This window comes from Harpia harpyja, chromosome Z (assembly GCF_026419915.1).
Source record: "Harpia harpyja isolate bHarHar1 chromosome Z, bHarHar1 primary haplotype, whole genome shotgun sequence".
Classification (NCBI taxonomy): domain Eukaryota; kingdom Metazoa; phylum Chordata; class Aves; order Accipitriformes; family Accipitridae; genus Harpia; species Harpia harpyja.
Window position 1 is genome coordinate 68,277,040 of NC_068969.1, and position 72,089 is coordinate 68,349,128.

The 72,089-nt window shown below is 39.7% G+C and overlaps 1 protein-coding gene across 5 annotated transcripts; it reads left to right on the forward strand.

Moving 5' to 3' along the window:
* Positions 1–12,362: 12,362 nt before the first annotated feature.
* MFSD14B (major facilitator superfamily domain containing 14B) lies at positions 12,363–53,074 on the forward strand. Of its 5 annotated transcripts, none has more exons than XR_008233483.1 (12): positions 12,363–12,622; positions 23,567–23,662; positions 34,669–34,731; positions 37,009–37,136; positions 38,023–38,137; positions 39,947–40,165; positions 41,292–41,405; positions 41,956–42,027; positions 44,029–44,141; positions 45,080–45,177; positions 47,121–47,183; positions 51,452–51,622. XR_008233483.1 is itself a non-coding variant. In XM_052776946.1 (12 exons), exons 1-12 carry the CDS (start codon positions 12,446–12,448, stop codon positions 51,653–51,655), a joined length of 1,557 nt encoding a protein of 518 aa, XP_052632906.1. In that variant the 5' UTR covers positions 12,367–12,445; the 3' UTR covers positions 51,656–53,074. The 5 variants fall into 5 exon arrangements, 4 of the variants coding, with proteins under 4 accessions (XP_052632907.1, XP_052632906.1, XP_052632908.1 ...); XM_052776946.1 differs by having other exon boundaries at positions 12,367–12,622; positions 47,026–47,183; positions 51,452–53,074; XM_052776948.1 differs by lacking the exon at positions 12,363–12,622 and adding an exon at positions 15,022–15,259 and having other exon boundaries at positions 47,026–47,183; positions 51,452–53,074.
* Positions 53,075–72,089: the final 19,015 nt, after the last annotated feature.

Below are 72,089 nucleotides of genomic sequence, written 5' to 3' on the forward strand. Positions count from 1 at the left end.
TTAGCAATGACATTTTTACAGTTTTTAAAAGGACATTTACCTAAGTTTGCTTAACTTAGCTATAATATTTTCATGTACTTAACAGTAAAGCACCTTTTAGAGAAGTACCCCAAGACTGCTTTGAGCAGAAAACCTAAATTGACATCTACCCCTTGATGTATTCCTATAAAAACAAAGGTAAAATGTGCATAACACCTTCTTCAGTTCACAGTGAACGATACTTAGTTCCTGAATGATAACTACCACATTTGCATATAATCTACTTGACAGCTATTAATAGAAATGATGAAACCACATCTTCATCATTGCACAGAAAAACCTGAAGCAAATCCATTACAAATTTTGTGAATACTCGTGTGTCACTCTCATGGCTGTACACAAACTAAAGGGAAATCAAATTGAAATTTGCTTCCACAACTGCTGGTCAAAAGTGGGAAATTACCCATATCCTGCAGCTGTGGATCACAGAATAACACAAAATTTCCTTTAAGCATGTTAGCCTGAACAGTTGCAAGTTACCACTCATAGGCATTTACACAACACAGGCAGCTGTAGATGATCTCACAGACCAATGTTTCAATTTTTGTCACTAATTTTTGCTGTATGTTTTTATATGTTACACAGCTTATCCATAACAATAACCTGTACTGCTTGATGTAATACCTAATTGTGACCTTTGCTACTTTTGTCTATAGAATTAAGGAGATGGTCTAACCAACGTGTATGTCCTTCTCTGACACAAGCAATATGCCCTTCCTTTGTCCCCTGTGGCAAAGTCATATCAGTGTGAGTGACCGTTGATGAATAAGAATGTTATATAAGTGATTTACATGGTATACTTCCATTATTTTTCCATAATAATTTCATCTCAATAGTATTGTAATAATTTATTTTTTATTTGGAAAACAGCACATGCTACATCTTATGACATGGATGCTTCTTGTAAGGAATGGAATACCTATCATCCAGGAAGAAAATTTTCTTGAGCTCCCAGCTCACCATCCTTCCTTCCTGTCCTTGCTGAAACATTGTTGCAGAGAAATCCAAAGTTCAATTATACATTGTAAAAGAGATTATGAAAATGTAATTCTATATGCTAGATATCTGGCAGTAACAGCAAACTGTTCTAACTACATAGAATATTTCTACATGCATATATGAATACAGCAGCTTAACAAATAATGACTGTTAAATATGTCTAAATAAACTCAGAGTCACAGAATGGTTGTGGTTGGAAGGGACCTCTGGGGGTCAACTTGTCCAAGCCCTGTGCTCAAGCAGGGCCACCTAGAGCCAGTTGCCCAGGACCATGTACAGATAGCTTTTGAATGTCTTCAGGGATGGTGACTCCACAACTTTTCCAGGCAACCTTTTCCCATGCTCAGTCACCCTCACAGTGAAAAAGTGTTTGCTGATGTTCAGGAGGAACCTCCTGTGTTTCAGCTGACTGCCTCTTGCCCTGTCAATTAAGAAGGATGTAATAGTCTGCAGAGAACCAATTAGATGGAAGTTGATTTATGTATTTTGTTCTAGCGTACAACTGAAATGTGTAGCGCAGGCGAATCCCTGGCAAAATCTTTGGTTCATTTCAGGAAAAGACAGACATGAGTCTTGCAGTTTGTGCTGAAAAATCCTCAGCACTGCTAGCCACTTGTGGATGCAGAGTTTGGCATTGTACATGTCTTTAATTCCAAAGGTGTGAAATATTGCCTTCAGTCAAAATAAAAAGCATTTTTCTTCCAAAATTTAGCTTTTAAAGAAAAAAATCTCAGCATCAGCTATCACATAAATATTTAAAATTGGGCAGTGGGTAGGACCTGCTGCTTTTCATTCTCTTTCAAACTTTGTTGATCTGCTGTTCTTCAAATTTCCACTACAGCTAATTAATTTCCATCTCCAGCATTACCATTTTTTAAAATATAAAAAATGATTTCTTTCTCCTAACTTCAGTGGTGGAAGATAATAGCCATATCATAGTGTTGCAGAACTAAATCAGTGCACCAGCCCTGGTGGTGTCACAGAAGGCAGTCTCCAGCTCCTGGCATCAGCCCTGGAGATGTGGTGGTGGTGCCATAGTAGGTAGAACATTAGTAGTGGAAGCTGGTGAAAATGCCAGCCCAGGATGGGTATGAAAAGGGCTGTGCGGGCCCTGACTGGCAGATGAGCAGCCAGGTGAGATGGGGCAGGGAGGGGGGAGGGCAAGGGGGCAGGGGCTGGCCATGGTGATGGAGGGTGGCGTCATCGTACTGCAGTTGGATGTGCGGACAGGGAAGCCACGAGACCGCGGCATGCTCCTGTCTCTCCTTCCTCTGTCAATGAGCTGTAAAGCTTGCAACAGCCTACAGGACAGGTAAGGCAGCGCCAAATACATGCTTCGTGGCGTATGAGCAGCCAGGTATGCAAGGGCAGGGAGGGAAGGGCACGGGGCCAGCGCCTGCCCATGGTGATGGAGAGTGGCTGCTTTCTACTGCAGTTGTATGACTGGGAAGGGAAGGGACCAGAGCTCAGCATATTCCTGTCCTCTCTCTCCTCTGCCACTGAATTGTACAGTTGCCAACAGTTTACAGAACAGATAAGGAGGCACCAACCCCTAGGCCAAGGTGGTCTTACAGTGATCTGGAAGCTCCCCAAAACCATGGGCAAAGGGAGCTCTGTGCCCTTTTTCACTGGGTACCCTGGGGTTGAGCTCCTGGCACTAGCCCTAGCGATGGAGTGGCCATGTCACAGGGCAGCTGCTGTTGCGGCCTTCCAGCCCACAAGGACACCCTTCAGGGTCCCCTTATCTCCCTCCTGTTATAGACGCTCGTGACAAATTGGAGGAGCCAATTTGTATTAAATGACAAGATCGAATTTATTAGCAAGCGATAAGAGAGCAAAACAGCGCTGGGCGGCCGGGGAGACAGTGCTCCGCCACAGGCTCGCGCCGAAAATGGGGAAGAGTCCCTTTATTTATACAGTTTCTAGTTTCTGTCTACATGACGGCTGGTATCTTCTGCATTGTGTGTGAGTTTGCGCCGTCATTTGTTTGTTAGGTGGAATGTCTTTCGTTAATCATCAGTATGCAATTGTTTACTTAACTGGATACTGTGGTTTTAGATAAGCGAGGAATGTCTCTACCCCCACATGCGATTTCATGAACAAAGTTAACCAGTTCATTACACCCCCTCCCACAGCTTTCTGTGCCTTTCTTTGCTTTTCTGCTGCCAGCGCTAGAAAAACACCAGCACTTTGCATGTTTCTCTTGGCAGGACATGGCATTGGGCACCAAGGGAGACCTGCAGGAGAGCAGCTCTGCTGCAAGGGATGGCGGCACGATCCAGCTGCCACTGGCAGGGCTTAACAAGGCAGCAGAATGCTCCCAGTGCCCCATCTGCCTGGGATACATTGAGGATGCAGCCTACATGGTCGTCTGCCTCCAGCCATTCTATTTTGCCTGTATCAAGGACTGGGCCAGAAGCAGAGCTAGGTGCCTGCTTTGCAGGCAGCCTTTTGACCTGCTCCTGCACTCAGCGCAAGCAGACAATGACTACAAGGAGTACGTGGTCCCCTTGTCCACCCACCACTGGAGGGATGTGGTCAGAGAGAGGGTCTGGAGCAGATCCCCACAGCGGCATGACAACCTGCACAGCTCGGCCACCGACAACACCCCCTCCGCTGGCAGAAGGGGGCCTGTGGGGAGCCACTGAGAGCAGAGGCAGGGCACAGCTCTGGGGCTCTCCTCCGAGTAGGCTCCTGTACCCAACACTTCTCGGGACCGAACCCCACCGAGCACAGGGGAGCACCCGCCCCGCCCAGCAGCTGCAGCCTATGAGCGCATCAGCAGAGCGGTGCTGCGAGCTCAGCTTTTACCTGCTGTTGCACCCAATAAACATCCAGATGCTTTCCAGGGGCTGTTTTTTTCCCAAAACCAAGGAGCTACCTACCCACTGTAGGGCATGCTTTCCAACACTGTCTCAGCAGTGCAGGAAAGCCAAGGGGAGAATTTCTTGGGGTGTACGATGAGTTTGTTTAATGAAAGTTTAACATCTTTGATTAACTTGCTGTTTTGCAGCAACCAGAGCAGCAACATTTGTTGGTTTGCTGCAAGAGATCTTTCCCTCCATGCCCTCCCAGCCTCCCACTTCCAAGAACCAGTCTGGGGCTGTCCAAGCCTTTTGAGCAGCTGCCAGGCTGCGGGTCCCAAAGACCTGCGCATCGTCCAGCTGCCGTGGACGCAGGCCATGCTGACAGCCCCAGCCCTGATGGATCTTCCTGCTGGTGCCTCTGCACCCAGATATCTCCTGTTGTTCTCCAGTCACACTGGTCACAGCCTTTCCCTCTCAATCCTCTACAACAGCAGCCCAACTCCTCCAGCTCAAGACCAGACTGCACCTGGCAGGCAGGCAGGGCTTGCTCTGCTCTTCGGGGGATGCCATGGCTGGCTAGCAACACCCAACCCTGGGGAAACAAGGCCCCCCTGCTGATGCGCATGCCTTGGCTTGATCTCTGTCAGGAGAGCAGAGCTCCAGACCGCAAGCCTCCTGTGTTTCCAGGGGCAGCCCAGGAGCAGACTGCCGTGCAAGCACAGCACAGTTGGCCACAGGCAGAAGCACTGGAGGAATGGGTGTTTGGGCGCAGCACCTGAGAGCCTGTTTTGAAGAGGAAGCCTGGACAGCCTCTTTCCAAAAAGGAGGCACAGGCAAATCCCCAGTAAATAGCTTTGGCCAGTCATGCCCCACCAGAAGTCCGCACCCTGAGCAAAAATGCTTCCGTCACTTTAAAAAAGGGTGGATCTGCAAACTCTCCAAACCTCCTTGCTGATGCTGCCTTGAACAAGAGGTTGCATGGGGGACTCCCTGGCATCCTTTCCAACCTGGATTTTCCTGTGGGCCCATCATTTTCCACCTCTTATTCCACACTGCTCCCTTCCATGTCGAGCAGGTTGAGGAGGGCACTGGGGCAGGGGCTGCCCATGGTGATGGACGGTGGCTGCTTTCTATTGCAGTTGGATGTCTGGAAGGGAAGCCACTGGACCACGGCACACTCCTGTCCTCTCCCTCCTCTGCCAATGAGTACTTGACAACAGCCTACAGGACAGGTAAGGCAGCACCAAACCCTACCCTAGCTGGAAGCTCCCCAAAGCCATGGGCAAAGGGAGCTCTGTGCCCTTTTTCACTGGGTACCCTGGGGCTGAGCTCCTGGCACTAGCCCTAGTGAGGTAGTGGCTATGCCAGAGTGGCTAGAATGCTGGTGGTGGCCAGCATTGTTGCCCCAGGATTGGTGTCTTGTGTTTATCAGGAAGGCATGTAATGGACAGCTTTGGTATGAGTCTGGGAGAGCCCTGGGCAGGGAGGCAGGGGCTACTGGTGGCAACAGAAGGTGGCTGCTTCAGTTGGTGGTTTTCCTGTCTTTGACAGATGCAGCCCTAGACAGGGACATGAGCAGATCTTGGCACACTTCTGTCCTCTTCTTCCTCTACCACTCAGCCAAGGACTGCTGCAATTTTCTCAAGGATATTGACCTAACCATAAAGAAACACCTTATCCTATACCTCTACACCTTATCTAGTATCCTGTGACAGTGTTAGGGTCCTACACGCAGCTGGAAGGTCCCCAGAGCCGTGGACAAAAGCAGCTCTGCAGCACCCACATTTTCTGTGTGAGATTTATCAAAGAATGAAAAAAGTTTATACATACAAATTTGGAATACAAAAATAAATACAATCTCAGTGACCCATTTTTCCTGAACCTAATTTTCCTGAGTGCTTGTAAAGCTACTCTGCTGCAACAAATAAAGTAAAATAATATGTGGCTATGGGATTCTTCATTCAGAAGGGACCCAAACCACTATGCAGTTTATACATTTAACATTTTTCTAGGTGTGTACATATACATTATTTCACTATGTAAGTGCTCCTGACTAGTGGTAAGAGCAGGTAAATTTTTGGAAACAAACCCAGGTTTTGATCAAACCATGATGCTAAATTCCTTAATTGTGCAATAACTGTACTAAATGCATGATCTGAAAAGTAACTGCAAAAGATCAAAATCCCAACATATTACAATATATGAGGGCCAAGTGATTTTTCATTAATGCTAAGCTTCAAGCAAAAAGAAAAAATGAAAAAGGTAAGTATAAGCAAAAGCTGAAATTCTTATTCATGGGTCAAGCAAATGTAGCAACACAAACAGAAATCTCATCAAAGCTGTATTATAGTGTAATGCAGGCATGCAATTGGAAGACATCTGGCAAGCAACAGGTAAATTAACATAACATATCTTGGGATTGGATGATCTCCAATGACCTCTTCTGTAATCCAGTTTCTACTAGCTAATGCCATCTTTGAACAATGGGGGAAAAAAAGGTATTGTTAAGAAGTTCAGCAAGAATGTTCAGAAATGTATTAATGAACTCAATTATTTTACTTAAAGAATTTGAAGAAAACAAACTGCTGTTGTATTTTTATTATGCTTGTTATTGTTTCATACAGTAAATGACAGTACTTCTGACAACTCCCAAGCTAGAAATCTCTTTTGTTGAAAAAAAAAAAAAGTTTAAATACTGAGAATCAGCGAGCTGAAAGTGAAGTGAAAACACCCTCTTTTGTTATTTTTGTCTTTGCCTTCATCCCATATTCTACTCACCCATTGTACCTGTTCTTTTTACTCGTACTGCAACGACCGACTCCCTGCAGGTTCAATGTATTGTCATAAATTCCATTCTCAGAATTTGAACTAAAATAGAACTCATACTATGGCTAGGGAAGGGAGATGTTAAATCACTTTTGAAAACAGGGTTTTGATAAGATTTAGATAATTTTTTAAAAGTTGCTTGATTTTCCAGTACCTCTTACTGGAACTCACAACATTTGATATTATCACTAGATTACTCTTAATTTCCCTGTGTTCCAGTCCTTGTCCAGGTCCCGCCCCCCCCCCCCCCCCCGTGATTTTAAAAGCTAAATTTCATTTGTTATCCTTTGTATTAAAAATCGTAGCTAGAAGTGATTTAGTACTAATCAAATTCAATTAACTTCCTTAGAATAGGGATGACCCTTGAGATTTCTATCATCATTCTTAAAGTGTAAAATGCAAAGGCATTACTATAATTATTAATTAAACTGATGTAGGAATGAAAGTCTGATAAGCATAATAACAACAAATATGGTACCAGAATATTAATATAAGTTTTTAACTGATCACAAACCAGGCAATGTCAAAAACTAATTTTGCCTATTGATCTCAATGTGTTTTCACTAGATTTGTGCGTACGCGTTCTTCCTTTTAGTTTTTACTACATTCGATTAATTCTCATTTGAGAAATTTTTTTTAAAACTGAGCAGTAACAAGGATCTAAGAACATAATTATTAGTTACATTCAATGTAATTATTTAGTATTTGCTTTCAGGAGAATTTGAACCCAGTTATAGGGCACCCCTATGCTAACCAGTCTTCCTTCATAAAAATGAATAAACAAATAAAACCTCTGTTCCAAATGGTTCATAGATTATGGCACCAACGAAGTTACTAATTCCAAATTAAGACGATTTGTGCCAGAGTTTTTTTCTGTAATTGCTATATGGTAGCATAGAAAATGGTACTGCAGTAGTGCTAGGGACAGACAAGAAAAAACAAACAAATGTAGCAGATTTTCAACCACTGAAATCTATGAACAGTGGCAACAGTGCCCCAAACATCAATAATTTACTCAGATAAAGCTACAATAGCTCGTGCTGAACATAAGAATGGTCAAAAAAATCTACTGGTGAACTGAAGAGATAAAGAGAATATATTCTAATTGCATAGAATTATGTAGGTACCTTGAACAAAGTAAGAAGTAAAAGAATGCTTGTCCTCAAACCAGATTAGAAAATACTCTTCCTTTGAAACTGTAACCCCACCTAGTGGGACTCCTTTTTAATAGCTGATATGATTTGATCTGTTCCTTACTCTGACTTTGAGTACTTGGTGTTAGTAAAGACCGTCAAATAAAAGCAGGGGATTCCCAGGTTTTGCCTACACCAGACTTCTCCTTAAAGTATACTATCTTTGCTACCATTATGATTACTTTATCAGTAATGAAGGGTTGATTCATGCAGGGAACTATCTACTGTATTAGCTGGATGAGCTCTGAGAAAGCTAAGAGTAATAATGTGGAAAAAAATATAAGTATCCAGTTTTATGAGATGTAAGTGATTGTAGGTAGAAAAGTACAATGTAGAAGTAGTGTTGGTCAATGGTCCCTGGAGTACCCAGGTTGCATGGATTTCCTTCAAAGTTGTGTGTCCTCATAGGAAATTAATAAATTACAAGGGGGCCTAAGAGCATAAAATAAAGTAATCTTACTGTAGTTAAAGTTGGGGACGAGGCTATAATGAATTTGAGCAAACCAGTAATGAATTTTGGCAGTGTACACAGCTAAATTGCAGGATGGGTGCATTCCACTGGTTTTGTTCCTCTTGCCTTTAGTAACACTAAGAAGTTGAAGAGGAAAGATGGCTTTTTGGTTCTAAACTCTTCTCACCAGGAACTGTGATATATGGAGTAAGAAGAGGCTGTTTGTGGTCCATAATACCTATAGCTCACATTATTGTAACACATACCTCAGATTGAATGCAGAAACTATAGCAAGTGTCTACCCTGCAGAATGAGCTGGCCCACCTCTTACACACTTTTGCTTCATTGATGGGAGCCTTCAAGTTGTTTTTATTGACAGCTCACCAAGGGAGAGGATCTTCATCAGCACCCTGCCAAGACAGAGCACTCTCACAAACTACAGGGATTGCTTTCTCAAGCTCTGCCTAGCCGACAACATCACCTTCTGCACTCAAATGATTCTGTAGTCCTTGGTATTTCTTTGATCAGTAACAATGATTATCAGCACTGGTATACAAATGATCATCAGTTTTCTAGAGCATATACTCCCAGTGACACAAATGGGGCAGTTATGCTTCTGTCAGACCAGCTGCTGGACACTTGTGAAGTTGGTCAGACAGTGCTATTGTGGTCTCTGTTTCGAAGACTCTGAGTCTGTAAGACTGCCAAGAATCAAGCTTTAAAATAAAAGAGCAGTTATGCAGAGCTATGCTAAACTTCCACCTATCCTGGTTCTGAGACATTAGTGTATGCTTACGGAAGGAGTGGAAAATATGAGCAGCAGCAGAGGGATCTTCCAACCAGCTCACCCACCTTCATGCAGCCAGCAGCTTCGGAACTTTTTATTGCTTAATAGCCCTTAATGGAATTTTATTCCACAAATTTGTGTAATTGCCTTTTAAACCACTTGTACTTCTGAACCAAGATATCCTGTGGAAATGAGTTCCATGATTTAATGACAATTTGCCTGGAAAAACACTTGCTTCTGTTTGTTTTAAACTTGTTACCTGACCATCCCATTTAGTGCCTCCTTCTCCTGCATTATAAGAGAATATCAAGTAATGATCACAGACACTTTCCCCATACTGTAGTCATATGTTTGAGTTATGGCCTAACTGTGATGATCCTGCTCAATTTAGGGTTAAACATGATTCATTGTCCTTTAAGGAGGACCTTTACTCAATAGTTTCACTATGTAGGCCTGGTTACTTTGTACAAACAATGCAACATCCTGCTCCAGAAGGCACTGCAGGCCCAATGATTGCCAAAGAAGCATTAACTAGGGGGAAAAGAAAGGCAGCAGGGGGAGATCACGACACCGACTCAATTCAAGACCTAAAAGACTTAACCCCCCACCTCCTTGCGCATGCGCTGCAGAATAAAAGAACACCGTACTTTTAATTCGAAGTGGAGAAAACCTTAGCCCAATAGAAATGGTGGCAGATAAGCGACTACTAATAATTATTTTGGGGAAGGACGTTGGAAACTAAGTGGGTGAATCTAAATTGCTTGTTTGTTTAACTGCAGGGTGTGCTAGCTTTCTGGAATTACCACCTAGCACCCATCTTTGCGCAAATATGAAATAAATAATGTCTCTCCTGAGTGTGTGATTATTGGCTCGTTGCACACCGGGTGACAAATCCACTTTCTGGACAGCAATACCAGTCAGGATTTTCTAATTGCTGTCATGTCATTCCCTTCCCTCAGTTCTCTCTCACATACTGAAGCCATTCCATGACTCTGCTCATCCTGGCCTCCACGTTCTACTTTTGTTTGTTTATTTGTTTAATTACTTCCTTTTTGAGATGGGGATGAGAACAGCATACAGACTTCATGGAGTCATGATATGTTGACATAGTATTTTCAACTTTTTTCTCATCTAGTTATTTCCTAATATTTAAAAATTTCTGTTTTCATTTTTAACAACTTCTGAGTATTCAGAAAACTATCTATATTGTTTCTAGTATCTTTCCTAAGTAGAAATAGCTAATTTAGAGATCTATAAACCCAGTGACTAATTAGAATTCTTTTCCCCTAGATGACCTATCTTCATTCATCAACACTTTCAGCTGACATTTTAGCATTCACTCAAGTTCATTGTATTCTTTTACAACTCTTTATTGTTTTGATCATGCTGAATAGCCTTCTGTAAGAAACTTTGTACCTTTGTTATTAATCCCTCCTCCAGATAGCTTAAATATATTGGTTAGGAATGTTCTAAAGAGCATAGAGCACAGAATTGAGAGGAACTGTACTTGTAACACCTCTTCATAAACTGAGTTTTTATTCCTTGTTTTTGTTTCCAGTTGTGTGGTTAACCAGTTCTTAATAAATATTATATACCTAGCTCAGCATGTGAACAAAAGCCTTCCAACTTCAAATTCTGTACAGGACAAGGACATAATGACATAAAATTACTAGTAGTTGTCTATTGAGCTTCAATCAGCAGCCATAAAAGTTGATGGAAGACATTCTATTGATTTGTATATGAACTGGATTAAATACTTAAGTGACATATTTAAATATTTTAATGCTGAAATGTCCAAAATACAATTATGATTTCAAGCAATACTTTTTACATGAACCTGATGCGGTAGCTAGAAACTTGTCTACCTACAAAAGCTGATATATTATGCTTATAAATTCACCCCTTTCTAACTGAAGAAGCTGTTTGAATCAAAAAAAATTCTCAGTATTTTGAAGCCTGTTAATTAAAAAAAACCCCAAACCACCCAAACCTGTAAGGGATGAAGAACATTGGTTTTCAAGTCAGTAGAAAAATGGTCAAGTCTTCAAAGGAGCAAAAATATTACTATATTTCATAGTGGTGACTACTCTTGAAGAAATGAAAGGTTTTGTAAGAGTTTCTAGGCTACCAGAACAAAAAAAGTGGAAGGGAAGCATGAAATTCTACAAATGATTGGCTTGGGCTGGCTAGGAAAAGTAATTTTTAAGAATATGTGTTGATTTACTAATCCCTCTATAATAGGAAAGATAATTTTGCATATCCATTTAGTTCATGGTATCCAATGTTCCTCTTAAAATGCTGATGTCTACTTGAAACAAAAGAGACCTTCAAAAAAAGGTCATATAAATGCTTTCAAGTCAACACACGCCACCTTGCTAAATGAGAACACTTGTTAAATTGCTACGTAATGTACCATAGAAGATAAATTACAACATGCTCTATGTTAGCAAGTACATAGCTTGTCATACACAGACAAAACAGACACACAGCAAATAGAAAATGGCATTTTAAGTTAACATTTATTATTCTAGCAAACTGAAAAGTTCTGATCCTGTGAACAGCTTGGTATTTAGCTGAGAATACCTGAGGTACCAGGAAAAACAATGGCTTGACCCCAGTAACACGTCAAGAGGGAAGGAAGCGTTTGTAGCATGAAAGCCTCTCAGCGTTGACCGTGCACAGACGTTTTGAGCTCTCTGGTGAACAGCTTATTCTGGACAGGCGACCGGCCTGCTGTATTGATTTTCCAATAGTGTGTTAGTAGCCGTAATCTTTACTGTCAGCACTGCGTTATCTCAAAGTACCCCACTTGTGTGCATTGGGCGAACTGAGAAGATAGCAGTGCTACTTCTTACGGTAACTTGTGATACTTCTTACGATAACCGGCTGGCCTCGTAGCACTTAAGTGAGAGGAAACGGAGCTCGCAGTAACACCCGCCCGGGGAAGAAGGGCCCAGCAGGGTTTAGCTAAGCCACGCAGGACGCTAGTTTGGAAGAGACTCACTTTCCCGAGGGAAGCTGGGAGCCGTCACCGGGCGTTCCCCTCGGCGGCAGGCGAGGGCAGGGCGGCCGGCGGCGCCTCAGCCGCTAAAGGCCCCGCCGCGCGCCTCCATTCGAACTCGCCCGAGGGGCGGGCACGCGGCTTCCGGCCGGCCGAGCGGCCGCAGTTCCGCGGGGGGGCGGGGCGGGGCGCCGCCGCCGGGCTCACGTGACCGCGCGGCCCCGTCCTGGCGGCGCGGCGGAGGCGGCGGGCGGGAGCGGGAGGCTGCCCGCCTCCACTTCGTTCCGCACTCGCCTCTCCTCCGGCCCGGCCCGGCCTCGTCGGGAGGATGGTGGGAGCGAGATGAGCCCCGAGCCGGAGCCGCCGCCAGCCCCGGCCCGGGAGGGAGACGACGAGGAGGTGGAGGCGGCGGTGGCGCCGCCGCCGCCGCCGCCCTCCCTCAGCGGTGGCGGCGGCGCCAGGCGGGGCGGCTGCATCATGCTGGTGAAGAGGGTCGGCCTGAAGGCGGGCGTCGGCGCGGTGAGTGCGGGGCGGGGCTGGGGGGCGCTGGGCTCCGTGGGGGACGGCGGGCGGGCGCCGCGGGCCTTGGGGGCAACGCCGCGGTGCGGGCCGGACCGGGCCGAGCCGGGCGGCCCGTGGTGGCCAGCGCCCGTCCCGGTCCCCGCCCGTGAGGGACCAGCAGCCGCCCCCGAGCGTCCAACGGGTGCCCCCGCGACCCTGGAAGCTTTCTAGAAGCTGGGGTCCGGCGGGGTGCCGGGCTTCCGCCGGCCGCGGCGGGCGGCACCTCGGGCCGGCCCGGCCCCGGGCGTCCCGGCGGCCGCGCCGCCTCGTCTCCGCCAGCCCCGGGTCTCTCTCTGCCAGCCCCGGCGCGTTCGTTACTGGTTTATCCCGAGCAGAGGCGACACCTGTAAGCAGCTGGATGTAAGTAAGTTTTCTTTTAAAATATATAAATCCGAGGTGCCTGGACGTCAAGCTTAGTTTTCCTTTGGAGTTCGAGGAGGTGCTTCTGGGTGAGCCGAAACCGTGGAGTTACCACACCGTTTTAGTAACGTGATGCTCTTTCGGTTTCGTTTCTTTTCACTGCATTAAGCATTAAGATGTCTTTGTGCGAATAAAAGGAGCTGGAAAGGAGCAGTCATTGCGCTCACTTGAAAGCATCTCTAGAAAGGTTGTAAGAGTGGCAGTGGTGCGTAATTGCTTCCCAGCAGAAACGTCTTTCGAGTGTTTTAAGCCTTTCTCTTTCTACGTGCATGCTCACAGGACGCCTTAAAAACAGACCTGAGATGACACCTCCTGAGCTTTCTGCACTGGGTGGGGACAGGTGATTTGTTTTGGGCAGGATGGTCCCGGCTGAGATCATATAACCTATCCTGTGTGTTGACGGTGAGCCCAGAGCAGGAGGTGGGAGTAGGGGAACCCCGGGGAACACGCAAAGTGACAAAACAGATGATCCTGTCATTGACAGTTTTTGAAGGGCTACAGATACAAAACTAGGCAAAGTCTGGCCATGATAAATCCCTTTTGGCAAGTTGAAATCACGTAAATTTTATTTGCAACCTCACTTGCGAGCTCTTTATGCTCTTTTAGACTACATTCATGTTTGGGTGTTCCTGAATAATGTATTTTAATATTAGTTTAATCACAAAAGTAGATATGCTGAAAGCATTGCTTATGCCAAAAGTTTTAAAACACTTAATTTGCGTCAGGGAGCCAACATCTCCTACATGTGTTGCCTACCCTCCCACAGATAAGCATCTCTGCTATTGGAGAGAAGATAGTTTACTGTTTTATGTTAATGTGAAGCGAATGAATTTGTAATATCTTTAGCTGAGCATTAATAGTGTAGCATTAATGTGATATCATGGCTGGAGCTCAAGAATGTAAAAAAAAAAATCTGGAAACCATCTGTTTGATATCAGTAGGCTCTTTGTCCCTTACTCATATCTGATGAAGGTGTTAAGGTGCTTTTAATATGTGATTAACCCAGAGAAGATGTAAAAAAGTGTTCTTCTATGGAATTCATTAGTCAAATAAGTTATTTTATGTAAGTTAATTCCAAGGTGACTGTTTCACGCTTCTCGTAACCTATCACTTCTGTATTCAAGTCTTTTCAGTTCTCTTTTAGAAATGGTTCTGTCTTCCAAAAAGCAGGTTGGACTCCTTCAAGAAGTACAGCTGATGTCTGCTGTATGGTATATTTGCTGTTCAAGGTTTGTGTACAGCAGCTGCCATTTAGGACTCTAGATATGTATGATGCAGTAACCCAATCTGAAGTCAGAATAGGGAGGCAACTCTAGAAAACGCCTGTTAACTTTTTAGTTAAGAAATGTAAGCTTTCAGTTTTATCAGCACGGGTGACATGGTGTAAGAAATAAAGGGTGATGTCATTATATAGAAGAAAAAACAAATGAATTTATTTAAATATGAACAGAGGGTAGGAAATGGAGGGTACTGGTAGAGAAATTTAAAAAAAATTAAAGAACTTTGATTTCTCTCTCTAACTTTGAAGAATAGTAAAACTCAAATGGAAAATAAATCCATAACCGATGAGGGTGCTCACCAGGTTTTTTGTTAATGGATGGAATGTTTGTTGAATTTGGATTAAGGATTAAAATAATGCTTTTGAGTACTTAAAATATGCTGGTTTATCATTTGACAGTTTAGCTTCTAAATGACATATATTCTCAATTTATAAAATTATCTCAGGTTTTGCTTCCTGGGTGGGTTTTTTGTACCCTCCCTCCTAGTTGTGCCCTTAAGGGATTTTGTGTTCCTGTAACGCATCTCCTACAAGAGAGGAAGACGTGGGGCTCTAGCCTTATCTTCTGTACATTGATATGGCAGTAAAGCAATTATACTTACATCAGCTTAGGGTCTGCTTCACAATTCCTGACTGAACAGTCTGTTTCCTGCTTTGTTACTGCAGTTCCTACACTTCCCTGTGATTCTCATGTGGCTGTCATATTGCTAGAACTCCCTCTGCCTAGACTTTATTGAAAGAGCTTATTCAGACTAAAATATGAGGGGCTGGATCATCTCTTTAGATGTAATTGCAGAGATCTCCTTGGTATCAGTGGGTGTGCATCCCTGGCATTTGGAAGTGGAAGCTTGCCCTTTGGCTGCTGATGAAGAAGTAAATACAGAAGTGAAATTTTGGTGAGCTGCTGCTTTGGTCTGTGAAGGATGTTTTAATTTCAATTTTTATTCTGATTGTTTTGTCACATCAGATCGGTAGTACAAAGTGGAAGAGTATGACCAAGTCTGTCAGGTCGCGCAAGGCTTTCTCCCTTTACCCCTCCAGTTTGGGAGTAAGAAGCTTCTGGTTTTTGATTTATCTGTAACTAACTTCACCCTGTTGAATGCATTGGCTTCACTGATTTGAAGAACTAAAATATAAATGCTGAACAAATGACTCTATGAATTGAGTTACTGGCTCAAAGCTAATAAGAACAATAGTATAAGTAAATTCCACTGGAATTAAATCAGTTTCCATTGGCTGTATTACTCCGATTTCAGTGAGCTTCAGAAATTGAAGTAAATGATGCCACGGACATTTTGTTACTGGTTGTGCAATCTTGTTCTATCTGAATTCTGAACACTGGTAGTATAAACCTTAGCGTGACATTCAGAATATTCGTACCACATACTTCATTTCTATGCAACCTATTGTCAGTAAAATAATGCCATACTAAGGAAGCTTTTTAGGAAAATACAGTACCATACTGTCTAAATAAAGTGCTCTTATGGGAGCAGTCCCCAAATGGGATATCTAAGGAGAAGACACACCTATGTACCTGTTTGAGAATTAATCATATGTTAGTTTCATGTTCTTGGATGCTATAAAATGCCCAACACCTGTGTGTTTTTTAGAAATGAAATGTTAAAACTGTACATCTTGAAAGTTTGCCAGCCTTTATTCATTAAACTGTTTTACACAGCGGAGCAGAACTGCTATATACCCAAAGAATTACAGGTTTTTACCCTTACTGCTACCATTTTTCTTTTTAATACTTGTGGTGCTGCAATACTTCATAAAAAATACAGTATGGTGAAAGTGAGGCAGCATGATTAAATGTTACGAGACTTTACTGAAACACCTTTGTCCAGTAAGTTGATTTCTTAAATTTCTTGCTTGTAGGATTTAGATTGAATCGCTGGTAGTAAGCACATTGTCCAAATTGGCAGTTTTGAGTGTTTAGTCCTTTGTGGAGCACTATTTTCTTTCACACAAAAATTATTTTTCTTGTTAAATCTGAATAATTGGAGATAAACTGTTGCCTTCTCAAGGTTACCAGTGTTATTCTGAATCTTCCCATCATGTTAAATTAACACTGAGTCTGATCCATTACCAGGAGTGATTAGCTGCTGTCTTTAAAAATGAATCACTCTTGGTTATATTCATGCTGAGAGGGCATTTTTGCTGTTCTGAGTTTGCTGGTACTGATCCTCCAGGTTCTAGCAATCTGGAAAGTTTTGTGTCCAGAGAGAAGTATGCTAGGCTAGAGCAATAGAAACTTAATTACATAAATAAGACTGGGTATTTTAGTATTGAAGATCCAAACTTAACCACTGGGCAATGAGCTTGAGTAATTATCTGTCCCATTGAGAAGCATGTGAATCAACTAAGCAGTCTGTGCTTTTAGAAGAATTTCTCAGTGTCATACATCTTTCTACACTTTAGGAAGAAAACTAGAGCAATGGATAAATCAGCTTGCAATTTGGTGTAGCGTAATATGCTTGTTATATATTATTTCTGTAAGAAGTAGTTCAATTAGACAATGCAGCACTGTCTAAAGCTGAGCTTTCAGAATGTAGCAGGGCATATGGCAATTGTTCTCTTGGATGCTCTTCCTACCCTTGATGGCCTCAGTGTCAAAGACTGAACCAGAAATAGTGTTTTCATATTTTACATTCCTCAGAAGATTCCTGCTTCATAAGCTTGTTCAGTCTACACAGGAATGTGTTCCCAGCAGAAAAAATGATGTGGCAAGACATTTTAGACCCTGAGAGGTCAACCATGTGAAGTGCCATGCAATTTAAACTTGCTGTCTTGGGTCCTGCTTTACTTATTTCTTGTATTTTAGTGTGAGAAGGCAGTGACAATTGTTCTCTCTTCACACCCTTCATCTCACTACCACTTCAGTAAATCCCAGTTGTATCTTTTTGCAGATGTTTTGACAGCAGCTTGGAGGAACCAACTTCAGCATTCCTCCATACCTTCAGCAATGTTGTTTGTCCTCTGGGCCTCTTTCATTTGTGCTTCTGTAAAATAGACTATTCTACAGTGTGTATTGCTTAAAGCTTCTGAACAAAACAAGCAGTTGTGGGATAAAAGGGAGGATCTTTACATAGATCTAATAAAAATGGTTAGAACGCTAGACGCAGAGGGTTAGCAAGGCAGGCACATCACATATTTATGCAGTAATATAATGATAATCTTTTTCCTAACAGGGTGTATCTTTGAATACACTTTTGTAAACCACTGCTGAATGCTAAACTGGTGTCTCTCATGGAACAGTTTTCTCCAGGATCACATTCCTAAGTAGTAGTCATCCTGTATGAGGAATTAAAATTGTTTTTCCATGTTTGCATTAGTTAAATTTATCTACATTAATTTTAATCTGCCATTTAATTTGTTTTACTGATAGCATCAACTTCTGATGTTCTTCACCATTGCCTTCTAACTTTTCTAAAGTGAATTGCGTTTTGTCATCAGTGAACTTTGTCACTTTGCTTTCACCCTTTTTACAGCTCAGTTATGAATGTGTTGAACTACATAGGCCCCAGGACAGAGCACTGGGACTTATCTGGTAACTTCCCTCTGCTGTGAAAAGATTGTTGGTTTTTTTATACTGTTTCTTTTTTTCTTTTTTACTTGTTTTTTTTTTACTTTTTAATTCCTGTGAAGAGTTTGTACCCTTTTCTGCTTCCATTAAGAGCCTTTGATGAGGGTCTGTGAGTACCTTTACTTGAATTTTCAGAAGGCTTATTAATGTGATCTCCCTTACCCATACAGGTTCTTTTGAGAACTCCAGGATTTTTTTGTAAGGCACAATTTCTCTTTACAAAATCTGTGCAGGCTTTTCCATTTGGAACTAGTTGTGCTTCTGAGACCTGTGGAATACAATTTAGCCTAGCTTTTTCTTGAGAGAGTGCGTCACGATCTTACTGTCCAGTTACAGATCTGCTTAAAGTATTTCTTTTGCAATGGAAATACAAGTTTGAACAATGTATGAGCTGAATTAGTTATGATTTATATTTTAGCTCACAAGGCACATCTAAAATGCTAAAGGCTGTGCTGTTTTGTGAAGTGCTTTCACTTGCGTTCTCTGTATTTTTTTGCACTGCATACAAGTTACATGTCTTAGACTGGGGTTTATACACATAATCACTTGGTGATTGCTTCATGTGACAAAGGCAGCTAAGGTCTTCAGCGTGCTTTTTGCGCTTGAGTGAATTCTTGCCAGTTCCAACAAATGGGGCATTTGTGGGGAACAGCTGGAATTAAGGTGGTTCCTAAGTACTTCCGTTTGAAAATTAGAAAGAGGTAAACACGCAATATGCCTAGAGAGCTACCTGGGTAATATGTGTGGAGAAAAGAGCATCCATAATGTAGTGAGATGGATTGGTAGCATAATATTTGTGCTAGAATAAGCTAAAGTGATTAAATAGTGATGTAATGAAGCATACCAGGAAAAGTTTGCATTTGAAATGGTTGAATTTTGGGGGGAAACTAAGAAAATAGCAGTGAAGATAAATGTGGAAAGGGAATGCACTTTATAACTTGGCATGAACTTCAAGGTCTGAATGATTAGTACATGAAAGCATGTTTCTCAATGTTTTACTGATTCTCCCAGTTCAGTTCTTTGTTTTCTTGAAAACATGAGAGTTGACATAGTGAACTGCAGTGCAGGTGGTTGTGTAAAAAAAAAAAAAAAAAAAGTACTCATAGCAGTTAATTTTTGTAGGGGGAGAATGTTTCTGTAGATACTTTTTTTAAAAGAAAGTAAAAAAACTCTTCATACTAATGCATTTGAATGTTGGTTTACATACTATAGAGGGACAGTGAGTGCTGTTTGCAAAGTAGTCTTTGTACTGGAAGTAGAACAAGCAACTAGCAGGCTCTCCTGAGAGACCCTACTGCTTGGTGGGAAAGAATTTCCCAGAGGAGAGTGGGGGGGTAGAAAGGGGTGATTGTCTCTTCAGCAGTCCAGTTTGAGTTTGGTTGTTATCTTTGTGAGAGATAACGGGTTTATTCCACTGGGGAGGTACCAGGGAGATCTCTTCCTCCTCAGAGCAGGATCAGCTGTGAGGCCTGAGCAGGTTGCTTAGGGCTTTTCTGGTTGGGTATTGAAACTCTTCGAGGTCTGATAACATGTCTCCAGCTCTGGGCATGCTAGGGGCAATGGGCTCTGCTCCTTCACCCTCATGGGAGGAAAAAAGCATCCTGTATTTATCCATTTGAGTCTTTGTCTTAATCTGCCTGGCAGGACTATATGGCCCGCATCAGAATGTGAAAAGTTTGAAAAGGTGCTCTGGAGGACTTCAGGATTTGAACAGTGAGAAGTGGTTTTGTTCTGAAATGTGTATGTTGCTTAAGAGAAACAAACAGTTAAGCATGTTTGAAATTGGATGTTAAGGTGTTTTTGTAGCCATTCGAACAATTTTAATTGTTAAATTACAGACTTGAATTAACAGAGATAGTTACCTAAAAGTTGTGCGAATAAATTAATACCGTCAATTCTAGCTTTGCTTTGAAGATTTGGCACTGGCTATAAAATTGCATTTTGCTGTGGAGTATTTTAGGGTGAATTGTACTAGCTCTCCTTCAAAATGTCTAAGATAAGATATTCTTACTGATACTAAATTGCAATTTTTCCCCCTTTTCTATGAGCATTTCCCTGCCAGCTGGATTTGTGATCTTGACATCTTCTCATGGGTTTATTAATGTTCAACAGCTGTGTTCTGCTTTAAAAAAAAAAAAGTTTGTATTGCACCCCAGTAGTTCTCCTTGTTGTCTTCAAATTAACTTTTGGGTTTATTGTGCCTCCAATAAAGGCAGAAGAAAAAATGTTTTTTTTAGAATTGGGTATGGGCGAAAAGAAGCATAGAAAGAGCAGAAGGGCAAAACTGGAGAAGTAGCAGATATTTTGTTAGAACTTCTAGGACTTTGGATTTATAATGATGGCCTTAAACTTTTATTGTTAAGCATTTGAGATTACGTAATATTTTGCTCATTATTGATTATGCAAGTATAATAGCTTGACCAGCAGCTGCATTTGAAAGCCATAGTAATGTTCATACATAGTTTCTCAGCCCCCACACTGGACTGTCATATGAAGATGATCTGTGTGGATAGAAAATAAGCCCGTAACAGTTTTTAAGACTTTCCTGAGGACACTTCATTTTTAACATTAAGACTTTAAAATTTGGGGGTGGGTTGTGATGAAAGCAACTTGTATGTTGACCGTATCTGCGCTATTTCTGAAATTCTAGTTACATCTTTTTAACCATAAAGAATTCAGTAGGTTGTCCCCATATTGTCTAATTCAAGAAGCCTAAAGCTCTTTGTGCTTCAAGTTTGTAACTGTTTTTCGCATGTGTGTCTCAAGTTCATTCTTTATGTAAATTGCATGCAGTTGTGTTCTGTTGCAAAGTATTTTCTCAATGTAGAAATGAGCCACAACCATTACTTCTGGGGTAGCTTCATCTTAAAATCAAGTATGAAGTGTTTTTAGAAAGCTCTTTGATTTTGAAATGAGTAAAGAGTTTTTGTTGCTTTTTTATCAGTGGTCCAGACTGTGTACGTCATCAGTCATAAGCTATTTTCTTTTCTTGAAAATAACTTGATGCTTGATTAAACATTGAAAGCTTTTGTGGTAAGAGCCTTTAGGAACTACAGGAAAGATGGGCATCCAGAAGTAAGTATCTGCATTGGTCCATTTGACAATGTCAGTGAATTTTCCTGTTTGCATTATTTTAGTTTCCTGATAAAGCCACTTCCACGAGTGTTCTTTAATTAATCTAGGCATTTATGGCTTTCTCAGAAAACTGAAAATCATCAACTACAGTCTTATGTGGATCGTAGATTGGTAGCTATTGGTATATCTGATGTCGAATGCTTGACTTCATTTTAACAGGTGCATGTTCCTTTCAGGATTTAAATTCTACTTTTCCAGGTTATGTCTTGAATCCAAAAGGCTATAGAGATTTATGTTTTTTTAGTACAGTGCAACTATCTGTAAGCTGCATGATACCGCCAAATGATTTGCAGACTGTTTTAATCTCCAAGAAATACTAATTTAGGCTCAGTACAGCAAAAATACTTTTCTTCCACAGAAGTTTTTAAATGACTTCTGAGGAAAAAAACATGCATGCCTTTTTGAATGTGTATGTACATCATCTTTCTGGTGAACTATGTAAATCTCAGATCAAATTTGCATGTAATAAAAACACTATTAAAAAAACCAAACAAACACTCCAAAACTTCATTTTTAGTGGCATTAGAACTGTTTGTTGAATGCATACTAGAGGTTTATGGCCCAACATCATGCTTAGTGATATAGAGGTGGGAGGGAAGTAAAGTAGAGGCAGGAGAAAGGCTGGAGAGTCCCTTACTCTCTGCTGTAAAATTTGCCTTTTCCAGAGGAAGCTGCTGTGGAAGGGATCTTCAGACTTCAGTGTGATCTGTGTTAAGTGCTAGTCTGAGTGATATACATCTTGGCAAAAAAATACTCTTAAAATTGTTATCCCATTACATTGTGTAGAAGTACTTGCAGTCGTCTTATATGAGGAAGATTTTTGACACGCACCCCCCACCCCAGTCTTTGGAATCTTTGCTATTTAGAGATAAAAAAATTGCATGGTAACCTACAGAGAAATGTTAATAATGCTTGAAAGTTATCAGCCTCTCACAGATAATCTTTGATCTATGATATTATCATATTGTTTCCCAGGAGAAAGAAAACTGTTTTCTTCAAATCCTCAAGATTTGAAGCAAGCTGCGATGTAGAAAATAATTTGAATCTTATTGGCTAGCAAAAATGCTGTCTGCATTACTTTTAGTTTGCTGCTACAGGTTTTGATAAACTGATAGATTTAAAAATTATTAGAGATCTGGGCACTTAGACTGTCCAGGCAGTAGGGATTTCCTTAAAAATCTTTACTATAGGCTGTTGGCTTAAATGAATCTTGTAATACAAGTGTTTTCTAAACCTGTAATTCCTACCAATCTAGATGAAAGGTAATGAGTAGGGGACAAACACTACATGTGTCTCTGCTCTGCTCTTCGTTGTAGGCTGTCTCGACTTTTTTTGAGTTCACTGGGAGACCCTGAGTTTCATGTTCTCCATACTCTCCACCTGCTGAAATGACAGTCTGGTTGATACTTGTGACTAGATGGTATCTCTTCAGCTGAATCGTGCATTATTAGATTGCCCAACGTGCAACAGAAGTGTCCTTTTATATTTTGGGTAAACTTCAGGTGTGTATGGGAGTATCAGATCAGAGAGCTGTACTGCTCCTTTCTAAGAATTGCCAGCCCTGTGGGAGTGTAATGGCTTTGGATTTGCTAGAAACACTGAAAAACAATCTTCTACAGGGTAAGGGTGAGGGGAAAGAGTAATTTTAGAACCCAAAAACTTTGTAAAACAGTTACTGTGGCAAGGGGCATATAGAAATGAAAGAAAGCAGCAGTTCTGGTTAAATCTGCTTTACTCTCAAGGCTTCTGCCTGGTTCGCCTAAATAAAAAGATTCTAGATCTCTCGTCTGGGATCGAGTTTTTGGGTCTTGAATGGCAGCAGTTTCAACAGCATCGTGAGCACTTCCATAGTTTGCTAATTCTTCCTGGCATTACTTGTTGACCAGTGGAATAGCTGCTGGGTCTCTAGTCTATGGGCACACACGAGCAATGAGATCAGTTGGTCAGCAGTCAACAGAAAGCAGTTGTACAGATGGCATAAGCTGCCCCTTCTTTTCTTGTACTTTGGCAGTTTCAAATACAAAAATTGGTGCTCTTCTGATTATCTGCATTGTCATAGTTTTGTTGTAATGGTGATGTGATCTTTATAAAGCAGACCTGTTTTGTTGTCAGTTGTGGAGATAGCAGGGAGAGTTACACCCTTTGTTACACTGCTGTAGAAGGGTTGTGAATAGTGATCAAGGGGGAGGAAGCCTAAAGGCAAACTGGAGGTGGGAGCAGTACAGAGCACTGTCAGGAATGGGGAAAATAATTCTCTTCAGTCAGCAAGAGTTCGAGGGAACAAAATTCCTCAACTTCCCTGGAGATTTTTAGTTGTTTTGTATTGACTTTTCTCCACCCTTGTTTGGCTTATTATTATTCCCAATGGCTTGGTAATAGGTCATCCTGAAAGCTGGTTATACTCAAAATATGTTTGTAAGAGATCTTTGCACATGTAATGAACGGGATGTGTACAACCACTGCATGTGTTTTTCTTTCTTAGCAACAAGGTATTGGTCGGCCAAGCGTATACCATGCGGTGGTGGTCATATTTCTAGAATTCTTTGCCTGGGGGCTCTTGACAACTCCAATGCTAACGGTAAGTATCAGCTCGCATCTTGGCAGTAATGACAAAAGTTAATTTGCTAATTCGTAGGGATTGGGGTTTTAATTTGTTTTACACTTCCTGCTTACCTCATTAACTGAATTCCAGGAGTCTTAACATTCAACACTGCGCAATAGTAATATACTACAGCTGAGATGTGGACAGCTGAAAGACTAGAAGATAGTGAAAAATAAATTAGCAAAACGCTGTACTACTCTAACTTTTATTTGCCTTCTATAGTAACATCAGTTTAGTGTACTGATGAAGGTCTCTGGAAGTTCTGGCTTTTTCTAAGGCTTCATAGTTGTCATGGTTTCAGCCCAGCCGGTAACAAAGGACCACGCAGCTGCTCGCTCACTCCTCCCGCCCCCCTCCGGGGGGATAGGGAGGAGATGGAGGAGAGAAAAGAAAAAAAACACTGGAACCTCGAGGGCTGAGATAAGGGCAGTTTACTGGGACAACACAAAAAAAGGTTACAACAACAACAACGGTACTAATGAAAGAATATACAAAACGAGTGATGCACAGTGCAACTGCTCACCACCCGGAACCCGACACTCCGCCACCGAAAGTCGAGAGCCCTCCCCCCGGCCTGCTCCCCATTTATATACGAGCATGATGTCACATGGTATGGAATAGCTCCTTGGCTAGTTCAGGTCAGCTGCCCCGGCTATGCCCCCCCCACCTCCCAGGTTCCTGTAAAAATTAACTCTATCCCAGCTGAACCCAGGGCATTATCCACCCCTTATTCTATACCATCTACATCATGCCCAGATCTTACATTTTCCAATCAACTACTACCACTTTCCTTGTCTTTTATATCTATATCTATATACAGATATAGATATATCTATCTATCTGTATATGGATACCCCCCCCCCCCAAATAGTATTCCCTTAGTCGATGGGCTATCCCTCCAATGTGTCCATCAATTTTATTTAGTCCATGACTTTGGGGCTCCATCTGTTGTAACAGTTCTTCAGGATAAGAGAGAGATGGTGTGAGGTGTTAGGTTGTTGTATGCTGCCTCTGGAACTTGTGGCCGGTACATTTGGTGCAACCCACACCCTTGGCCTGCAGGTCGAAGAGGTTGATCTCGAGGAAATTGCTGGGCACCAGTTCAAGTTCTATCACTGTTGTACTTGGCTCAGTTTCAAAGTCCATCCTTCAGTCATTTGGGTAGTTCTTACAGTAATACCCTTGATATGGCATATAGACACTATAGATACAATGACATACATTGGCAGGTTATTTAGCAATTAAATATCATACAGCCTAATTCATGGGCTATTCTCTCCCAAAATCAAATCTCCCTGAGGTACACATGGAACTTCCCCATCCTTCTGCATCACCTACCAGGTGTACCCAGGTCCCTGAGCAAAAACAACCCCTTGGATGGGTTTGTCTCTGCTTGAGGGGGGACTAACCCAGACTGCCTTTCCTAACATACTCCTCATGCGCACTACAGGGACTTTATCCCCTTCTACAGTATGTGGAAGTCTTGGCTGGGCGGGGCCAGCCCGATTGGTGGATCCTCTAGTATTAACTAACCAGGTGGCTTTTGTTAAATGTGTATCCCAGTGTTTGAAAGTTCCACCCCCCATTGCTCTCAATGTAGTTTTCAGCAGTCCATTGTATCGTTCGATTTTTCCGGAGGCTGGTGCGTGATAAGGGATGTGATATACCCACTCAATGCCATGTTCTTTGGCCCAGGTGTCTATGAGGTTGTTTCGGAAGTGAGTCCCATTGTCCGACTCGATTCTTTCTGGGGTGCTGTGTCGCCATAAAACTTTCTCTTCAAGGCCCAGGATAGTGTTCTGGGCAGTGGCGTGGGACACAGAATATGTTTCCAGCCATCCAGTGGTTGCTTCCACCATTGTAAGCACATGGCACTTGCCTTGGCGGCTTTGTGGGAGTGTGATATAGTTAATCTGCCAGGCCTCCCACTGTTTATATTTCAGCCATCGCCCTCCACACGACAGGGGTTTTAGCCGCTTGGCTTGCTTAATTGCAGCACATGTTTCACATTCATGGATAACCTGTGCGATAGTGTCCATAGTCAGGTCCACCACTCGATCACGAGCCCATCTATATGTTGCATCTCTTCCCTGATGGCCCGAGGTATCATGGGCCCACTGAGCCATAAATAGCTCACCCCTATGTTGCCAGTCCAGGTCCACCTGAGACACTTCAATCTTGGCGGCCTGATCTGCCTGCTGGTTGTTTTGATGTTCTTCAGTGGCCCGACTCTTGGGTACATGAGCATCTACGTGACGTACTTTTACCACTAGCTTCTCTATCCGAACAGCAATATCTTGCCACAGTGCAGCCGCCCAGATGGGTTTACCTCTGCGCTGCCAGTTGCTCTTCTTCCATTGCTGTAGCCACCCCCATAGGGCATTTGCCACCGTCCATGAGTCAGTATAGAGATAGAGCACTGGCCACTTCTCTCTTTCAGCAATGTCTAATGCTAGCTGGATGGCTTTCACCTCTGCAAACTGACTCGATTCACCTTCTCCTTCAGCAGTTTCTGCAACTTGTCGTGTAGGACTCCATACAGCAGCCTTCCACCTCTGATGTTTTCCCACAATGCGACAGGACCTATCAGTGAACAGGGCATATTGCCTCTCATTTTCTGGCAGTTTATTATACAGCGGGGCCTCTTCAGCCCATGTCACCTCCTCCTCTGGTGACATTCCAAAATCTTTGCCTTCTGGCCAGTCCGTGATCACTTCCAAAATTCCTGGGCGACTGGGGTTTCCTATGCGAGCTCGTTGTGTGATCAGTGCAATCCACTTACTCCACGTGGCATCAGTTGCATGATGTGCAGAGGAGACTTTCCCTTTGAACATGCAGCCCAGCACTGGCAGTCGGGGTGCTAAGAGGAGCTGTGTTTCAGTACCAACCACTTCTGAGGCAGCTTGAACTCCTTCATATGCTGCCAATATCTCTTTTTCAGTTGGAGTATAGCGAGCCTCAGATCCTCTGTATCCCCGACTCCAAAACCCCAGGGGTCGGCCTCGGGTCTCCCCAGGTGCTTTCTGCCAGAGGCTCCAGGTAGGGCCATTCTCTCCAGCTGCAGTATAGAGCACATTTTTAACATCTTGTCCTGCCTGGACTGGCCCAAGAGCTACTGCATGAACAATCTCCCGCTTAATTTGTTCAAAGGCTTGTCGTTGCTCAGGCCCCCATTTAAAATCGTTCTTCTTTCGGGTAACTTGGTAGAGAGGACTTACAATTTGACTGTAATTTGGAATGTGCATTCTCCAAAAACCCACAACACCTAAGAAAGCCTGTGTTTCCTCTTTATTAGTCAGTGGGGACATAGCTGCTGTTTTGTTGATCACATCCATAGGGATCTGACGACGCCCGTCTTGCCATTTTACTCCTAAGAACTGGATCTCCTGTGCAGGTTCCTTGACCTTACTTTCTTTTATGGCAAAACCAGCCTTCAAAAGGATTTGGATTATTTTCTTCTCTTTCTCAAAAACTTCTTCTGTCGTGTTGCCCCATACAATGATGTCATCAATGTATTGCAGGTGCTCTGGAGCTTCACCTTTTTCCAGTGCAGCCTGGATCAGTCCGTGGCAAATAGTGGGGCTGTGTTTCCACGCCTGGGGCAGTTGATTCCAGGTGTACTGGACGCCTCTCCAAGTGAAAGCAAACTGTGGCCTGCACTCCGCTGCCAAAGGAATGGAGAAAAATGCATTAGCAATGTCAGTTGTGGCATACCACTTAGCTGCCTTTGATTCCAGTTCTTGTTGAAGCTCTAACATATCTGGCACAGCAGCGCTCAGCGGTGGCGTGACTTCATTCAGCCCACGATAATCTACTGTTAGTCTCCATTCCCCATTAGATTTCCGCACGGGCCATATGGGACTATTAAAGGGTGAGTGAGTCTTGCTGATCACTCCTTGGCTCTCCAGTTGGCAAATCAGCTTATGGATGGGGATCAGGGAGTCTCGGATGGTGCGATATTGCCGCCGGTGCACCGTCGTGGTAGCAATTGGCACCTGTTGTTCTTCAACCTTCAGCAACCCCACAACCAAAGGGTCTTGAGAGAGACCAGGCAGGGTAGACAGCTGTTCAATCTCCTCTGTCTCCAATGCAGCTATACCAAAGGCCCAACGGTACCCTTTTGGGTCCTTGAAATACCCCCTCCTGAGATAATCTATACCAAGGATGCACGGGGCCTCTGGGCCAGTTGCAATGGGGTGTTTATGCCACTCATTCCCGGTTAGACTCATTTCAGCTTCCAATACGGTTAGCTCTTGGGATCCCCCTGTCACACCAGAGATACAGATGGGTTCTGCCCCTTTATAACTTGATGGCATTAGGGTGCATTGTGCACCAGTGTCTACTAGAGCCTTATATTCCTGTGGGTCTGACGTGCCATGCCATCGAATCCACACTGTCCAGTAGACTCAGTTGTCCCTCTCCTCCACCTGGCTGGAGGCAGGGCCCCTCTAATCCTGGTTAGAATATCCGTTACTCACTTTTCACACAGGTGAATCAGAAGTCCCTTCAAGAGGATCAGAAATGGGATCAGCCCATCTACTGCGTCTGGGGGACTGCTCACGGGAAACTGGAGCAGCAGTTTTCCAAGAAGAATCCTCTTTTCTGGTTGCTTTTTCTCGCAACTCCCGTACCCGTGCATCCAGGACTGAGGTAGGTTTTCCATCCCACTTCCTCATGTCCTCTCCATGGTCACGCAGGTAAAACCACAGGTTAGCCCATCGTGTGTACTTTCTCTCTCCTCTCTCTTGGGCAGAGGAGTGCTTACTCCCAATAGCTGCAATGCGGGCCTGTACAGGTGGGGAGGAGGACATATCCACTTTGAATTGCTGGAACTCTCGGGACAATTCCTCTACAGCTGAGACACAGGCCCACAGGGAGGAAGAGAGACTTCCTTCGTATTGCCGGAGTTGGACAGCCAATTCATCGACCGTTTGTCCATAGCCTTCTTTCCAGGACATTACTGCCAATGAGTTGGCATAGGTTGGTGGTGCACTTCTTAGAAACTTCCGCCACATGGGTTGTGTGCATTGGACTTCATCTGGATCTGTGGGTGACTGCGCATTTTCTGGATCATTATAAATCACCTCCAGCACGGCTAATTCCCTCAGGTACTGGATACCTCTCTCCATGGTGGTCCACTTGCCTTGGTGACATGTAACTTCATCCTTGAAGGGGTATCTTTCCTTTACACCTAACAGAAGTCGCCTCCAGAGGCTGAGGACTTGTGTTTTTCTCCCAATCGCCTTGTCGATGCCCCCTTCCCTAGACAGAGATCCCAAGTGCTTGGCTTCCTTACCCTCTAATTCCACACTACTAGCCCCATTATCCCAGCATCGGAGCAGTCAGGTAACAATGTGCTCACCTGGGTGGCAGCTAAAATCTTTTCGCATGTCACGCAACTCACTCAGGGATAGAGATCGGGTAATTATTTCAGGTTCTGCCTCTTCCTCCTGTTCTCGCGATGACCCTGGTTCATCTTCATCTCTCACTAAGCGAACTGATTTCTTTGTGTGTTTCTTTTTCTGTACAGGGGCAACTGATACTGGCACAGGTTGGTTCTCTGGTTTAGCTGCAGTATCTGTCACCGGGGTAGGGGTAGTCACACTGCCTGTTGCCGGGGTAGGGGTAGCCATGGTGCCTGTTGTCAGGGTTGGGGTAGTCAGGGTGCCTGTTGTCCTGTTTTCCATCTTTTCCCCCTTTTTCCCCCTGAGGGTGCTGCCTAATATCAAGCAGTGTTTGGTAGATACTGGCCAGGGCCCAGCACAGTGCAGTGAGTTGTATGTCTTTGGAATAGCCACAGCATTTTTCTTTCAAATATTCTACCACTTCCTGAGGGTTCTGTAGTTGTTCGGGAATGAAATTCCAAGCCACTGGAGGTGAGAAGTTCTCTAGATACCTGCCCATATCCTCCCACATGCCGTGCCACCCATGAATATCCAGCTTTGGGGCAGATCTCTGGGTGGTACTCTCTTTAAGAGCCTTTTTGTAGCCCTAAACAAGACCTGAAACATATTCAGGAGGCATAGCACTAACAGCACACTGGCTTGCGCATCCCAAGGATATTCAAAATTCTCAAAAGCTGTTGTAATTAGTCGGAAGCAGAGAAGGGAGGCGAACGGACGGGGGGAAGTATCCCCCCTTAACTTCCCCATGGAGTGAGTGTAATTACCAATAAAATCCGATAGAAGGTGCCTGAAGTATGGAAATGATATCACTGCCTCATACAGATACCAGCTTAACCTCATGACCAGTGATGTAATCATTTCACAAGTCGACATTGCCCAGTACAGCAAAATGATAATCCCAATCACTCTCCCAGAGGTGAGAAACGTAACTACAGGCAATACATAGAGCATATAAGAACTTACAAAACACCACCATGTAAACAAATGAATCAACATTGTGACTAACATCTATTTATCTAATATAAGAAATGCGTATGACAAATTTGTTTCAACACGTTCTGGCCAGATCTGTCGTTATCTCAACCCTTCGTGCCCCACGTTGGGCGCCAAAAAGGACTGTTGTGGTTTCAGCCCAGCCGGTAACAAAGGACCACGCAGCTGCTCACTCACTCCTCCCGCCCCCCTCCGGGGGGATAGGGAGGAGATGGAGGAGAGAAAAGAAAAAAACCTGGAACCTCGAGGGTTGAGATAAGGGCAGTTTACTGGGACAACACAAAAAAAAAAGGTTACAACAACAACAACGGTACTAATGAAAGAACATACAAAACGAGTGATGCACAGTGCAACTGCTCACCACCTGGAACCCGATGCTCCGCCACCAGAAGTCGAGAGCCCTCCCCCCGGCCTGCTCCCCATTTATATACTGAGCATGATGTCACATGGTATGGAATAGCTCCTTGGCTAGTTCAGGTCAGCTGCCCCGGCTATGCCCCCCCACCTCCCAGGTTCCTGTAAAAATTAACTCTATCCCAGCTGAACCCAGGACAATAGTTCAATTCATCTTCCAGTTATAACAACTAAATAAACTATGCATCCCATAGTAAACTTTGTACGCTATTGTGGGCTGGCTGTTTTGCCAGCATGTAACTTGAAGTAAAATGTAAAGGCTTTCATGTAAGAAATGGATTTTATAAGTATTTAATCCGTTCTGGAATGCAGTTGTTTTCCAGATGAATAGATAATTTGAGTGTTTGGTAATAGGATATGAAGCCTTTCATCTGAAGACATGGGTCTTACGCATTGAAATCAGGCCTGCCTGAGACAAGTCATCAAAAGTCTATTAGTCCAGTTTTTCATCAGATAATATCGGAGAGCACTTTGAATACATGATGAGCAAGGTTTTGTGGGATTTAAAGACCTTGGAGTTAATTATTTTCCTTCCCCAAACTCCAAATAAAATCATCTACATAACTCTTGAAAGGTGTTTTTCTAACCTTCCTAAAAACAATCACCAATCTTCTTAATGTAGCTTAATAATAAAAAAGTCCCTATAAATGGTTAACAGATTTCCATAAAGTAAATGTCTCACTAAATGACGAGCTTGTCATGCTGTCTTGCTAGTGTCAAAATATGGGGAAGCTTAACTGGGTGGTCTTTCTTGTTTCTTTTTTTTTTTCTTTCCTTTTTTTCATAAATGAAATGCTCAACTTCAAGTTGCCCAAGCTTGACACTTCTCATTTAAAGAGATAATGTGCAAATAGTAATTCTTACACAGTCTTCAAAAAAACCCCCACTATAATAAAACTATATGGTAGGTGGGTCCTTCAGTAATTCCTCAGTAGTGTACTCAAACTGAAACAGTTTCATATGAATTTTTACTGTAAGTCAAATGCAGCTGAAATGTTAATTCGCGAAATTGGTATTGTCGTGGTTTAAGCCCAGTCGGTGACAAAGCACCACGAAGCCGCTCGCTCACTTCTTCCCCCCGGCTCTGGTGGGATGATGAGGAGAAAATATAAAGAAAAGCTCATGGGTCGGGACAAGGACAGGGAGAGATCACTCACCACTTACGGTCATGGGCAAAAGACAGGCTTAACTTGGGGAAAACACAAAATCAATTTAATTTACTACCAATCAAACTGAAACAAGGGTAATGAGAAGTAAAACCCAAATCTTAAAAACACCTTCCCCTCACCCCTCCCTCCTTCCCAGCTAAACTCCACTCCCAGTTTTCTCCACCTTCTCCCTCCATAGCAGTGCAGGGGGACAGGGGATGGGGGTTGGGGTCAGTTTGCCACACATTGTGTCTGTGCCCCTTCCTCCTCAGGGGGAGGACTCCTCACTTGTCCCCTGCTCCAGCGTGGGGTTCCTCCCCCAGGAGACAGTCCTCCATGAACTTCTCCAGCACAGGTCCTTTCCATGGGCTGATCTTCAGTCGCAGGCTGCTCCAGCACAGGCTTTCCCATGGAGTCACAGCCATCTTGGGGGGCATCCCCCTGCTCTGGCGTGGGCTCCTCTCTCCCTGGGCTGCAGGTCGGCACCTGCTCCCACGCTCCCCTCCATGGGCTGGCGGGGGCAGCCTGCTGTCTCATCACGGGCTGCAGGGGCATCCCCTCCTCCACAGCATCTCCTCCCCTCCTTCCTCACTGACCTCGGTGTCTGCAGAGGGGTTCCTCTCACATTCCAATCTCCTCCCCCGCTGCAGGTTCCCTGTCTTAAATATATTATCCCAGAGGCTGGTCCGACTTGGAGCCGGGGAAGCTTCCAGCAGCTTCTCACAGGAGCCACCCCTGCAGCCCCCTCCCCTGCTGCCAAAACTCCACCATGCAAACCCAAACCAGTATTTATCATTGCACTGTGTCTAATGGGAATGTATGAAATGCTTCTAATTTAAAGCTAAATTCTTATTTTGACTGAAATATGTGGATTCAGTACAGTCGTGGTCTTGAATGTGTTGTATTTTGAATGTTGTGTTTCTTTCTTATGTGGTCTTGAATACTTAAGAAGCTGTTGCATGGGACTGAAAACTTAAAGCACTGAGTTACATATAATGGTGTAACTTACCTTATAGAGGTGTAAATGACTTCTGTGTTCTAGGGGCTGATCAGCTTTATTTGTAATCAGCTTTGCACACACTGAAAGGCTGCTGTTTGTTTTAAATAATTTGAAATCTGGTTTGATACTTTGCACCCTTCTGTCTTGTAACGTACTTGCGGTCATTTACCTTGGCCTGCTGATCAGCCAGCAGTACTAGAAATCATGTAGAGCTTTCTTATGGGCAAGGTTCAGCCTTTGAACTGCTAGCTACCCACTTTTGCTCAAGCAGGTTTGTCTGGTGGGAAGGGCAGAAATGGAAATGTCTGGCCTGTTGATCAAAGCTCATGATCACTCAAATTTTTTGTGGTTGTGTTGTGATTCTCCAGGTCACTGTCAACATTAAATCAGATTAAAATGTGTTGTGTATTATCAGTCTAAATTGTATGTATTCTGTGATAGCTGAGATTATTTAAAGTCAATTTTTTAGATTACTTTTTCACTTCTTTTGACATCTGTCAGCAAAGCTGTGGTGGTTGTTGTATGACACTAAGAGAAGAAAAGATTTAAAGTGTTTATAAAGCACACAAAGGCTATTTTGCTCACAGACTGCCCAAAACTTATGCTCATTATTCTTATTTATGGACTTGTAAGCCAATATTAGTAAATCACCGTAAGCAATATTAATCACTTAATGGCATGTTCTGTCTTCAATATAATCTTTTTTTGAATATATAAATATTTCTATTGGTAGAACTTGAGTAAAGCAGCTCCCTCTACCAGTTTGTCAACTTGCATTTCTCTTGTCTATAAAGTAACAGAAATTAATCTCAAAAGCTTGAACCAATATCAGCAGTGGTTGTCTCCCAGGAAGAATACTGGAGAACACTTTGCAGAAGGGTAATTAGATTTGACTCTGTGAGCTTCCTGCTTGCCTTTTATTTTTTTTTTTTTTTACTTGGAAGACATTTGCTTTTAGATCTCTAATTTGCACCCTGACTTTTTTTCCTCCATTCATATCATAAGATCAGTGGTCGAACAGGTGCAACGTTGTTCTAAATATCTAAACAGATGATGAGACCAGGAAGAAAAGGGGTATAAATAAGCGGATTTATCTGACCAGTAATTAACATGGGAACAACCACCTGTATTAAACCTATGATCTGAGAATCTCAGTCATCCTTGAAAAATGATGCTGATAATTTTCAGTGATGCTAAAGTATTGTGTCCTTTCAGGCTAGTGGCTCTCTCAGTATGCATATAATTTTTGTAGTTGTTGGCACTTACCTATAGATAAAACCAGCAAACGAATTTGAAGTGTGTGTGTGCATACATGCTTTGATCGTTGCAGTATCTTTTTTAGTTGACACAGTAGCACCTGTGAGGCTTTTTAACTCTCGTGCATATTTATGGTAAATCTGTTTAGTATAGATTAACATGCTTGTCCTTGAATTAAGACTGCTGGTAAAGCACTTTAAATGAATTCATAGCTGTACTTAAAGAATACATGAAACACTCAGAACTGTTGCTGGTATTTATAAGCATCTACTTGTTCATCAGAAGTGTTTCTGTGTGACTATTGAAATCTGCAATTCATTCAGAAACAGTTCGCACAGTGCCTTTTTGGGCTGTGGTGAATATAACTTTATTTCTTGACAGAGTAAGCTAGCTGAATCTCATGTTCACTTCTAATTAGCAACAACTTAGTCTTTTGAAGGAGTTATCTACCTCAAAAATTCTGTGGTTTGTACCACATGGAGATGCTTTTTGCTTACATTGATCCCCTTTCTGACCAAAGTACCCCAAATCAAACTATTTCTGCAGTACGGTGCGATCTGTGCCAGCAGAGGTATTTATGCCAATACTTTGATACTAAACCTTGTCAATATTTTCTTGTGAAGACAATTAAGAGCGTAATTCTGGGATAAGATACTTTTTTAACAAGTCCCAGTAGAGCTATCCTGTTTTACAAATCAGTTTTAAACTTTGAATCAACCTTCTCCTGTCTCTACTGATTCAAATAATGCTTTTTTTCCGTGTCAGGTCTTACATGAAACATTCTCCCATCATACATTTTTAATGAATGGTCTTATTCAAGGTGTTAAGGTAAGATTTTTTAAAACCTCTGACCTAAATATTCTGTGAGTTCCTGTATTGTAATTTCGCTCTCCTGCATTCTCCATAAGAATATACAAAACAGCGAGAATGTAATTAATTCTTAAACCATTTTTTCATTGTAATGGTTGTGTTCTTGGTCTCAGTTCAAGCTTTGCAGCTAAATGGTAGCATCTTGAAACAAGTGGAATATTTCTCAGGAGTTTAAATTCCTCTCATTTGAATAGGTACCAGTTGTAGCTGTTGTAATCTTGATAAGGATCCTTCTGAAAACGGAGCTAGGTTTTTAATGTCTGCTTCCTAATGTGAGATAATTTATATCAGAAGCAGATTAATGCAGCCATGATGATACTATTGAGATAAAAAATGAAGCACTTAAACACTGTGATTTTGTCCAAGATGTGGTATAAAAGCTAATTTTCAGCAGGGTTGTTTGTTTTTTTGTTTGTTGGGTTTTTCTTTTTTTCCTGGTCTTTTTTTATCAGTTTTTGAGCATTCTGTGATGGTCAAGATATTCAGGGCAGTTTATAGCCTACTTATACCTCTGCATTCACACAGTGGTCATGCTGGATTGTTGCCACAAAAAAAGCTTGCAAAATTTCTCTAGCATAACTAAAACTTCAAAGTCTCTCTTTGCTAACTGTCGTATTGAGCAGCTTCAAAGCACTTAGTGTAACTTGACTAAGTTAATTTATAGCACCCAGAAATTATTTAGCTTTGTATTCTGTAGCAAATCTAAAGCGTTTTTTTTTATCTGTAAGAACATGACATCTTTAGGATGGACTTACTGTCTTGATAACTTTCACAGTGGATTGGCAGAACACCATGTGCTAAGGATGTCAGGAAGTCTCAAACTGGAAGAGGAAGTTAACTTTGCATTGATGTCTTAGAAAAACAAAGTTCATGTTCTTCTTGGTGTTTTCTTTCAACTCTGTTCGTTCACAGTGCAGTGTAACTATGAGTATCACTTAAACGTAGTGAATGGAGGGTTCTCCATATATTTTCTACAGAGCATATCTGTAGAAAAGTGCATGGTCTAAATGTATGTATTGCTCTAACAGGTGTAATACAGGGGAGCATAGACCAGAGTGAGCCTGGACTTCAGTGTCCAGTATTTTCTTTAAACTGCTGTTTATGAAATACCAAAAGGGTTTTGGGTGACAGTTAACAAAACATGTTAGTTCATAGTCTACTGAAACCTGACTCTAAGGAGCAAAACCATTAATTTCAGCTGAGTAAGGCATCTAACTGGTGTGGCTTTATAGCTTTTGCTCTCAATTTACTTACTGAAATAATTGGATTCAGAGTTGTTTATTGGGACTTGGCAGAATAGTGATTTAGTACAGTAGTCTGTACACATGTATTAAACTTGAAGGTGACTATATTTGAATACCAGAGGTTACCTGAAGTTAGTTGGAGTAGACTTACAGTGTATTGAGGTGCTTACAGAACCATGTATTTACTAGTGTTTGGATTTATGGCAGAGTTGGATTGATGAGAGCAATATACTAATTAGGGGGAAGATTTATCTGTTCTGGGGGTTTTGCAGTTAACCTGTGAAAGGCTTTGCTTATTTTAATTCTTCTGTGTAACAGAGAACAGATTTGAGGCCTAGATTGTAGGACTTTATGAAATGCTGAAAAATCTAGTATTTGATCCTTAGTCAATTTTCTCCATGACAACTGTATCTGTAAGTCTGACTTTTGCCATTGGAATATTATGGTGTTCCATTGTCTCAAATTGTCAAGCTTGCTCAAATGGTCCCCATAGCCCTTGCAATGTACAAATGTCCTGTACATGATAAATATGTAGTATAAAGCAGTATGTGTTCTCCTTAATTTGTTTCAGAGTACAGTTATGTTACCCAAAACTCTCCCTTAAGACAGTCCAAATTAGAAGGGAATTTGTGTTTGGTATCTAGCACTAAGTCTCGTGATGGAGGCTAAGATGTCCTTTGTGAAACTAGACTGCAGATTTTAGAAATTTTTAAGTAGCTTTTGCAGTCTGTGGTCCTTCTATATTGAATCAAATTGATCTTGAAAAAATGTTTGCCTTTTTTTTAATGTACTCAGGTTTAATAGATTTGAAACATAAAACATCAGAATCACAGAAAAGTAGACTGTGGAAGAAGAAATTGTGTACAATTTCAGTTATCTACAATTTTGTGTTTAAAATCAAATTTCAATTTTAGGCCTTTTTTATATTGTAGTTAAAGTGAAACTTGGAAATGTAAATATAGACATATTAATTGTTTTTCTTCTGTCACAGGGTTTTTTGTCCTTTCTCAGTGCTCCGCTAATAGGTGCTCTGTCAGATGCATGGGGAAGAAAATCTTTTCTTCTTCTTACAGTTTTCTTCACCTGTGCCCCAATTCCATTAATGAGAATAAGTCCATGGTAAGTGATACAGACTGCAGTAGCAAGCTGGTCAGTACAGCAGAAGTTCAATCAGCGGAATAGGCTGGGGAAGTGGGAGAGGGACAGTAAGACAAGAGGAAAGCCACTTTGCTTTCAAGTCGTGATTGCGTTATTCTGGAGCTTTTCTGTTTAAGAGGTATTAAAACTGTGTATCTTAGAAGTAGAAATTTTGGAATGTGATTTAGTTGCTGTCTTCACACAAGTATACCAGTAATTGAAATGGTTTGATAGCTCTGTCTAACTCAGTTTTAAGCTCAGCTGTTAATTCCCCTGCCCCCCCCCCCGAGGGCTGACAATGCTGTAATAAACATATTTTTAAAGCTAAATGAGCCTTAGAATTTACTGACCACAGAAAAGTATAATTGCTGCAAATGAGATCTTTTAACTCTCTGATTAGGCAACTTTGAAGTCTTAACTGAGTGGAATTGACAGTTTCGTTTACATTCATTGTGAAATTTAGGAGGATTACAAAAGAACTTTGTGTACTCTGAGTGCATTCAGAGTTCAGCTTCTGAAACATTATATATGATAGTTTATTCTTTAACTGGTTGAGAAACAGTTCTAAGATAGTTCCTTTTTTATAACTTAAACTTGCTTCAGCTTTGAGAGTGTGAAAATGTATAGGTATCGTGTCCTGAAGGGGCCACTTCTTTTAGGCTGAGGTAAAGTAAACAGTAAAATATAAAAAAATCAAAATGCTGTTTTCCAATACTTAAGTGAGACTCCGCAATCAATCATTTCCAGTGAAGCTCTGCGTTAGTTCTTGAGGAACACTTCTCAGCTTAAATACAAACTTGCTTGATTAGTAAGAGAAAAGCAAGTGGTCTTAGCTTAAACTTTCTAATTGTTGCTTTTAAATCATTAGGTGGTACTTCGCTATGATTTCGGTATCTGGAATCTTTTCTGTTACCTTTTCTGTAATATTTGCCTACGTAGCTGATGTAACACAAGAACATGAAAGAATTACAGCCTATGGACTGGTAAGATACACTAAACTTGAAAAAAAGGTCTGATTATGACCTTTGTATTGAACTTGTATTTTGATGCACAGATTGTTTCCTGATTAATGTAGTGAAGTTGATAGAGAAAGGAATGAACCATGTATCAAGGCACCATGTTAGAGTTTGGGAAATCTAATTTAGACTTTTAACTGCTGCACAGACTGCTCAGTGCTCATAGGAACAGAATAAGAATTTGACAACTTTACCTGCATAGAGGGCATGTGTAAAAAAACATGTTTTAAGTTGCCCAGGCAGAACAAGAAATGTTGTTAAAGGCAATGCAAATTATTTAATACTTGATTTGGCAACATCTTTCCACCACCTGTAAATTGCATTTTTAGTTCATGTGATTTCTTTTTAGAATAGAATGGCTTTTTCTATAGTCAAAACAGGCAGGAAGGGTGAAAATGCATAATGCAGTATTTTTAGTAACTTAGTCATGACCTTTCTTAATTAGCAAGAGAAGAGGAAAATAGTTCAGTTAGTACAAACTAGCCTTTCCAGTAATAATATAATTCCTGCTTAGTTTGCTTTCCTGAATATCTATATTGGTTTAGGTTTTAGAGGCCCATTGGTAGATGCCCTTAGCCTTTGAATGTCATTTATCTCTTCATCCTCTGTGCATCTGTTTCCACTATACAGGTACTCATTAACTTGATTTTTGGCTGACTGTACTGTGCTTCAAGTTGTTAAGGTTTTCTTTTATTTTTAGCATTAGGGACATAGGATTCCTCAGATGTTGATTTAACAGTTAAGAAAATAAAGGACTTGGTTCTTTTGAACCAAACCTGTGTGTATGGTTGTAGCAGAGCACAAAACAGGTTTAAAAGTTCTGGAATTCGCACTTTATTTCTCCTGCCTGTGAAGAGGGCCATAAGTATATTTAAAGCGTATATTTGCCTGCCTTCAAACAGGTTTTTGTTAACAGGAACAGCTTGATCTAAAATTCTAATAAAGTGGTAGACAAAAGTACAGTTGTTTTGATGAGGTCTGTATCTCTTTCTGATCAGTTTGTTTGTTACACCTTTTCCTTAGGATTTTTTTTCTAGCTTGGTATAAAGCTAAATTTCTAGCTTGTGTTCTTAGCTATAAAATAGTTACACAGAGTGTTTTGGGGACTGGAAAAGAGTAGTAATTTAAACAAAAAACCCAAACAAACTAGCTTTATTCTAACCTTTTCTGGAGATTTTTATAGTGAAATTTAACTACAGCGCTTGATTTTTCATCATGTTTGGCTCTATGTGAATATAGTAAGTGATCTGTTAGTAGTTGCATGTCACTACAACTTAGCATGAAGAAATACAGTTGTTGTTGAAGTTCTTGTCACAGCTAACGATTTCCTAGTTTGCTGTGATATCCAGTGGTAGCTATGTATTTAAAATGCAAACTGTTAACAAAGGCATTATGGATTACTGTATGTATTACCCAGAGTGCTGAGGCTCAGGTTCACACAGGTAGGCATTTAAATGTGCTGACAACTTTTTTGGTGAAATCTCATCAAATTCATAATTGGAAAACAAAAAATGTTTTCCTTTGAGCCAGACTCGCTCTTTGACTGCAAATCCTGTCTTGTATGGTGTGCTGTGGAAGAGGTTGGACAAAATTTATTTAGAACCATATTTACTGTCCGTAAGTGATACTTTTTTTTTTTTTAACTTAAGTTTTGAGTGTTTTTTTTTTTAAAGCCACACTTCTGGGGAGGGGTGGTGGTGTTGAGCAAGTTACTTCATTTTTCTGCAATGTCAGAATAACCACTTTGACAAGCTTGTAAACTGTTCTTGTGCATAGGTATCTGCCACCTTTGCAGCAAGCTTGGTAACTAGTCCTGCCATTGGAGCATACCTGTCTGCCAGCTACGGAGATAACCTTGTCGTACTAGTGGCTACATTGGTGGCTGTTGTGGACATCTGCTTCATCCTGCTAGCTGTACCAGAATCTCTGCCAGAAAAAATGAGACCTGCTTCATGGGGAGCTTCTATATCATGGGAGCAAGCAGACCCTTTTGCAGTAAGATGCACTTCAATAAGTAATTAATAAATAATAATAATTAATTGCATTTTGTAAGCTTGAGAAATCTTTAATCTTATTGGTAGCTTGACTATTCAGTATACCATAATCTCTGTTCTCTGCTCTTGCACAAAAAGATATAGCTACATATAAAAACCAAAACCAAACCAAATTTTGTTGATTGAGTGATTCTTGAACTGGAGACGATGTTTGGTGTGAAATCCAAAGGGAAAATGCTTTACTTTTCTAACTTACTTTCTGACTTTTATTGTAAGAGAAATGCTGAATTCTTACACTGCTACAGACCCTAAAACCTGATATTGTTAAGACTTTTCCATATTGTTTTATGCTTTGTACTTTTGGTTGGCAATATCTCTCCCCACTGTTGAATTCCACTTTTGGTCATATGTGATTTCTTTTTAATACAGAATGGATCTATAAAGCCTGATTTTTCTACAGGCATATATAGGAAGGGTTAAAACATGCCATACAGTCTTCCTAGTAACTTGTTTACTTATTCACGCTTAGTTAGCTAATTTGTGATTGTGTTACACCTTGATATCTTAAGAGAGGAAAGAGTGATTGTTCTTCACAAGATACATCCTGCTGGGAACTGGTTGTGAATGTTGAGAGATAAGTGACATGCCTGAAAGACTGCAGCTAAAGAATTTGTTTTCCACAATTTATTCGTTACTCAAAGTGATTCCTATTATGGGTGAAAAAGTATAAGAAATGTACAAGGAAAAATACTCTCATAATTTGGGAAGAGAAGCAGTTGTAGTGAAGCTATATTACTTGCTAGCATCTTTCAGAACAGATTATTATGGCGATCAATTAGAAGATATTATGCATTTCCCTAAGTATGACATGGTGCTGTTTTCAGTGAGTACTTGTAATTTGGCAGTGAACAGTAGCTTCAAAAATCAAGCGGCAACTTTGCAGAAGAATAGATATCACAAACTTTGTATAATGGGGTTGTTTCTAACTTAATGTTCAATCTAACTGTTTCCATGTGTGACTTTTAAAAATGGATTTTAAAAAAGTGAACCCACCTTCTGCGTTGTTTATGCTTTCATTAGACTTTTTATAAATGTTCCAGTACTTGTTTTATTTCTTTGTTTTACAGTCTCTGAAGAAGGTTAGAAAAGATTCTACGGTTCTCCTGATCTGCATTACAGTGTTTCTCTCCTATCTGCCTGAGGCTGGCCAGTATTCTAGCTTTTTCCTGTACTTGCGACAGGTAAATGTTGGTGTCTTCATATCTTACTAAGGATGTTTAAGTATTCCCTAAGACCTGTTTCTTGTTGAAGACTTTGCTCAGAAAACTGCTTTCTGGCAAAATACAGCCTTAAAAAAACAAAGGCAGGGTACTCTGCTAAGCCAGGAACTGAACACTTGACTCCTGATGCATAAACCCTGCCATAGTTTAAGCATGTGTTCATAAAGTTAAGCAGACCTTTGTTTCCATTCAGTGCAGCAGTTTCTATGTCTCGAGGTGGGATCTTGCCTGTTGAATAGCTATTGTGTCTGTGGGAGGGTATAGAGAACTTCAACTTCCAGATACATGACTTCCTCTGTCTCCTTTTTTCAAGGCAGTTGTTTTTTTTTCTTGTGTGGATTACTTGGCAAGCAGTTGAGTTAAGGATTATTCTTGAAAGTAGACACTTCCTGTATGGATTTAGATTATAAGCAGGGATCAGTGTTTTCTCTTTGAAGAAGATAACTCTTTGCTAGTGATTGTCCTGGATTCTGTTTGGCATTTGTTTTATGCATTTTCTGCTTCTCTTCAGATTATAGGTTTTGGATCCGCTAGCATTGCAGCATTTATAGCTGTGGTAGGCATTCTGTCTATAATAGCTCAGGTAAGCTTTATTCTTTCCAGTGTTTTATTAAACAGTACAAACTGAATGCTGAGGCACACTCTTCTGACTATTAAGCTTGTCTATAAACTTCATACATGCTCTAAAATGCCAGTGTGTCTTGCATTCACTAAAGGTTGTATTCATATATAGTCTGTGTAAGTGTCTTGCTTTAAATCTGCTTTCCTCAGAAGTACTGGATCTGGGCATCAGAAAATGAAACTAAAATTTGCTAAGCTTGGATCAGTAGATTTACTGGAACTCTGGCTTTAAATTATTAAAATGATGTAGGAAATTGGTTACTTAATGCAAGGCCTTCTGAAAGGAAAACATTATTTTAAGCAAAAGTCATGCTACTTACACATATTCAACTGGCTCATGCTATCAAACTTGCATACAAAAAATGCAGGTATTGACATGGTCTGTCCAGGGTTACTTAGGCTCAGCACGGAGGCTGAGGAACTGTGAGGCCTTGGTATATTGCTTTCATACCTCTTACTTGGCAACAGTGAGCTAGTTTTTGGACAGGTCCTTTATACTTTTTAGAAATCAAACAGTTTTTATGATGTGATCTTTGGTTTCTTTATGAGTACAGTTTGTCTTCCTGTTGTGATAACAGGAAGAGGAATGGCACATACAATGTGCTGTAATGTTTTTGCCATCCTTAGCAGAGTGGAGGTCTTACTGTTTTGATCTGAACAACACATTCCTCAGTGTTTACCAGTCTTACTGGAGTCAGTTGTGTCCTTCATTATCAATTCAAGTCATTATTTTAATCCTTCCTCTGTTGTTTGTTCTGATGCTGTTACGTGCACTCACATTTGCTAATCATACTTGATTCAGACCAGTATTTTTGCTAAAAATGTCTAAAATGGCTGCCCTTCTGGTTCATAATTTCCAGTGTTAAAATGAGGAAGCTCTGCATTGATTTTTGAACTCTTTGAAGAGTGCAGCTTATTGAAGTAAGCTTTGCTTCATAAATACTGATTTATGTTGGCATGTTGGATATCTCCAGAAAGAACTGATCACATGTGGAGAGAATTACTGTATTTTTGCTATTTAGCTTTCAAACTAGCTTTGTCTACAAATGAGAAACAAGAAAACTAGGGTAAGTTGTACATGAGAGTGGAAGTGTGCTCTGCCGTCCTTCTGGTTCCTTTTCTCTGTTTTTTTTTTAGTGATGCATTGCTGAGTTTCTCATGTTAAAGAAAAACGTGTGCTCTGTTAACTGAATGCAGTTGTCCATATGGGCTTTGCCTTACTAGGAACAGTCTGCTTCTTGCCATGATTATATTGCTGTTGTATCTGAATTGGGGCCTCCTTCCCCCTCAGCAGTAACACTTCTAACAGATGAAAAACAGCGGCCTTCCTTTAGGATTAGTTTCCATGTGCAGATAAAACCATCATCAGTGGTGTAAAGAGTCAGCAGAAAATTAAAGATGCCTACGAGTTGGCCTTGGCCAAATTTCAGTGTGTGTGGTGAAGTTGGAAAAGCAGCAGGATTTACTTGTTGGTTTTAATTGTAAATTTGGATAGTAATTCACCTGACCTAAAGAGATTTCTTTTTTCTGAGCTAACAGTCTTTTCCCTAGAATTTGTAGATACTGGTAAATTCAACCCATATCCAGCCTGTACTATCTTAACTTGGGACCAGCATTTATTGTGGAACTCTCTAGTCTGTGATGAAACAGAATTGTAGAGGTGGAAACAAAAGCCTATTTACAGTAGAAACAGACATTGAGGTAAAATGTCTGTAGGGAAGGCAATACATATGCTTCTTGGTGTCCTGAAGCAGAAACCCTTTAATAGTTAAGAATGTCTGTACATCAAATGTTGATATGACTAGTCTGCGTTTTGGACTTAATACAGGGTAAGTAAGAGCATGGATAGTGTGAATTTCCGCAGCAGTTGAAAGGTGTTCTGAATTACTTTTTGTAGAAGGAGAAATTACTTATCAATCTGGCTTTTTAAAATAACTTTTGGGTGAACCAATTTCTCTTGCAGACTGTGTTTCTCAGTATCTTGATGAGGTCTATAGGGAACAAAAATACAGTTCTCCTTGGCCTTGGCTTTCAGATCCTTCAGTTGGCTTGGTATGGTTTTGGATCTCAGTCTTGGTAAGCATGCATTTTTGTAGGTACATACTTGTTAAGGAATTGAAAATGTTTTTCCAAGAAATTCTATCATTTAGTTCTGTTGTCATGAGTCTTTAAAAGTTCTGTGAATTAAGCATTCTCATTTGCATTACACTACCAAAGTTTGGTCTATATGTTGCACATGTAGGAATGATAGAATTTTCCAAGTATATAGTGTATATTGCAGACTAACAGCCCCTTTGAAAAAGGAGTCTTTGCACCATTTTGGTCCACTGAGTTTTACATCTACAAATGTGGTTAAAACTTTTTCTTAAACTCACAAGCTAGTAAGTAGTATGTCCTCTCCAGTAATTCCACTAGATCCATTCTATCAAGCAGTTACTCGACCTCTACTTTTTTTCTTTTATTTTTTTCTAATGTCATTCTCTTACTATAACTATATTTGGTCTTGGAAACTAGAGCTTCTTTTGTTGGAAAAACTGCCTGTAAGTAAAGTGAACTAAAACTGTAAGCTGTAACAGTTTTTTTTTTTTTTTTTTTACAAAGTTTGTCCTACTAACAGTGATGAATGCTTGTTCTTTATCAGAGCACTTCCTAGTGAGTTATACAAGTTAGAGAACTGCCTCACTGGGACACCCTGTGAAATTGTTCCTTTGTACAGCCTTTGGAGAGGGAAAGCCTGTGCACCACTTAACTCCCCTCTTTTCCTCTACTGTAATAGCTAGTGTAGAATCAAATGTGCTTCTGTTCCAACAAGCTCAGGGTAATTTGTGGGAGGTGAGCAGGAAGAAGGCCCTGTCCAGATATAATTTCCAGTCTTTATGTATTTTAATTTTAAGAGTACTTTTGAAAGGGCATTAAGACTTAAACGAGGGTACCCTTGGTGGCCCTTTTTGGGGGCGTGGGGAGTAATTATATGGACAGTCTCATTTTTAATTCAAACTATGTATTTAACACAGGATGATGTGGGCAGCAGGAGCAGTAGCAGCAATGTCAAGTGTTACATTCCCAGCCATCAGTGCTCTGGTTTCACGAAATGCAGAGTCAGATCAACAAGGTGAGTATTGAATGAATTTCAGTTTCAGCATCAGACTGCTTTCTTGGATGATTCTTCTGTCTAGAAAGCAGAATACGTGTCTAGGTGTACTTCTTGAATACATTGAGTAATGAGTTTCTTTGGTAGTAGCTGTGGAAGTCTGCCAAACTATGTAGAGAGGAAGGAGGTATACAAATTTATCAAATTTGCCTTGCAAAAATACAGTTTCTGTCTGACCAGCTACTTCTGTTCTAGCTTCCTGTAAAAGTACTACAAAAGCAACAAAACCAGATGTTGTAACTTTCATGTTTTTTCCTTCCTCTTTTTTTATTAGAAGTAATATTCTCTAAGTAGATAGTGAGGATTATATGTAACAATACCATCTTTTTAATGGAAACTAAACCCACATCTTACCACATTGAAATAAACCTATACAAGAAGCTCTATCCCGTGTGGAAAAGTTGGCCCTATTTGCTATAATACTTCAGATTTTCAAGGAATAGAAAAGGAAACTTGAGTAAAGAGTTGATCTGAGAAGGTAGAAAAATTTTTTTTTTTTTGATGTGAAGGGGAATGAACAATCAGAAATAACTCTTCATTTAAATTGAAGTGAGGGAAGGAGTTATCACAAATTATAACACTGGCGTATAATAACTGAATTTAGTATTCTCTTTAAAAAAATCCTGCATGTATAAATCATAAGTATCAGTCTTGCTTTAACACTGTACAACTTGAAGTTAGATAAGTGCAGTTAATATGGGAGCTACAAAGAAGGTGCAGTTCTAGGAGGCAGATTTGTATTGAGTTTGAAAGGTGCAAAAGACAGTATTTTACATGGCTTTTTTTATTCCCCTCTCCCCGTTCTTGTTTCTGATAGAGACATTTAAAAGAGTTTTAAAATACTTGTTTTCTACTTAAGTCATGAAATGAGTAGTTTAAAGTTAAGTTGACGGAAGTCACTGATCTTGGAGTTTATATAGCAGAAACTACTATTAATAGCTTAGGCATAAAATAGTTTCTAGAGTGAAGTTTTGCCACCTAGTGACACAAAGATTTTAAGCTTACATGTCAACCTATGAAGAAAAAACTTGGACAACTTTCTTTTTGGCATGTTTTCCTTCCTTCCATTTCACAAGTTACTGCCTTAAGAAGGAAGGGGATATGCAGACTACTAATATTGTAAAAATAGCATTCTGTAGAATCGTAATCTGCAAGATTGTCAAAAAACTTTTTACACTGTTGTCACAATCACTTGATGATGAAACAGAAATACACCCATAGAACTGTGATTAATCAAGCTTTTAAAATAATCTAATGTAAAACTGTAACCAATCTAGTATTGTGAATTTACTGCAGTACTGCTGAGTTTACTGCCCCGAATAAGTTACTTGGTACTTAAATAAATCCTGGTTTTAGACTGGTGAGGGGAAGAAACCTGTTACAGTTTGTGCATATTTTGCCAATAACAACCCTTAACACACAGATATATTACTCTAAATTTCACTTGAAAATAAATTGAGCAGGTACCACACTTAACTTGTGCTTTCTTCATTGTAGACTTTGGGTGAGGGTGGAAGGACTCTAATAGAGAAAATTAGACTTGCACATAAATTTGGTCATATTCAAAACTTGTATTGCTTCCGGTAGCATGCAAGTACAGTGACAGAACTATGGTCACACAGAGGATTATTTTAATCTAGCAAAGTTGTCTTCAATATGTTTCTTAAGAACTTAGTATGTAGAAATAATTGAGATGTGCTATTTTGGAACAGACATTAGAAGACACTCAGAGCTGTTGGCTCTGCATGTTTCATTCTTGATTAAAAAGAAATCCTACTTTTTTTTTTTTTTTTTTTTCTCCTTCATTAGGTGTTGTCCAAGGAATAATAACTGGAATAAGAGGTCTGTGCAACGGCCTGGGACCAGCACTGTATGGCTTTATTTTCTTTCTCTTTCATGTGGAGCTCAATGAATTGCCACCTGATCAGACTTCTGGAAAAAAAGCAATGCAAGATCCCAGTGATGGGGTAAGTTTAAAATTTGGTGTGAAGTTTGCAGTGTAGAACTCATAAGGGTAAAAATCTGTCATTTTTGGTTGATTTAAAATCTTGATATCTAATTCTTGAACCACTTAATTCTCACTTGTCAGCTGCTTTGAACTGTTAAGATAGCTCATAATTTAAATTTGATAGCAAATATTTAGATTTAGGGTAGTAGCAGCTTTGGTTTCAGTATTCTAACAGAACCAGTTAACTTCTTTTGATATAAATCTACTCAAAACACAGCTGTAATCCCAAATTACAGTGAAACATGAAATTTTGACAGTAAGAAGGTCACTTTTGGTAACTCGGTAAATTGTAACAAAGTTTATCTTTGAACCTCATAGCAGTAGGTTAATTAGTCATGTATACAGTAATTTAGTATACAGTTGAGAACTTTTGTTTCACGACCCCCACCCCCGCCCCAATGACAGTAACAATGCTGTTCATCACCTTGGTGGGGGCGGAGAGAAGTCAATCCTATACAAGATGTCTTTGGAACTCCCTTCAGTCTTTTCTTTTATCCCTTCCAGCTTTGTTTCATGTCTGCATTTTTGTCTGCTTTGTTCTTTCCTATTTGGCTTCCAAAATATCAAATTTATGCTTACTAGAGTCTGGAGAATTTTATGGACCCTTTTTTCTTTTTAGCTTGATTGCTGTGACCTCTTCAGCTACAATTCCATTGCTTTCTCAAAATACTAAGAATGGACTTTTCAGACAGATTATGATTTATTAGCTTGTAATTAAGCTGGTTGATAAAGACAACAGATTAGCTGAATATGTAAACAACTGGTGGCTGTTACTGTGGAAACAACTGTTTCTTGTTCATCCCCCAGTCTGTGCATCTTACCAGGCATTAAGTGTAACCAGTGCTTGAACATACTGCTTACTGCGGTACCTATGGTGGGGTGCTTCATAATTTGCTCAAGCAAACTGAGTAGAGTTTTAGAGTAAGGGGGCAAAGACACTCTTCTTGTACAAAAAGGAAACTGTAGTAAAATACAGGAAAACCTTTATAATAGTGATTTCAGGTTTTCAAGAGCTTTATCATGCTTCCACTAGTTAAAATTTCGCTCTTGAACTCCGTTTTTTAAAGCGTCAAATCACAGAAGCTTTTTCTTGGTTACAAGTACTTTCAGTATGTTCTGTTACTTTAAGCATATCCATGTATGGGTTTTGTTGAAGTACTCCAGAGGTATTTCAGTGGAGCAACTGACTGTTCCAGTGAGTTATGAACAAGTCAGAACTTCTGTTGTGGAGTTTTCTAAAGCTTGTGGTAGAAGAAATTTCTGCGCTGAAGCCTAATGTGTGAGCTTCCTTATAAAATAGTGATTTTTCTAAGCTGTAAGTGTAAATTAAACCATTGTTTCAGACATCCTTGTTTTCCTGAAAACCTGCTTAAGAGAATAAGTAGATATCTTTTAGATAGCAGTACAGCAAAATCAGTAAGTATTTGCATAACTAGGATTGCTTTTTATTCTGATTTCAGTGGGACAGCTCTTATGTTTAATTATGTATGTACTCATAAACTTTGTTAAATGTCTGTAACTACATCTCTCCCTGTTAATAGTTACCAGGCACCTAACATGTAAAATTATAATTCAGGAAAATAACAATAAAATTTTTTTCCTACTATTTCTTATGTTCAAGCCTAATATAACAGTGGGAAAGAACTCCACAATTTAAATATTATATAGCTTTAAAAATTGATCTAAGTAAAATGAGTGAAGTAAAAACCAGGGAGTGTGCCAAGATTAGACAAGGAGATTAGCAAACATGTGCAAGCCTAGTTTACAACACTAGTACAAGTACCTTGGATTTGCAAGGCACAAATGCAAGCTACCTTTCTTGATTTTGTTCAGTGTTTTAAACTGATGACTAGGAGTTTCTTTGCAGATATATGTAGTTTGAAAAATGTTTATTTTATTCAATGCTAATAAATGTTCACTAAGAAGCATTTTAATAACAAGTTTAAATGGTCAAGTACCTTGTTTTAAAAAGTTACTGGCTGTCTGTGGAACTGCAGTTAACTGATATGTGTTCTAGTCTGTGACAAGCATTGTTAAAATTTTTTTTGATGCTTGAGCTTGTATTCTATCCCTGCTTGTCAAAAGTTAAGTCTGTAGGAACTCAATTGAGAATCCATTGTTACTGTGCTGAACCTTGATCTAACCCAGTGTACTGTTGAGGTGAAATGAAAACAGTTCTTCCTCCTTTCTTTTCACTACTGTAATTCTGGGTGTTACTGCAACTACAGGAAATAGATTTTTAAGTTGCTATCAGAAATAGGTTATTTATATAGGTATTGTTAAAATTATTAATGTGAAGAATAAATGTGTTTGTGTAACTTTTGACACATTTTACTTTGAGAGAAAGCTGTCTTGTCCTGTTTAAAAAAACAAAACCGTGTAAGTTTAACTTAACTAGTGAAAACTGATTATTGTCATAATTTAGTATTATAGCTTTGAGATATAAAATATTCTGTGTTCACTGATGGACAGAGTACTAAAACAAATTGTTAGATATGATGGTTTTGTAAACCTCCATATTCGAACAGTGGTGACAGGAAAGTCTGGATGCAAATTTCAGTTATGTAACATGCAGAGTAAATGGAGGAGAATACATCCTAGTGGTCATTTCTTGTGGTTTTTTTTTTTAACAGCTCAAACTTAATTTTTTCTTTTTTTGACTTACCTTTAAGTATGCATTTCTGTTACTCTAAAGTGCTTAAGAATAGGATTTTACTGAACATAACTTCTTTTTTTTCTCATCTAAGTGGGAGAGTTGCAATGTTACTACAGGTCACACTTGTGATTCTGTTCCGTCAAAGAAATGATCTGATGCACCTATTCAAGAAAGATTGTGTATCTGCTCTGCAGAGCGTAAAAGTTAAGCATATCTGTCTTAATTCCCATTTAAATAACTGTTTTCAAAACTGGAGAGCCTGAAGAAGAGAGTGAGGTTGCATCATTATAATTATTCACACGGAGTTCTTACAGCAAACAAGGCAGTCAGGCTGTGTTTGGAGAATAATAATGTTTGGCAATGCAATAAGCAAGGACTGCTTTTCAAAGCTTCTTACTCCTTTCAGTAAAACTGCAATAGTGGGATATTCAAAAGCTGCTGAGATATATCAGCTGTTATACTACAAATGAGGATATTAATTTATGGAAGTTTATTACATTCTTTAAGTACTGCGAGCTTACCACCGCTTGAAGATTTAAGTAATATTGTTAATATAAATTCTATGAATATGATTATATCCTTTAAATTTAGAGACCATCAGCTGAAAAATTAGGCCTCTGGTTGTAACAAGTTGAAGCAAGGGAAATATCTTGTTACTGTATGCTTAATTTCAGGTACTTTTCCACTTCATATTAGAATAACTTCCTGCATTTCATTTGGTAGAAAAAAAGTACAATGAATTGACAAGTTTCATCTTCTGATTTTTATTCAGTTTTAGTTGACAAAAATACAGAAAAATTGTTTAAGGTGGAAAAAAAAAATCACCGGATTGCTGACACTTTCTTTTGTAGAGTATTGTCGTCAAACTTAGCTGATTTAAAATTAGTCTTGCAGCCTTTCTGGTGCTTGTTTTTAATTGTGGTTATGAAATGTGGATAAGTTGTATTTTAAATTTTAAAATAAACTGTGTAGAAGGAAGAGAGAATAACTCCAACTACCAAGTTACCATACATGCCAACAACCTATCTCTGCAGTGAGAACAGTATGTACTGCATAGCCTGCTGTTACTTTCCTCACTCACGTATTAGTTTTTGGCGATGTTTGTTTATTCAGCTAACTTGATTCTAAAGTATGTCAGCCATGGAAGCAAGTGGAAAAATTGAAGTTAAGTTAAAGATTTATGGAGCATTTGTAATTCTGGATGTTGAAACCTTATCCTATTAATCTCCAGAGGAGTCTTGCTGATTTAACAGGCATGTTGCCTAAAGGAAAAAAAATTACGAAGAAGCATCAGTCAATGTCTGTTTCATCTGCTAGGCAATCCTATTGCCAATTGATAGTTTTGTGCATGTTTCTGTTTTTTAGATCAGTGTGCAGATCAGGTTAGGAATTCTTAGAGATTGCAGATGCAGAAAATTCATGTTGCAGTGTGCATATGAACTTGTTTGCATAAATGTTATAGTCACTGTAAATACGTCTCCCATTATCTCCTGCCTTAGTGGTATAGTTGTTAACGCAGAAGTCAATGTCTAAAACTTCATTAATTCTTTTATATGCTTGTTTCCCTGCAGAGAGCAATCATTCCTGGTCCATCCTTCCTGGTTGGAGCATGCATTGTTCTTCTGGCTTTTCTAGTCGCCTTATTCATTCCTGAGCACAGCAAAGCCAGCAGTACCAGGAAACACAGCAACAGCATCAGCAGTACTCTGAGTAACAACCTTGACCGAAGCAGTGAAGAGGACATTGAACCATTGCTGCAAGATAGCAGTGTATGAAGGCTAACTTCTGAGGAGTGTATGGAACAAATTCATGCACTGAATTGCAGCTCTGGAAGCTTGGTGGGTTATACAGAGTGTCTGGCCTCTGAAGGGAAGGCACCTATGTGCAAGGGAAGGTCACATGCTGTATTGAGGTTGATACCATACTTCCAGGAGGTTTTGTTTAGCATGGCAGGTCACAACTAGGTGTGATTCTACCCAATATTGGACTGCAAATGCTATGTCAAATCCTGGTATTGGGTGGAAACCTGAATGTACAGACGTAATAGAATTTTTTTTTAAAGTTTGAATGTTCAGTTCCCAAAGTTGTATGCAAAATAATCAGGTTTGAGGCAGAACAGTTTCTGCCACTGCTGTTAAAGGTTGTTTTGCATTTCTTAGGCCTTTTGTCTGTTATGTATGCCACATGTAGTCCTGACGATGTGAGAGGGACTGATCTGTATAGTTCTGGTATCTGAAATAGTGGTTATCCATAAAAGTAATTGAATTTCCTGAAGGCACATTCTCAAATATTACTTAGTAACGAGAAGTCCACTAGTTACCAGAAAGCAATGATGAAACTGAGATGACTTCTGAGTGTGTATGATCACACATGACAGTCATTACCCATAAATGAAGGTCATATTGAAGTCTTAAACCTACATTCCAGAACAGTCAGTTCTGACCAGTTAAAGCAAATCCAGATGGCACCTGAAAGCACTGGTCACATTAATGTTTTGCTGATAAAAAATAGAATTTTAATTATAAAATGAGCAGCATCAGAAATTTGGACACTTCTGACGCAGGAAAAATAGTGGGTGCCAGAGTAGTTTACATCAAGAAATATGTATATTTATTGCATTTTGTCACTTTATCTGCCATATGAAATAATCGTTCCTATTAATTCTTTTCACCCCTGCCTTAACTGCTACTTAGTGTTCAGTTATTAATCATATTTAGCCTTCATATCAGTCTTACGTGCTGAATCTCATGGATATATTCATATCAAATTTCCTTTCTAAAAGATGCTTTAAAGGAGTTATGGCTACAAATGTGCTAATTTTTAGAGACATTTTATGAAAAATACACAGATTTATAAGTATTTTGCTGCAGTGTAAATGGACCATTAAACCCAACTTTAATGAAGTACTCCTATGAATGTTTTATATGTATGCAATATATGTAGATATTTGTAAGGAGTTTTAATTTTTCCAGATGGGGTGCTGTGTAAATCATGTATTTATAAATGTAATGAGGGTACTGACAGATATACAGTTTTTTAAAAGGATTGTGTATTGACTGAACAAATTTTAAAAATATATATTTTGAAACTTGTTCTACATTGAGCAGAGATAACGAACCTTTTGTACTATGCGGTTTGGTTTTTAAGTTAATAAGCTTCCTAATGCATAATAAATCTACACGTTAAGCTTTCTAGGCTTATGTGTAAGTGTGTGTTTTTCCAAGTTCACTATTGTGCCTTCCCTGCTTCAGAACAGAAGTGGTTTAATCCTAGTGCTGGATTACAGTACCTGAATTCCTATTGTACTGTTGTATGTGTGCCATCAAGCATGGTGAAAAGCATGCTTTGCTCAGAAGTCCCTTTTGTGTCTGACGTGGTGTCCACTGGGGTAGAGAAGTAGAAAGAGTGGAAGGGAGTCAGTTTAAAAAAAAAAAAATAAAGGCGGCATTGGTGATCTGAACAGTACTACAGAACTAAGATTCTTTTTCTGGTGAGGGTTAGGTGTTTCTTTTACTTCAAACTACTTGGAATTCAAGCCTGGGCTTTTATGCTGGATATTTTACTTTTGCTGCAGGCCAGACTGCACTCAAATAGGTTTTACATGATCCCAGTATAGAATGTCTTAAACTTGATACGGAACTTAAGAGATCATACAGTATGTTAGTGTTAAAAGTAGCAGGTGTCAAATTTCTTACTGCTAATAGTATTCCAGCAATGGATCAAATTTGAATTTTTAAAGTAGAATCTCTGAATCACAGAATGGTTGGGGTTGGGAGGGACCTGTAAAGATCATGGGGCAGGGACATCTTCAACTAGATCAGGTTGCTCAGAACTCCATCCAGCCTGACCTTGAACGCTTCAAGGGATGGGGCATCTACCACCTCTCTGGGCAACCTGTGCCAGTGCCTCACCGCTCTCATCGTAAAGGAAGAAATTTTTATGTTCAGTCTAATCTTACCCTTTTCAGTTTAAAACCGTTGCCTCATGTCCCATCAGTACAGGCCCTGGTAAAACATCTCTCTGTCTTTGTTATAAGCCCCCTTTGTAGATTGAAGGGGTCTCCCCAGAGCCTTCTCTTCTCCAGCGTGAACAACCCCAGCTCTCTCAGTCTTTCCTCATAGGAGAGCTGTTTCATCCCTCTGACCATTTTTGTGTCCCTCTGGACCCGCTGCAACAGGTCCATGTCTTTCTCGTGCTGGGGAACCCAGAGCTAGATGCAAAAAAATGTTTTGAGCATGCAGCCATACTGTATATATTTATAAATTATATACATGTACTGCTGTACTAGTAAAGTACCTTGTAAAAAATAAATACTTTTTTAGATAGAAACTGAACGGAAGTTCTAGTATTTTCTTCCTGCAGTGGATTGCCTTGCATACCCCCGGGGTGTTCACCCCCGGGTTGGGAGACACTGCTCCAGAGCTTGTTTTATTGTAGAGTAACAGTGTGAAATAACAGTAAAACAGTGCCTCACTTCCTCAGGGAGGTAATGGGTGTGCTTCTTTAGGGCAGTTGCTGGTTTTCATTTGTGTTGACCTGTGCTTCCCTGATCCTGAGAAAGTTCTAGTTGTTCTGGTGCAATGTATCTTTCTTCTTTTTTCAGGAAAGATCAAACATAGTCTTGCCTCCACAAAAGCAGTGGAGAGGAGGGGGGAAGAGAGATGAAAGATCTGGAAAACTATGCTTAGGATACTTGTTGCCTTTTCCGCTGTACAGAGATTTTGCACTCCTGTGTACATGCATTTATCACAAAAATATGATGCTACTGCACTTTGATTATAACATACTGGGAGATTATAGTAAAACCTTGATATGTGATTTAGTGTTTCAACATGTGTGTTAATCTGTTGCATATAGTTACATCAGAATGTCTTTTAATAAGAAGATAATTTGATTTAAATAGTTGTTAAAAAAAAAATCTGCTCGGACTTTGCAGTTGATGTGGTCCAAAAGCCTTCACTTACAGGATCTTCCACGCTTAATTGGCTAAGCTCAGACTCTTCCTAGTCAATCTGAAAATGTTTGGGAACGAGGTTGAGAAGACAAGCAGAATAGCCTATTTTTCATATGATTGAGGAAAACAAACATCATTTCTAGTCCTCTGTTTATTTGCATGCTGTCTTGTGTTTTGGGAGCTTGGTGGTGAGGAGATTCACCTAAGAGTAGAGGTAAGGGCTTGAATCACATGTGTTTAAAGAACTATATTAAACCAGGTTTTTTATTTTCTAGACAATTTCTCTTGAATAAGTGCTGCAGAAAAAAGGGTACTATTTGTCTTCTCTCATTGCCTCAAAAAAAGAACAGTCTTGCTCCGTTCTCTAGAAGAACACTTTGCAATAAGAGGATGGAAGATGTTGGGCAAGGTTCAAGATACACTTCCAGGCCTAGCATTGCTACTCCCTGGCCCTTGCAGCCTGTCTATTTTGTCTTGGTATAAAGGTGCCTCTATCTCACATACAGCATATTTAGCATCAGCACCTTAAAACAAGAATGTTAAAATCCTTCCTTAATTTGAAAGTAATTGCTGGATCAGTTGCTGAATCCCTGAGAAGTATAGAGCTGGGTAATGTAATACAGTCAACTTAATTACGTGCTGACAACTTTGAAGTCAGAATTTTTTATAAACCTTTGTTTTGTTGACAGGAAACAATGGCCACTTCGGATTGCATGTCCAAATGAGAATTTAGGCTTAGGGATTTCAGAAAGTTGTTTGCATCTGAAATGTCCCTTAATTGCTGCCTTAGTATCCCTTAATGCTTATGTATCAATATAAATGTGTAAGAAACAGGCTGTAAAGGAAGCTGTGCTGCTAGCTCTGCTCCATCTGAATGAAGGCAAAAATCTGCTCAGAAGGACCTTATGTAGTGATGATGCAACAAAAACTTGACTGAACAACAGGCAAGCAACATAAGCCATGTCAAACGACTTTTCTACACACATGGAAAGTGTTGATGTTCTTCAAAACTTTGTTGTGGTTGTATTGTTTTGTCCAGAAAATCTGTCTTACAGGGAACTATTTTTCTTGCCCTTCTCCTCCTCCCAGTTTTGATAAAGAGGATTTTTGAGCGTATTTTTACGCTTTGCAGCAAAATACTGCAGTCTTTTCTGCAAGTGATGAGTTCTCTTTTCTTACAGATACTTAATCATATATGGAGGTGTCTGCTGTATGGTATGCAGATACCAGTTTTGACAACTTCATGATGCCTTTTCTCCGAGCAGTGATTCAAACATCCCTGTGAAAAATAGTGAAGGAAAAAAACCACGACAAATTTGTTCTAGTGACAGACTGAAGTGTTAAGCGCTGAAGAAAAAATGAAACATAACAGGTCTAAGCATCCTTCCATGTTACTTAAAGCTCCAAAGCAGTTTTTTTTCTTGCTGTCTTCTTTATGCCTGCATAATAACTGAAACATGTTTTGTAAGTGCTAGTAGAATACTTCAATACAATATTTAAAGAAGTGTACAAAAGGTGTCTCTTTTATAGTTAACACCGAGAGAGAAATAAAACTGAAAAGGAAGATTGAGGAATATAAATATTCACTAGACTGTGCCACCTAAAGCCAATTGCGTTCTGTAGATCCTTGTCAGGCACACATTTTGACCTCTGAGAGAGGTTGCAGGCCTCTGTGCAGTCCTTAGATGAACAAGCTGTTTGCAGAGCTGCTAATTTGTGATCTTAACTGAGTGGTTAAGAATTTAATGTTCTTGGACAATGTGTTTCCATTTTTCCTCAAGAAGTAAGCTTTCCCTGCCAATGAGTTAGCTTTCAATTTTCAATCATGAAGGCAAGCTGGGGCAAATACCTTGGGAAACCCATATGGAACACTGAAAACTCCTAATGATTATGGAACCAAGTAACCCACAATAAATCCAGATTTTTTTATTTTTAATACAGATCACATGAAAGGAGAATATGTGGCAAGATCAGGAGAAGAGTTCAATTTTTAGTGTTTCAGAATAATTCTGAAATTATTTATCTGTATATTATATACATCAGCAGCACCACAGCTGCCCTTCCTGAAGGTGAAAGAAAAGAAAAATGTGATAAAGGTCAGACTGTCAGGGAGCATATTATGAGCAAAACACTTTCCTGGGGTAGAGCCTCACCATGAGTAGGCTGGTGCTGCCCTGACATTACAGCATCTGTCAAAAGGAAAAACAACTCTTGACTCTAGGCAATAACTGAAGGTAGTAAAAGCAACCCATTTGCCCTATTTCTCCCATCTCTAGGGGGGGGGAAACGTCAAGCTACCATGTAGCAGTAATATTAAAAAGTTCTGTACAGGTGCCTCAAGCAGCTGGTTGAGGTCTTGGTCTTTTATTTTATTAGGGGATGGACAAAGGTAAAAACTTATCTCCAAGTTTGTGGAATGAGCCCAGGGCAAATATCTTTGAATTTATTTGCTCTTATTCAGTGTTGAATGTAGTTATATTTGGAAAACAGACTATAAAAATGGAACAGGAAAGATTCCATGTATGTCTTTTGAGGTAAATTTTTTAAATTTTATTTTTAAATAGGATGTTTATTTTTCCTTAATTGCAAAGACTCCAAATTCAACCTGACATTTTCAACTTATGCTGTTATATTTCTAACACAATTACCAGAAATGCTGACCCACCTAAAGTGTAGGGTAAGTGTAATAAAAGTGCATTTGAGATAGTGTGCGGTTACTGAAGACAGAGCAAAGGAAAGAAAGCAGCTTGACTTCCTTAACCAAATGAGTTTTCCAACCCAATAAAAATCTCATGAAGTGGGCAAGCTTTATCTGGAAGTTGATACAGTAAAGATTAGTGCTGGCTGCAAGAAGGTTTTGTTAAAATCATTTAGTTAAAAAGTGCTTTACTTGTAGTAAGACCTAGCTTTGAAATGAAATATCTTTGACATCCCGTTGATCAATGACTTTGGCCAAGGTTATATCTGAAATATATCTAGATTTTTAAAAATTAATCCTATGAATCAAAAGCTAGTAGGAAAACCTGCACATCAAACTTAAATATCTGAAAACTGAAAAACTTGGCCTTCAAAGAAGAGAATTCAACCCCATCTCACAGACCCATTTTCCCCTGATACCCTGGGTGCCACAAGCTTTTCCAGTAGTCATTTATCACCTCAGAGGAGAACTTACAGCTTCAGGTACCTTTTTCTTTACAGCTGGAAGAGTCAACTGCTGCAGTCTCAAGTGTCCATGTTGCAGCTGATTCTACTTCCTTAACTTCTGTGCTGTAAAAATGTCTTTTGTTTATTTGTTCATGCTCCAATATTTTTTTTCCCCGGAGATGACCATTGTTTTCTGACCATGCGGCTTTTGAGAAGATTTCTAGTAGTTGGTACGTGATGCTGTTTAGCAGCAGATAACCATGCTTGAATTGGAGCGTTCAGATGCTTGTTGTCAGAGGAATGCTAATTTAATGCTTTCTTGTGTCCTTTTTGTCCTGCATAAAAAAGATCTAAAAGTCTAAGGAAAGGGTCACACAGCAGTGCTATTTAGAACATTGTATGTGCTGGTCACTTAAGCCTTGACTGCATCCTTTCTTTACTAGCCAAGGTTCAGGTGATTAATCCCGTTGACAGCAGGAACTGGAAGTGTATGACACTGCTAGTTGCAGCTGTCTAGAAAGCCTAGTGCTAGTAGTAAAAATACCAGGAAATCTTCACTTTTGTTGTCACGTTGTAAGCCTTCACATCATGGTCTCAGGAGTACTTTAAGGTGTAGATGTCTTTGTAAAAAGATTGTACCATTTTATTCCTAAGTAGAATTAGTCATAGGAGAAAATCTTAGCTGAGGAAGTAGTACATCCACCCACAAAACCCAGTGTGTTGTTTGAATTAGAAAGTGCCTTAAGGCACTGAACTTCAAATGCTTGTGTAAAACATCACACATACTTCTTGGATGTTACTCTGAGACCTTCTTGTCAGCTCTTTTAGAAAATATAATGCCTACATTATAGCAAAAAGCTCTTGAACTGTCTAAAAAAATTATATCTGGCATCGCCCTTCAACTCAAAGGACCACAAAGAGCTTTACCAACTGGATGCAAACTTTGTTTCTAATGCTACATAAGACAACCCCCAGTAAAGGACAGACTGAGGGAATGAAGAGTCCTTGTTGTGCTGATCTATTTGAAAGTGCCAGTTATGAAATCTGAGATCAGTTTCATTGATGCATTTTGTGGATGTACTAAAAATCCTCACCTACTCATGCAGAATGCATGAGTTGTTCGTATCTCGCAGAAGTTTTAATAAGCTTGAATAGTTGTCCTCTCTCTGTGTACAGATTAGTCTGGATTTCACTAAACTGAAAAAAAAGACATTTTTTCAAAAATAATCACCCTCTGTGCAGTAGAAATGTATTTGCTGAAGCAGATGATGGAAAATAGAACACATTCCTGTTTAATAATTAAACGTGGCAAATAGCAGGATATCTTTGGCAACAGTCAGCTGTTGTGTTGAATGGACTTGTGATTGAAAATAGTTAGACACAGGAGGAGCCATGCCTCTGTGGGGTTAGATGGCTAAGTTAGTGAAAAACAAATGGAAGCAAACTAAGATAATCAATCTAAAGAATGTATGGAGATTTGTACCAAAAATATTAAGACTGGTGTGACTGAAGTGTGAACAGAGGAGTGTGTTAAAGCCTTAGAAACAGTCAAACAATGGTATGGTATGTGTTAATTGCTACAGAACACTGTACATAGTTTCATTCATATGACTTGATAGCAAGAAGAAAAAGCCTGAAATATTGATGCTGTCAGATTGTGAGTTCTGGAGACATAAATTACTCATACAGGAAAACAAAAGAACCACAGGTCTCGGGCATTTTGCTCAAGGTTTACAAGGGGTGAGGCAAGTTACAGAGGTGAAAGATCCCAAGCAGTGTCCACCCAGAAGGATTATAAAAAGCACATCCCCCAGTCAGTGTGTCATAGTCAACAAAAAAAGAAATCAAGATCTGTGAGAGCTGAGTAGACAGCTTTGCTTGTCCCCCATCTCATGCACAAGCGATCCTGGCCAGACTGCTTAGTTGCATGCCTTGCTGCTTGTTAGTATGCAACTGCATGCACAGTATATCTGAGATCATTTTATTAAATGAAATCACCTTCCTCTTCTGTAACATCCTGCATTAAATTTTGCTACACTAACTTCCCACAAATAGAGGAGTGAGTTGAAAGCCCTGCTGTGATTGACACCATTTTAGTAGAGTGGGTGGTGGCTGGAGAGTGCTTTGTTCTCTGGTGAGTGCCCGCAAAAGCAAGTGGTGCCACCAAGCAGGAAAGCTGTCAAAGCATAATTTCCTTAGTGGCAATGTCAGATCCGAAACAGTTTGGTTTTAGTGTCTTTCCATTATCTCAGGCAGATGAGCTAACTGTGCAACTGCATTACAGAAAATTTAGGAGTGCAGCTCTGTGCAGAAGTGAAGCCTACATCAAGAAAAGCTCTAAGCGTAAAAAAAGAAAGAAAGTACATGCATGTGTATTGACGGCACTTATTGTTGGAAGGAGGAAAATGAGTCACTGATCAGGTATTGGATTGTGTGGGACAGAGGGTAAAAACTGGAAGTTGAGATCAATGTGTCTTTGGCACTCGAAAGTTTTTGCGCTGGAGAGTGAAGGCTGTAGAGGGGATTATATAAAACATCGTAAAAATTGGCCAGTGCTCGCATAGCATAGTGTGATCCAAGAGGTGACAAATGTGCTAGTCTTTGTAGAGTCATGGACAGCACTGGAATGGTGTGACTATTAGCCTAAAAGCACTCCTCTGCAAGCTGCTTGTAGCTGCACAGGTTAGTAACTACCAAGTTAGTTAGAAAAGTGTTGCCAAGATCTTTTAGCAAGCAAACTAAAACATAAACTTCCTGTAATTGAAAAGGGGGAAAGAAAACATGAGACATACAGCTAGATCACAGCAAGATGGAGGCCACGATGTCTGACCCAAGAGGGAAGTTGGAGCTACAGAGCATCCTTGGGCTGAAGGAGAACATATGTGGGGCACTGATGCAAGTGCCTGAAAACGTAACTTAAAAATAGGCATTTCCTAGCAGCTGAATACTTTTGCAAATATTTAAGGAGAGTCTGAGATCTTGAATGACATGAGCTCCATGGTGCACTGTGATGATTAGCAAAATCTAAGTCATCCCTGGGCACTTGTGGGGATGGCAATGGCCCATCTAGAATTATTAACTTCACTGCTTGACAGCAAGTCTGCTCATGCCTTGGGAGGCTTACAGGTGCATTTCACAGTACCTGATACTGCTGAGGCTAATTAAATAATCTGCTAATGAACAATGTTTGTGTGTGTTTGAAGATCTAAGTTCTGTTAGTAGTGACTAACAATGTAACAGGAGCTTGGCTTTTTGTTGTTTACACAATACATTTTGTTATATCTACATTAGGAGGTTATTTGCACAGTAGAAGGGGAATGGTAGTTGGAGGCTGGTCCTGAACTTGTTTCTGTTTACAGTGGTGGTTCAGGGGATTTACTCTGAACGACATCTAGCTTGGTCCCCTGGGCCAAAAGTCTCCATCACACATGTGGTTTGGAGATAGCTAAAGGCAAAAGATTTAAGGGCTGACTGGATGTTCTTGTGTCAGAGAGACCTGGTACAAGGCCCAAGGAATCTGTTCAGCGTACAGGAAAACCACTCTGAGAAAAGAGACTGTTAAGTAGAGACAGTTAGGGGAAGTACTTCAAAACTGCTCTGAACTATGTCACTGGTGCAGATGCATCCTGAAGGGAACAAATTTTCCTTTGCCTGCTTTAATCGCTCTCTCAGGGTAAAAGATAAAATCTGCCTTCTCTCCTGTTTCTAAAGACACCTCCTAAATTAGGGCTTCCATCACAGGTAGTAGACAATTTTAAAGGATTCTGAGTTTAGGACAGATGTTCTGTCCTCAGCAGTAGCTCTGTGCCTTTACTGACAAATCTTTTTCTCTAGGGATACTCCTCGTATGAATTTTAATGGCAGCACAATTTTCCAGGCAACTGTGGACTTGGGCCTCAGACTCAGTATCTCAATTCACACCTTGTACTTATCCTGGCTATCAGAATAATTTGTAAAGATGCCTTCTACGCCTGTATTTATCCATGCTGAGTAGTCCTGCTGAAGTCAGAATAAAATTAAATGGGTATGTAAATCTTTGCAGAATGATGTCCTGAGGCAGGAAGGACCTCAAACAGATTATTTTTTAGGATATGTTTGCTCGGTCCTTTATAGGCAAAACCAGATTGATCCTGCTGGTGCTCCCTGCCAATATGAGTTTGGTGTCTTCCCACTCTGAGCCGGCTAGGCCCCATAACCACAGCTAGCTCAGAAATGAAGCCCATACAATAAATCTGGCTGCAAGGCGAGATGAATTAACACTGATTTGTGGCAAGGTAATGGTAGTTCCCAATCCTGGTGGAACCGAGTGTGAACAGAGCATGTTTAAAACTGCTTGCAAATGGTGGCATGGATATATCCTTTAGTGTACCAAGACAGTATTAATCCCAACAATGCCTTAATAGAACTGTTTGGTGGTGACTATTTATAGCATCGTAGACTTGCCTTTAAAATTTTGTATTAGTTGTAATTTCTTATATAATTTCCTACAAATTCCATTTTTCTTATGTTAATCTGTAGGAAATGTCTGCTTCCAAAATGTGTGTTCTGCTCTATGACCTTTACATCCTAACATGCAAATGCTGACAGCCTTAATTTTTACAAAGGTAGCGTAGCCAGTGAAGTTATCTATAGAAACAGAGCTAAGCATATATGTTTTTGCAGGACATGACATTTACCTTAGGATCTGTTCTTTCCATTCCTTTACTCTGTCTTACCATGTATTTTGCATTACTTGGTGCTCATGTTTCTTTATACCCTACTTCACAAAATAGCCTGTTAGAAGCTAGACCTTAGATTACAGAGAGAATTCAGAAAGATGCATCATTAATATTGTAAGTGTAATTATTATAAATGCATGCCTTATTATAAATGCATGCTCCTGGATTTTCCTTGCCACTTTAGCATCCATTTCATGTTTGTTTTGCTGATGTCTGTGCCTCTGTGAAAGTTTACTTTTAATTGATAAATAGTATTTATTGGCAACAATCATAATAAAAAAATCATATTATTATCTACGTGTCAGAATACATAGCTCAGAGATGGCACAGACAGTAAAATTAAACATTAATTAAGCTGTAATAGTTTCCTACACTGTGAGAATCAGTGCTGTTATGATCTTAAAATACCCATTTACTCTTGAATTGGAAAACTAAACATAAATGCAGGACTAACACATTCATGAACTAAATGTTACCTTCATGCAGATTTTTAGGTTCTGATAGCTAAGCTACTGAAATATGTTTGTGATTTATTTGTCATCTTCTTAAACTACAACTATAAAAGGTTTTATTACGCTTCAAAAATATTAAAACTGTGCTAGAACTGAGTTATTGTGCTCTGAAGTCAAGTGACCACTAGCTGGCAATGTTATACAGCTCTTCCTGTTGCAGATTCATTGCATAATATATCATGGTTTGACTCAAGACCTTTAATTTTAAAAATAGAAAAAGAAATTGGATTTCGGTGGGGCTGGGCACTTCTGAATATTTCACCGCTAAGGCTCTAGTGTAGATTAGCAAGAAAATAGGAAGGACAGTGGACAGAAATAGTTTCTGAAGTAATAACCTTTGCTTATAGGATTTCTTTTGTTTCTCCAGTTCTATGTGTTTAGTTTTAACTTTGATTTTAAATGCCTTTTACTTACCTCCAGCCATCCAGTGTGTTGAAAATGAAGCTTATATAATAATTTCATCTGCCAATAGCCTGGACAATACTAGCAGCTCTTTGAAACTCCAGTGTAGATGTCCTTCTTTGCACTTATTTCAAGTATCTTTCCTTCACCTTCAAATGTCTTAAAACTGTATCCCTTCCCAGCTATCCACTATTGTTTGTTTCCTATGGCATCTTTTCATGTTCATCAACATCTAATCAAGGTAGACAAACAATGGGAGCTACTCCAAGGTTCAGGACAGTGAGGATGGGTACCAATAACAGCACAAGATGACCACATTTCTAGCCTCATGCGCCTGATATGCCAACTGCCATTATTGACTCTACTCTTTTATTGCTACCAAGTCTCTTACCTGCAAGTAGGTAGAGACTCACACTTGTATGAAACTCAGTGGTCAGAGTCTATTATTTCTTAATATGAAGAAAAATGTAAGAGAATGAAACACTGAGGCAAATGAGTTTAAAAAATTGCTTGCAGTATTTTGTACTGTAAGGTCATATGTTGTATCCTGGAAAAGACCAGTGTGAGGAACAAAAAGGTGGGATAAAACCCTGCTTTTAATTCTAAAGGGATTCTGGAAGAGAAATCATGCTCATGACTGAATATGTTTTATCTACATTTATTACATGTAGGGTTTTGAGATTCTTATATCTGTAAGATTTTTGGAACCAGGTTCATTCCCATTTGTTCACTTAGTGAATAGGCTTGTGTACACTCAATTCTCACTTTTCTTTCTCTAGTCAATGCTTTCGTTTGGTCCCTTCAGAATTAAGGAGAAGAAGAACAAGGCCCTGGTGGAGAAAAAACAGTTACAAGGAAAAGAAGAAAATGTGACTGTAAATCATTTAAACAGAGGCATTTAGGAGGCAGATGTGGTGAGGGGGGATATCTTGAAGTCAGCTTCAGCATGGAATAGGTTCAGCATAGAGAGCTGATCATATTCTTTGCTGGTCCAAGTGGTGGCTGAACACCCTGTAAATGCTGCAGAAAATCTGGGCCACTGTGGCTGAAGTCAGCTACTAAAGGTCTCTTCTACACATGAAGAATCCCCTGCTTTGAGAAAATTGCTATCTTTGGAGTGAATGGATATGTGAACAGCACAACTGTAGATGTAGTCTGCTTTTATCTAAAAATAGAAAGCAGCTTCCAGCCAGCTGTTTGCCTAGTGGAGTTTGGCTATGACTTGGATGCTAGCAAAAAGGTGGAGTCTTTGGTATGTAATTACCTACTTCTATATCTCTTAGGTTTTCGCACTATTGCTATCTGCCACCTAGTCTTTAATATGAAAGCTCTTTTGATCATGTACCTGCTTTGCTGTTCTTTTATCTTTTATCTAAAACATGCTTTCTCTCTTGGGAGAAACTGTTCACTTTACAAAGATTAATGAAATGTTTACTTCAGGAAACTGTTTAGTCAGTGATGTCTTTCTGTGCTGGATATATTTTCAGATGATGCTCACTGGTAAACAAAGGGAGCAAGCTGGAGCTCAACTCATGTCAAAACTACCCTTGTTTTCCTTCATAAACATTCATTAAGGAGGGATGCTTTCTAGTGCAATGATAGAAAAGCTTGCTTACTAATGAAATAGAATTCTATTTATAATATTAAAGATGGGCTTAATTTATAGTAATTATAAAGATTATTCTGACACCAGGATACTGGAGGGAAAAATCCTCTCCGTTTCTTAGATGCTGGGATTTGTCTTATGTTTTTTTTCTGAGTCTGTCTAAGAAGATCTATACTAATGATCTCAAACTGCAGCAACACTTAAAACTGAGATGCATCCTCCAGGTTTCCTGAAGTTAAAAAAAGTCTGTTCTTATGCAACAGGCCACAAACAGGTCAAGACTAAACAACACCTTGCTAAATTACACTCTTAAAGTGATGCACTAGGCAAAAATTGGTATTATAGGCTAGAGGAGTTTTATATCATCACAAAACGGCAAATCTATTCATCCTTTGATAGCTATACTCTAACATATGCCTTCTAATTGGCTTCTCTTCAGATCGCTGCAGCTGCAAAGAAAATAACTAACTATAGTTTAACATGCTGCATTTCTATTTTGACTCTTCTGCCATTTCCCTAAGGCAGCACCTTCTCTGAAATGGTGACACTGGAGCTAATCAAGAAAGAGGTTATTAAAAAACTTTGTTTTGATGGGTTACTGAAAGAATAAAGTGTTTGCCAGAGGTAGCTTAGCAGAGATGACACAGTTTCGGCAAAGAGCTGGGCCAATAGGCACAACTAAATAGGTGGAATTGTGGCAATAAAATGTTGATTGCTGTTACATATATTTGTAATAAATGTCTATTAGTGTTTTGACACCAACTGTACTGCTCCACTCTTCTGTGGCAATGGGTATCTTTTTAATTTCTCCAAGAATCTGTGGAGAACTGTTTATCCAAAAATTATCAAAATCACAGAGAGAAGATGTCCTCTATAGCTGCCATTCTCAAAGGAACCCACATTATCAGTTTGGTTCTATTTCCACAATGTTTTTGGATTCAGTCAGTTTTATTTATTAACTGGGTTTATTACTATTAGTATTCAGTTCATTGTAAGGGTTGTCTTGGAAGGGCCAGCGAATGGTGGAATAAAACCAAAAAGGCAGTTCATTTCTGTGTGTACCTCTAAACCTTTTTGTGTTGCTTACTGCAACAAGAATTTAAACATGCAAAAATTATGTTGAATGCTAGCTTGCTGGATTTTAATGTGTTGTGCAGCTATATAACTTGATGGAAGACTCTTTTCTAAAAGGAACCATGCCATTTGCACATTTGCTTTATTGAGATACAGACCTCAACAGTAGGCAGAGGTTATGTAAGCAAACTGGTTCAAATGTACAAAATGATGTCGTGGTTGTCATTTCTGTGAAATATAATTTGTTCAGATGGTCTTGTCATTTCCATACTCTGCTTGGCTGCAGCTGATTGCTTTCTGAGTAGATTTTAGTAACATAAAATCTTATTTAAAAGTTTTCCTTTGCACCTCCATTGCAGTTAAACTATTTGCTGTACCTGGTAAAGAGATAAGATTTTTCTTCTTGTTCTTTCTATTTTGAATGTGAAAATGTGGTAATTGGAAAGTGTAATTTTTGTGGCTTGAGGCAGAAAACTTACCAGCTAATAAATTACTGGAATTTTTTAATGATGTCTTCAGATATGACTACCTAGTTTCTATTTTATTTATTTTCAATCTGTTAACCATGTCAAATTACATAATATTTCCTTCATGCTTGTGCATTTCTAAGGAATGTTTTGTTTCTTGCTTGCAGCTAAGCACTCTGTGCAGTACAACAGTTCCTTCATTACTCTATACAATGCGTCAGATTATCTTGTAAAGGTCAAGAGTCATATCATGTTAGGTAGAAGTGTTTTGAGAATAGCTGATTTATTATTTTCTTAATAAGATTATTTCCACAAAAAGGAAGTCTTCAAAGTACCTGGCCTATTTTTAATGTTTTTTTTGCCTATTATCTTTTCTTTATTATCTGTGAAACTTGAAAATGAACAAATGGTTAGATAATTAGAGTGTAAACCATCATTTTAATACTACCTGTGAAGTACAGTTCATACTGATTCTGCATCAGATTAGTACTGACACATTTGATTATATTCCCCTAATTATTATTTGAACTAAAACATAGAGTATATCAGAGATTTATGAGTAGAAAAGCAGAAGATAGGATACTTTTGTATTTGCCTCTAGAGCACCTTTTCTCAGAAGCTTGGGTCATTTCTGACTGTCCAAAATTCAAGACAGAAGTTGAGATTCAGAGAAGAGTTGAGTGAGGAGTTTGCTGTAACTTGAGAGACTCCAGGAAAGATTTGGCTTATCAAAGAGAAAGGGAAGGAATTACGATTTACGGGCATCTGAGAAGGGACAGACATCTGCTAACAAATATGTGAGAAGCAGAGATTGAAGTTATAAAAGAAGACCCAAAGTCTGGAAGTTGAAACTTGATGAATTCAGATTTGAAATGAAGACACTCACCAATGGCAATAAGTACTGGAAAACAGCAGATTTTCTGTTCAGTCTGTTTGAGATTTAGGGTTTTTTATGTTCTTTAATTCAAGCAAGAACTTAGGTTCATGGCCTGTGCTGTTATGTAGAAGGCTGGAGCACAGCAGAACGTTTTCAGTAGTTCCTTCTGCTATTCTACTCTAAAATTTCTCATTAATAAAGCCACTACTCCACTCCTCAGAGATAAGATTTAATATGGCATTATCTTCTGATTTTTTTTTGCAATAATACTGCCTATTTAGTGTTAAATTTTAAAGGGCTGATATTGATTGCGTTTTCAAAAATACATTTCCACATAGTGTGATATACAGAATAAAGAAAAGAGTCTATAATTTGGGCTGTGTGGGGAGAGGGTATATTTTACTGAGCTGTGTAATCTCTTTTTACAGCTTAATTAAAAAGTCTGTGTCAGCAGATTGAGAGCATAGAGCGCAAACCATATGAACCCAGGAGAACTTGTTTCATTATTACTTGTTTCATTATTCATTATTAAATGTAAGGGTCAGTTTTTCAGCACCTTTGCTATCATCACCTCTAAGTTATGATGAAGGAATGAGCACAGACCTGCAGTGTGCAGGAACAAGCTTTCCTGAAACTGTGTCCGCCTAGATTGTGTGGAGTGGCAGAAGCACTGGGCAACATATTTTCTCTTAGGTAACTTTTTGGCTTGACTGGTGGGTCTTATGTGAGAGACTGTGGCAGCTTCTAAGTGGAGGATTTTTCCCTCTGTGACCTCCCCCAAGGGTAGAAAATTGCTGAATCCATAAGATCCTTCACACTGATTGCAGTCTGGTCCCTGGGTTGGATTCTGTGTCTATTAGCCATCCTATTTTAGGGGCCAATATCCTTGAATAACACAAAACCATAGTTAACAAAACATCAGTTTATTCATAGCTTTTCCATTGTGACAAACAAAATCTGAAGATCTGGGCTTCCTGACAACCCTGAGATAAAATTCTGGAAGAAGAAGGGGTGGGGAGAGGTCTCAAAAGTTTTTCACATAGGTAGGGTAAATATGTAATTCTACATTGTAATGATAAGTGTCCTGGTTTTGGCTGGGACAGAGTTAATTTTCTTCCTAGTAGCTGGGTACAGTGCTGTATTTTGTATTTAGTGTGAGAATAATGTTAACACATGGATGGTTTAGTTGTTGCTAAGTAGTGCTTATCCTAAGTCTAGGATTTTTCAGTTTGCCATGCTCTGCAAGCAAGGAGGTGCACAAGAAGCTGGGAAAGAGCACAGCCAGGAGAGCCAACCCGAACTAGCCAAAGGGGTATTCCATATCCAATTGGCTGGGAGGGGCCAGTCGCTGCCTGGGGACTGGCTAGGCATTGGTCAGCGCGTGGTGAGCAATTGCATTGTGCATCACTTGCCTTTCTTGTGTTTTCTCTTTCTCTCTCTTTGTTATATTATTATTATTATTATTATTATTGTTGTTGTTATTATTATTATTATTATTATTTCAATTATTAAACTGTTCTTATTTCAACCCATGAGTTTTACTTTTTTTCCCCCGATTCTCCTCTCCATCCCACTGCGGGAGGGAGGAGTGAGCGAGCAGCTGCATGGTACTTGGTTGCCGGTTGGGTTTAAACCACAACAATAAGGAGGCAAACCCCCTTTTACTTCCTTCTGGAAATGTTGACTTTGGTGGTAAAGTTTTTTGAAGGTCTGGAAAGGCTTTGCTTGTTTCAGATTTATTAATTGCTTGCATCTGTATTACTGCTTAAATTTTATTTGCAGAATTTATTGAAGTGATCAAAAGTAATTTAATTTATGACTGAAAACAGTCCATTGTTGTTACCTGTAAAGTACGTATTTCTTTTTTTGTTTTGTATTTTCCTTGTGCTATTAGTCTGCCAAAGATTTCCTGTAATTATTTAAGGGTTATTGCCTGTGGAAATTGAATTTTCAGAAGCACTCATTTTAAATTAATACTCTTTCTGTGGAAGTCAATGGTGAAGACAGCATTGATTTATTTGGGAGCAACTGGGGAGATATTCTGTACTTTTAATAATCCCAATTAAGTTTCTAATTGGGAAACCCTGGGACATGTGAAATTGGTGCTTACAAAAAACCTTGTACTCTTCATGGCCAGCTTTTTGAAAGCTGGTTCTTTATAGTGCCTGGAAAAATGCAGACATGCATTCACAGTTGAAATCAAATGCAAGAGGTCATAGCTATTTGCCTAATTACTTACTTCAGTGTAAATTTTGTGCAAACAATGTTTTATTGAACTCTTAAGCTCTCAGAGTCATTAACTCAAGTGAAAGTATGAATACTTTAGGACTCCTGTCTGTCAATGTACATCTTTAACTGTTCCAGGTGAAAGTCTTCTATTGTTCCTTCTAGTGCAAGAGGTGTACTGAAATGAAAGCAAGGTGGAATTCATCTTGAAATGAAACAGTAAATAGCTTTGTACAAATTGATGCATTTTGCTTTTGATTATAACTATGAATATTAATTCTCTGATTTTGCATTGTAAAAGTAGTAATTGTTTTGCTTTTGATCTTGTCTTCGGTATATTTGGTAGTTAGAGGGAAAATTAATTCTATAATGCATCTATAATTCAGTATGTTTTTGACATTTCTATAGGAATATAGCTTTAAAACTTGCCACAGTCACTGCATTCATCCCTCATGAGATTTCAGTGATATCAGGGATGAATTTGGTCATTGTGATGTAAATTTTTAAGGCAAAATACAGAGAATAGCATGTCCCTTTGTCCCTAGTAATTTTCTCTTGTAGATAGGGAAAAATATCCTTTTCTTCCTTTCAGTGAAGCAAGATTTTCTGTTGAATTTAGAATTGCATTTCTAGAAATCGTGATCAATAATCTACAGGGTAGATATTCTGGTAGTATTGTCGTGACATTTGTGACAGATTACTGTCAACCTTTAGGATCACAGAAGCTGCAAAATACCTCTTTTTGCCTACATTAAGGTCTGCTTTGTTCAACCTAAGCATCATCAAAGATTAGGAAACCCAATTATTCCTTGAGCTTTTCTGCTCAACCTTTCTGCTCATCTTTCAATGATTATTGAAAGAATATAAGGCAAGTTGGTTGGAAAGACAATAAAATGGAAGGAAATTTTCTCATGTTTCTAATAATAAAACCTAAATTTATCATAGTTATAATTTTGGAGGAGTATGTTTCCATAAAATCATAAAATAACTAGCCACTGAAATGCATATAAAGTATTTTCTCTGTCTGGTTTCCAAATTAGAATTTTTCTGTAAGCTGCTCTTTGTATAACATTAACTCAACTGCACAATGATAGAAAGAAGAGAAAATCATTCTTGTTTCCTGCATGTACTGGAGAAAATGGTAATTTGACTGACAGTAAGAATGACATTGGGATTTTTGAGATTTTTCCAGGTCCAAACAGACTGTCTTCCAAAGTGACCAATGCACCATACATAAGTATTTGCAAGAGTATCAACTGTACTCATTTACTGCCTGTATTGTTCCTGAACAAGAGAGAATACACCTGTGAATGAATCTCACACCAAACCATCAATCTACACAGTCTTTCCCAGACTGCAGAGTGTCTTTTGTATTGATTATTTTTTGTCTGATTTCTACAGGAATAAGCTTTTACTGTAGCTGTGAGAAACATCAAAACTGGTATGTGTTCCTATTCTGCTTTGAGTGAATTTGATGGTATTTTTCCTTTTCTGAGAACACATACAAATCTAGAGGGAGATTTTCTGATTTGTTCAGAGGATTAGAATCCTGGCTTTGTACAAATTTAAGCCAAAAGTGAATTTTGATTAGTGTGTTCTTTCTGGAGGGCCATGACTTTGGAAAGGAGTTGGAGCTTGTTTGGGAAGTGATTAAGAAAAACCTTGCATTTTGGGCTTGGTGTAGCTACTGCCTTTAGAGCAGTTGGAGAGTGGGAGACAAAACGTTTTCTTCCCTGACTGTAATAGGCCAGCTTTCCCAGCTGCACCCCAACTTTTCCATCCAGGGCGACAGTGGCAGCCAGACTGCCTTTCCAAAACAGGGAGTCCATGATTGTTTAGCTCTCTGGAGATAGCTGTTCCAAGCAGCTATTGACTTTGTCTGTGGGCAGAGCCTGCTCTGTTATCTGTAATGTGTGGATGAATCCCTTTCATAAATTCCAGTTCTGGCAGGTAAGAAAGAGCTTAAGGAAAGTGGTCAGCATTTTTCTGTCATCAGAAGGAAAAATAGGAGATCAGCCTTAATTCTTAGCACCCTTATTAGTTACTAGTTAGAAAATCTGAGTGATTTCTAATTAGTATTTTAACTTTAATTATAAGGAAATACACAGTTTTAAAATGATTTTTGTTTTCCTTGGGAATTTCCTTAGGCACATTGTTGTAGGATACTTCCCTTTATTTGGAAATACCATTGATTCTCATGGGTCTCACAACATTTGTGGAAGACTTTTA

Excerpts from the sequence above, each read along its gene's own strand:
- MFSD14B (XM_052776946.1), top strand. The coding sequence starts at position 12,446 with ATGAGCCCCGAGCCGGAGCCGCCGCCAGCCCCGGCCCGGGAGGGAGAC. Across the intron at positions 37,137-38,022 it reads TTAATGAGAATAAGTCCATG|GTGGTACTTCGCTATGATTT; the intron begins GTAAGTGATACA and ends TTAAATCATTAG. Across the intron at positions 38,138-39,946 it reads GAATTACAGCCTATGGACTG|GTATCTGCCACCTTTGCAGC; the intron begins GTAAGATACACT and ends TCTTGTGCATAG.